General features: G+C 47.3%; 1 protein-coding gene across 1 annotated transcript; it reads right to left on the bottom strand.

Moving 5' to 3' along the window:
- Nucleotides 1–55,529: 55,529 nt before the first annotated feature.
- On the bottom strand, nt 55,530–58,950 carry slc10a3 (solute carrier family 10 member 3). The gene has a single exon (XM_085991706.1). It carries the CDS (start codon nt 58,942–58,944, stop codon nt 57,565–57,567), a length of 1,380 nt encoding a protein of 459 aa, XP_085847832.1. The 5' UTR covers nt 58,945–58,950; the 3' UTR covers nt 55,530–57,564.
- Nucleotides 58,951–72,089: the final 13,139 nt, after the last annotated feature.

Here is a 72,089-nt window from a genome sequence, read left to right as displayed (position 1 = left end):
GGGTCAAAATCCTGGAACTCCCTCCCTAACAGCACTGTGGGAGTACCTTCACCACACGGACTGCAGCGGTTCAAGAAGGCGGCTCACCACCACCTTCTCGAGGGTGATTAGGGATGGGCAACAAATGCTGGCCTTGCCGGCGACGCCCACATCCCAGGAATGAATAACAAATAACATGCACGCGAGGAACATCCGAGGTTCAGTCCCCAGTGTGGGCTGAGGTAGCTGATCTCACCCGCAGTAATAAAAGGGATGCTTCCCCGGATTAGGGATCAGAACACTGGTCGGGACTCCCATTACTGAATTATACCCACCTGCAAGTGTACCTAACATAGTAACATAGAGATAGGAACAGGAGTAGGCCATTCGGCCCTTCGAGCCTGCTCCGCCATTCAATGAGATCATGGCTGATCCTCGTCTGAGATCATAGCTGATCTTACCAGTTCAGTACCCCGTCCCCGCCTTTTCTCCGTAACCCTTAATCCCCTTAGCCTTCAGAAATATATCCAATTCTCTCTTGAAAATATTTATTGAATTAGCCTTCACAGCCCTCTGTGGCAGGGAATTCCACAGGCTCACCACTCTTTGAGTGAAGAAATTCTTCCTCATCTCTGTTTTAAATGATTTGCCCGCTATTTTTAGACTGTGGCCCCTGGTTCTGTGCTCCCTGGCCATTGGAAACATTCTCTCTGAATTCAGCCTGTCCAGGCCTGCCATAATTTTATATGTTTCGATGAGATCCCCTCTCAATCTTCTAAACTCCAGTGAGTACAAGCCCAAACTATTTAATCTCTCTTCGTAGGTCATTCCCGCCATTCCAGGTATCAGCCTGGTGAATCGCCGTTGCACTCTTTCCATGGCAAGAACATCCTTCCGCAGATGGGGCGACCAAAACTGTACACAATACTCCAGATGCGGTCTCACCAGCACCTTGTACAGCTGTAGTAAGGTATCCCTATTCCTATACTCGAACCCCCTTGATATGAAGGCCAACATACCATTTGCCTTCTTAATCGCCTGTTGCACCTGCATGCTCTCCTTCAGTGACTGGTGCACAAGAACACCCAGGTCCCTCTGCACTTCCCCATCTCCCAATCTATTGCCATTTAGATAATAATCTACCCTCCTGTTTTTACCCCCAAAGTGGATAACCTCGCATTTATCCACATTATAGTGCATCTGCCACGTATCCGCCCATTCCCCCAACCTGTCCAAATCGCACTGTAGCCTCCTGACATCCTCATCAGAGCCCACCCCTCCTCCTAGTTTAGTGTCGTCAGCGAATTTGGAAATATTGCATCCAATTCCCTGATCCAGATCATTTATATATATTGTGAACAGCTGGGGTCCCAGGACAGATCCTTGCGGCACCCCGCTGGTCACTGCCTGCCACTCTGAAAACGAGCCGTTTATTCCAACTCTCTGTTTTCTATCCGCCAGCCAGTTCTCTATCCACGTTAATACTTTGCCCCCAATCCCATGAGCCTTAATTTTGCATGATAATCTTTTGTGTGGAACCTTATCGAAGGCTTTCTGGAAGTCAAGGTACACCACATCCACTGGCTCTCCCCCATCTATTTCACCAGTTACTTCCTCAAAAAATTCCAGCAGATTAGTCAAACACGATTTACCCTTTGTAAATCCATGTTGACTCTGTCCGATCCTTTCCCCATTTGTCAAGTGCTCCGCTATTTTATCCTTAATAATGGACTCTAGCATTTTGCCCACAACCGATGTAAGGCTTACTGGTCTATAATTCCCTGCTCTCTCTCTACCCCCCTTTTTAAATATTGGGGTAACATTAGCTACCCTCCAATCCACGGGTACTGTTCCCGAGTCAATGGAGTTCCGGAAGATGATCCTTAGAGCATCTGCTATCTCCAGGGTCACCTCCTTAAGTACCCTAGGATGTAGTTTATCAGGCCCCGGGGATTTGTCGGCCTTCAGTCCCCTCAACTTACCCAACACCATATCCCTAGAGATACTAATTTCTGTCAGCTCCTCCCTCTCATTAGTCCCTATGTTTGCCGATATTCCTGGGAGGTTATTTGTGTCCTCCTTTGTGAATACAGAACCAAAGTATGAGTTTAATTGGTCTGCCATTTCCTTATTCTCCATTATATATTCTCCCGAATCGGACTGCAGGGGACCGACTTGGGATTTTACCAGTCTTTTCCTCCTGATATACCGATAAAAGCTTTTGCAGTCTGTCTTTATGTTTGCTGCAAGTTTACTTTCGTATTCTATTTTCCCCTTCCTGATTAATCCCTTTGTCCTCTTCTGCTGTATCCTGTACTGCCCCCAATCTTCCGGTCTGGTGCTTTTTTTTGCCAGTTGATTTGCCCTTTTTTTTGATTTTATGCTGTCCCTAATTTCCCTCGTTATCCACGGTTGAGTCACCTTTTTAGGTTTATTTTTATGCCAAACCGGTATAAACATGTTCTGGAATTCTTCCATTCTATCTTTGAATGCTTGCCATTGTCTATCCACTGTCAATCCCCCCAGAAACACCACCCAATCAATCTTACCCAATTCCCGTCTCATACCCTCGTAATTCCCTTTATTTAAGTTCTGGACCTTAGTCTCTGATTCAGTTTCCTCACTCTCCATCTCGACTGAGAGCTCGATCATATTATGATCGCTCTGACCCAAGGGGCCTCGTACAAGAAGATTGGTGATAAGTCCCTTCTCATTGCACAATACCCAGTCTAAAATGGCCTGTGTGGATGTCAGGTAAGGTTGGGATCAGGTTCAGCTGTGATACTCCTATGAAGTTACATTTTCTGCTGATGCTCACTGTCAAGACTTACACATGAATAACGGCCACTTGACCAAGGTACGTTTGTGTAACTGGAGTCAGCGCTTTCAGGAGAGGGGTGGAGAAAAATTAGTGGAGAAAATTGACAAAAATAATCTGATGTTTGCTAATATAGTGCATCATGAAAGTGAAACAACAGCTTTACAGTGCTAAAAGTCTAGGTTTAGTACAAGCAAAATGTTCACTGGAATTCCAAACCTCCCATATGTTTCTGTCTGCCCTGAATATGCTGGTGGATGATTAGGTTAGAGTTGTGTGTGCACTAACGTTCCTTTGGCACCTCATCCATATAGCAATTCTCCATGTGTGAGCCGAGGCAGTATTCAACCATAGAGGGCGCCACTGCTGAGCCCAGAGGTGTCCTCGCCTAGCGTGCACACATGGATACTCTCCAGCAGGGGTCACTGGATAGCGATCAGGAACGCTGGCTGATTTTACATTTCTAAGCGCCGGGGGATTCTGAAGTCAATCCCAGCAGTCCTACTGCTACCCTAGATGAGATCAACTAACTCAGCAAGGATCCACCTTGGAATTTTAAAGCCTGTATTGCTCAGTGTCCCACCAAACAGTGCATTTATCGCCTGAGCCATTGGGGGAATTCTACCTATTTCTTTAATTCAAAGTCTTTCTTGCTTTTTTACTGTTTTGACCATCCTGGCCCCCATGAAATATCATTTTCATGTCTAGTTCTTTACAGTAAAATCAGTATCAATAATAATACTTGTGACTTATGCAATATAACCCCTTTGAATTTGGACGAGTGAAGCCACTCTATAGTCAGGCTCCAGATAAAACTCCAGTGTAATTTCATTAAATATATGAAATGAGTAGGCAGTTTACAACTAAGCCCATAACATGCTCTTGATCAAAACCATATGTTCTGAAGTTCAGTCAGATTATGAACTTTATTTGAAGGTATGCAAAGTACGTGTTATTTGGTACATAGTGAATAGTATGCCTTTTGTCCTCTCATTGGAACAGAAGAGGCTTGATGGGAAGATTTTGAATACAGAGGACCTAACCTATGCCACAAGTGTAAATTAGTTATGTAAGTCCTGGTTATGAGTGTGAAAATGTTATGGTTCTAAGAAATAGATGATTTCAAAATTGTAGAAAAGTACTGAAACTAACCTCTAATGGAACATGTAGCTTTTCCAAGGATATTATTCAATATACTGGTGAAAGAATGGCACTCAATAAAGTGTTAAAAAGCCCATTACCAGGGTACAAATACAAACCTGAACTCCTGTAATTCATGACGGCCAACATGTCCAATTAGTGATGCTTTATTGATGACTGTGATGTCTGAGAATTATATGTTGATGACTTCTGATTCGCTTTCCAACTGCTCTGTTGGTGGATTCCTAGAGAAAAGGGGCTTTGCAGGGACTGTCCTGACCCAGTTTGATTGGCAGTTTATCAAAGATAACTGCCCTGCCATTGGAATGACTCTCTCTACTTGTTTTTCTGGCTGTCTGGTTATTAGTAGCTATTTGAGAAAGTGTGATTGCTTGAGCAAATGTATTGTTTTCAGATTCACTGATGTGTAGCAGTATAGCAGCAAAATAAGATGTTATTGTGCAGCAGTGTATTTATCTGAATTGAGTTGTCATTGTCAACTATAAAGAGTGGAGCCAGCTGAAACAGGCCTGGGGTGAAATTGGATTGGGCCTGAAAACGGAAGTGGGGATCGTGAAGTGGCAACTGCCCGCGCCCGTTCAAAGTGGTGCAGGCAGCACGCAAAATTCGTGCAGCCTGCTCATCATAATGATTGGAGCGCTGAGATCAGCGATAAACATGCTGCCCATTGGCTCAGCGCTCAAGAGGGGGGCCAATATCGGGTGCAGTCTACTGGCCAATAAAATTTTGCCTAGGTTCTCTGCACTTCTTAAAGGGGAGGTGCTTTGTTGCAGAAGCACCTCATTGTCACTGTGGATGCAGCCATGTCAAAACAGGGAAGAAAAAGAACAAGGCATTTCTCAGATGCAGCACTGGAGGCTTTGGTCCTGGGGGTATACAGAAGAAGACAGGTCCTCTGCCCTCAGGGGGCAGGAGGCTTTCCAGACAGAATGCCAGAAGGCAGTGGGAGGAGATAACCCAAGCCATCAGTGCCATGAGTATTGTCCCCAGGACCTGGATCCAGTGCTGCAAGAAGCTTAATGACCTCACACGAGTGATCAAGGTGAGTGATTGCACTTTCAAATGCCATATCGCACCAACTACACCATTAGCCTCACACACTGCTCAATGCACCACACCCCCATCACTCACCTACCAACAATCTCGAGCAATCACAATTCATACCTCACAATCATAGCTTCACATCAACCTCACACATTCACTACTGCAAGCCTCACACCCACATTTCACAGCTTGCATGACACTGCCATGACACACACATCACCCAAACACATTGCACCACACTCACTGACACACACATCACCCAAACACATTGCACCACACTCACTGACACACTTCACCCAAACACATTGCACCACACTCACTGACACACTTCACCCAAACACATTGCACCACACTCACTGACACTTCACCCAAACACATTGCACCGCACTCACTGACACACTTCCCTTTTTCTTGCAGGGCAAGGCGGCTCACAACCGCTGTAAGCAGCAGCAGGCAGGCGGGGGTGAAGCACGTCTGCAGAACCTTACTGCGCTGGAGGAGACGGTGCTGGAGATCATTGGAGGGGCCGTCACTGAGGCCATGGCAAGTGGCGAGGTTGAAAGCATTTCTGATGCTGGGATGCTCATACCTAATCCTTCTTCTCACATCCCACTTCCCCCGCATCCCACAATCTCTTCTCACTTACAAGCTGCTGATGGTGTAAGCATGCACATCTTGCTTCACCCCCCCCCCACCTCACAACCCGACCCTTGTGCCTTTCTGTCTTCAGATACCCAGGAACGCCAGCAGCCCAGTCAGTCCCCGACCTAGTAGAGGAGGAGCGTGATGGAGAAGAGGCACCGTCACTCGATCTGACACTCACAGGCACCAGCTCAGAAAATGGCACTGTGCGTACTTTAGAGAGTAGTATAGAGGCGATTCTGCACATGGTGAGTCACCGGGCACAAGTGGGCTGCAGCTAGACAAGGGGGAAAGGGTAGCTCGGGCGCCAGCTCCCCAGAGGGCGAGTTCACGCACGAGTTCTGCTGCACAGGACTCAGGTGATGACCTCGATGGGGCGGCCTTCAGAAGAAGGGTGATGGGCATGCGCACAGAATAGCTTGATGCAATGGCAGGCATACCAGAGAGCCTCTTGTCAGTGTCACGGAGCATGGAGGAGTCCAGCTCCAACATTGCGCGGGGTTTTGCGCAGAGCTTGGAGCCCATGATTTCCAGGATGGAAGTGATGGGCAACTCCATTAGAACACTTGTGGACCCAACCATGATGCTGGGTGTGATGGGCGATGTCGAAGCTTCCATTGCAGCACAAGCGGAAGCGACCCAACATCTGAGTGCTGCACTGAAAGCTCAGACTGCTCTCATGCAGGCTCAGCTTTCTGCCACGCAAGCTCAGACTGCTGCTATCATGGCTGGGTTTACAAATGTGGAAAGGGGCTTGCAGGGTGTCACAGCAGTCCAGCAATCTGTTCTCCAACAGATGGTTAGGAATGCTGAGGCATCATCCCGGAGGTGTGGCAGCAGCTCCGTGGAGCAAGAACCTGCTGTCCTTTCTCAGGATGACAGCATTCGTACTCCCACCACTGCCACTCCGCCGGTGCCCTTGCTGCTACCTGTCAGCCAGCCAGCCCAGACTGCTGCCACCCATGCCGAGGTGGTGCAGTCTACAGCCGGGCCTTCTAGGCCCAGCGCTGCTCGAGGTTGTCCTGCAAGGGCATCTGCAGTGTCCCCCAGGGAAAGTCAGCAGCCTTCCACCAGCCCTGCTACAGCCACTGGGGTAGCAGTGCATAGAACCACCACGAAATGGGACACCCGCTCCAGCGTGTACTGGAGGGCTCCTCCCGAGTGGTCAAGGCAGCGGAACCGTTGCTTTAGCACCCCAATGGTCTGCTAGATGAGGTTCCTCTGGCAGCATGGCTCTCATTATATGATTGCTGGCCACGAGTGGTGGGGTTGCAGAGTTGAGTCATTAGCCAGGTGTAGAGAGGATAGCTCTTGTCTCTGAGCAGCCACCCTCGGGTTCGACGTGGTGGCTGGAAGGTTGCTGGCACGCTGGACTGGCGCAGGATGAAGGCATCATGACTGCTGCCAGGATACCGGGCATTCACCATCATGATGTGCTGGGCATGGTCGCACAACGACTGCATATTAAGTGAGTGGTAGCCTTTGCGGTTGCGGTACATCTCAGGATTGATATGCGGTGCCCGGTAAGCCACATGTGTGCCCTGCATCATGGGGAAGCCCGATATCCTGGCAAAGCCACATGCGCGCTCCTCCTGCATTTCTCTGTTCAGAGAGAAGACAATGAAGTCCCCTCTTCAGGAGTACAGAGCCTCTGTGACCTCCTGGATGCAGCGATGGATGGTGAACTGGTGGTTCTATGCACTGCTACACCAGTGGCTGTAGCAGGGCTGGTGGAAGGCTGCTGACTTTGTTAGCTTTGTCACCTGCTCCAGGCTGGAAGGATCTGGTGGCGAAAAAATTGAGGGCCACAATCACCTTGAGGGCCACTGGCAGCACCATCGTCGCCCTGCTCTGAGGCTGCAGGCCTGGTTCCAGGAGGTGGCAGAGTTCTGTGACCACCTCCTTGGTGAAGCGTAGCCTCCGTCTACACTGCTCCTGGTTTAAGTGCAGTTAGGAGAAGTGCTCTCGGAAGACCCTAGGTGGGTAAGGCCTCCTGTTGAGAGCCCTCCTGCCCCTCCTCCTTCTCCCTTTGCGAGCAGCTTGTCCTCCTCTTTGCTGCCTCTGCTCCATCTCCCTGTCCTGCTCGAGCACGAGGGGGACTGAAAGTAGAGCCCCCATGACAGGGAGCAAGTGGTCTGAGCAGAACCCTTGAATTCAGAAGCAAGGCCTTCTCCACTTGCAGCACTGCTCGCTGTCACCTCACCAATGTTAAATAACTGTAGAAAGCTCCGAACATAAGAACATAAGAAATACGAGCAGCAGTAGGCCATTTGGCCCCTCGAGCCTGCTCTGCCATTCAATAAGATTATGGCTGATCTGATCTTGGTCTCAATTCCACTTTTCTGCCTGTTCCCTATAACTTTTGACTCCCCTGTAGTTCAAAAACCTGTCAATCTCCGCCTTGAATAGATTCAATGGCTCCGCCTCCACAGCTCTCTGGGGTAGAGAATTACAAAGATTCACAACGCTCTGGGAGAAGAAATTCCTCCTCATCTCCGTCTTAAATGGGCGACCCCTTATTCTGAAACTATGCCCCCTCGTTCTAGATTCCCCGAGGGGAAATATTCTCCAGCATTTACCCTTTAGTCCCATTAGTTTGCCTAGTACTTTTTCTCTAGTGATAGTGATTGTTTTAAGTTCCTCCCTCCCTTTTGCCCCTTAATTTTCCACTATTATTGGGATGCTTTTAGTGTCTTCTACTGTAATGACAGATACAAAGGGTTGGATTTTGCCAGCCCCGAGGAGGCGGGTTTGAAGGCGGATCAGGTGGGAAAGTTGCAAAAAATGGCGTCGGGCTCCGATCCCGCCTTCAACCTGCCTCTGCGCAACTTTCCCAAATGCGGGTTTGCAGATTCCGTTTTGGTCCCGCCTCCAAGCGGCGGGATAGGCCCTTAAGACACTTAACTACCACTTAAGTACCTCTATAATCCCATTTTGAGAGGCCTTTCAGAGTTTACCACATTTCCCGCATGCTGCACATCTCCCCTGGAACACGCCAGCTAATCCTGTCAGGTTCACAAGTGGTTGGCTTACTAACAGCTGCAGCTCCACCATAAAAACAGAGTTTTCCACAATGATCATTTGCAGGTGGCAGAACTTTCTTTTCTCAGATCTTGGAGAACTTTTTGCAGGTCTACTGATTTTGGAAGTGTTGAAGCTGAGATCCATCTCCACTGTGACCTCCTGGGAAAACACTCTCCCCACCTTGACTGAGCGCTTCCTCAACTGAGGTGTATACCTGCAGCATGGGAACCATTTATTTCCTTTCCTCCTGGACCTCAGATTCGGACAAAGACCAGCTGCGGCAGCAGCAGAACCCGGAACAACAGCAGCACCAACAGCAGGAGCAACAACAGGAGCGCCAAGCTGCTGCTCACCCACCTGAAGCTGCACAGGCCAGAAGACGCCAGCGCATGGAAGCACGTCAGCGCAGGAGATACCCCCAAAACAGGGTCTACAGAAAGGGAATGAGCAACCTCAACATGACTGAGCAGCAGTGCCAAAGGAGGCTCAGACTTTCGCAAGAGGTAGTGGGTGACATCTGCGCAATGCTGCAGCAAGACCTGGAGCCCAGAGGAGCGGGTGGACACCCCTTACCAGTGGCTGTCAAAGTCACCACCTCGCTCAACTTTTTTGCTTCAGGCTCATGCCAGGGATCAACAGCAGACATCAGCGGCGTCTCCCAGGTGGCCGCACACACTTGCATCACGCAGGTAACCGATGCCCTCTTTGCAAAGGCGCACAATTACATCAACTTCTCCATGGATCAAGCAAGTATAACTACGTGTGCGGTTGGATGAGCTCATCTGGCAGGCTTTCCAAGGGTGCAGGGTGTCATTGACTGCACACATGTGGCCCTTAAGGCACCCCATCACAATCCAGCTCTTTTTGTCAACCGCAAGGACTTCCACTCCCTCAACGTGCAGCTGGTGTGTAACCACAATAAGGAAATTTTGCATGTTTGCTCCAAGTACCCTGGCAGTTGCCATGACTCCTTCATACTGCGCCAGTCTAGTGTGCCTCCGCTCTTCAGTCTGCCAAACCAAATTTGCGGATGGCTACTTGGAGACAAGGGCTATCCCCTGAAGACGTGGCTAATGACACCGTTCAGAAGGCCATCCAACGAAGCTGAGGAGTGCTACAAATCCAGTCACATTTTGACCAGATCCATTATCGAGCAAACCATCAGCTTGCTGAAGATGCGATTCAGATGCCTTGATAGATCAGGTGGAGCCCTGCAGTACTCAGCAGCCAGGGTCTCCAGAATCGTTGTGGTTTGCTGTGCACTTCATAGAAACATAGAAGATAGGAGCAGGAGTAGGCATTCGGCCCCTCGAGCCTGCTCCGCCATTCAATGCGATCATGGCTGATCATCCAAATTCAGTACCCGGTCCCTGTTTTCTCCCCATACCCCTTGATCCCTTTAGCCTTAAGAAATATATCCAACTCCTTCTTGAATATATTTAATGAATTGGCCTCTACTGCCTTCTGTGGCAGAGAATTCCATAGTTCACCACTCTCTGGGTGAAGAAATTCCTTCTCATTTCTGTCCTAAATGGCCTACCCCTTATCCTTAGACTGTGATCCCTGGTTCTGGACTCCCTGACCATCGGGAACATCCTTCCTGCATCTAGTCTGTCCAGTCCTGTCAGAATTTAATAAGTTTGAATGAGATCCTCTCTCATTCTTCTAAACTCCAGCGAGTACAAGCCCAATCGACCCAATCTCTCCTCATACGTCATTCCTGCCATCCCAGGTAACAGCCTAGTGAATCTTCGCTGAACTCCTTCCATGGCAAGAACATCCTTCCTCAGATAAGGTGACCAAAACTGCACACAATACTCAAGATGTGGTCTCACCAAGGCCCTGTATAACTGCAGCAAGACATCCTTGTTCCTGTACTCAAACCCTCTCGCTACGAAGGCCAACATATCATTTGCCTTCTTAACCGCCTGCTGCATCTGCATGCTTACCTTCAGCGACTGGTGCACAAAGACGCCCAGGTCTCGTTGCATTTCCCCTTCTCCCAATCTATTGCCATTCAGATAATAATCTGCTTTCCTGTTTTTGCCACCAAAGTGGATAACCTCACATTTATCCATGTTATATTGCATCTGCCATGCTTCTGCCCAATCACCCAACCTTTCCAAATCATCCTGGAGTTTCTCGGCATCCTCCTCACCGCACGCACACACACACAGTTTTGTGTCGTCTGCAAATTTGGAGATATTACATCTAGTTCCCTTGCCTAGATCATTAATATATATTGTGAATAGCTGGGGTCCAGGGACTGATCCCTGCGGTACCCCACTAGTCCTGCCTGCCACTCGGAAAAAGACCCGTTTATTCCAACTCTTTGTTTTCTGTCTGCCAACCAGTTCTCTATCCAAGTCAATACCTTGCCCCCAATCCCATGTGCCTTAACTTTACATGCTAATCTCTTATGCGGGACCTGATCGAAAGCCTTCTGAAAGTCCAAATGCACCACATCCACTGGTTCTCCCTTATCTATTTTACCAGTTACATCCTCAAAAAATTCCAGTAGATTAGTCAAGCACGATTTACCTTTTGTAGATCCATGTTGACTTTGTCCGATCCTGTCACTGTTTTCCAAGTGCTCTGCTATTACATCTTTTATAATGGACTCTAGCATTTTCCCCACTACTGATGTCAGGCTTATGGGTCTATAATTCCCCGTTTTCTCTCTACCACCTTTTTTGAATAGTGGGGTAACATTAGCTACCCTCCAATCCATGGGTACAGTTCCAGATTCCATCGAATGTTGGAAGATGATCAGCAATGCATCTACTATTTCTAGGGCCACTCCCTTAAGTACCCTAGGATGTTGATTATCAGGCCCTGGGGATTTATCGGCCTTCAATCCCATCAATTTCCCTAACACCATTTCCCTACAAATACTGATTTCTTTCAGCTCCTCCCTTTCATCACACCCTATGTTCTCCGACATCTCTGGGAGGTTATTTGTGTCCTCCTTTGTGAAGACTGAAACAAAATATGTATTTAATTGGTCTGCCATTTCTTTGTTCCCCATTATAAATTCCCCTGATTCTGACTGCAAGGGACCTACGCTTGACTTCACCAATCTTTTTCTCTTCACATATCTATAAAAGCTTTTACAGTCAGTTTTTATGTTCCCTGCAAGCTTACTCTCATATTTTATTGTCCCCTTCTTAATTAATCCCTTTGTCCTCCTTTGTTGAATCCTAAACTGCTCCCAATCCTCAGGTTTACTGCTTTTTCTGGCCAATTTATATGTGCTCTCCTTGGATCTTATGCTATCCCTAATTTCCCTTGTTAGCCACGGTTGAGTCACCTTTTTTGTTTTATTTTTATGCCAAACTGGGATGAACAAATTCTGTAGTTCATCCATGCGGTCTTTGAATGTTTGCCATTGCCTATCCACCGTCAACCCTTTGAGTGACATTCCCCAATCAATCCTACCCAACTCGCGCCTCAGACCATCGTAGTTTCCTTTATTTAAATTCAGTACCCTAGTCTCTGAGTCAACAACTTCATTCTCCATCTTAATGAAGAATTCGATCATATTGTGATCACTCTGACCCAAGGGGCCTCGTACAACAAGATTGCTAATTAATCCTTTCTCGTTACATAATACCCAGTCTAAGATGGCCTGATCTCTGGTTGGTTCCTCAACATATTGGTCCAGGAAACCATCCCGTAAACACTCCAGGAATTCCTCCTCCACAGTATTGTTACTAATTTGGTTAGCCCAATCTATATGTAGATTAATGTCACCCATGATGACTGCTATGCCCTTATTGCACGCGTCTCTAATTTCCCTTTTAATACCATCCCCAACCTCCGCATTACTGTTTGGAGGTCTATGTACTACTCCCACTAATATTTTCTGCCCCTTGGTATTTCTCAGTTCTACCCATACAGATTCCACATCATCAGAGCTAATATCCTTCCTTACTATTGTGTTAATCTCCTCTTTAACCAGCAATGCTACCACACCTCCTTTTCCTTTTTGCCTATCTTTCCTGAATATTGAATACCCCTGGATGTTTAGTTCCCAGCCTTGGCCACCCTGGACCCATGTTTCCGTAATCCCAATCAAATCATATTCATTTACCTATATTTGCGCAACATGGCACAGCATCGTGGCTTGCATTTGCCTGAGGGACAAGTGGCTCAGCGCATACCCTCCTCAGATGAGGATGAGGAGGAGGAGGAGGAGGAGGATGAGGATGAGTAGGAGAGCGAGAACGAAGACCTTGCGGAGGCACATCAACCAGCGGCAGCAGCACACAAGAACATTGCTGCCCGGGATGCAAGGGATGCACTCATCTTGGCCAGATTTGCTTAGGCTGCCCAATGAAGCACATTTGGCTTGCACCTTCTTACCAGACCATAGGCAATGGACAAGAACCTGCGGCTTCCTATCACTCTGACCACCATACTGACAAATCCAAGTCGCCCTGAGCCCTCAATGTGGAAGTCCCATTTGTGAAATGACACAGCCCACGACTTCAACAGTTTGCCATCAATTCATTTTATAACATTCAGTAAAGAATGGCATTTCACAATTAAACACAACAGAACACCCAAGTGACTACCCTTGTGACTACTTGTGCTTTATCTTCCTCTTACGCATGCTCCTACGTGGTGCTTCCCCTGTGGCTTCAGCAGATGTGGAGGCCCCTTGCTCACTTTCATGCTGCTTCTGCCTCGATACCTTTGGCGGGCGTCCTCTGGGGTTGTGAGTCTGTGAGTCTACTGCGCCTGCAGCTGTGCAGGGGCTGAGATGCCCATCTCAGTTGGGTGAGGACTCTGGTGGGGCTCTGACCAAGGGTTCCACAGTGGCATGGGAGTGTGAGCGCTTGAAGAGGAGCCCCCACTTCCTTGTTGTCTGCCAACAACATGCCTCTCATGGGTCAGGCCCCACTTCAGAGCTAGCAAGTGGCTTGACAGCAACTTGCTGCACTTCAGGGGTGCCATGAGGACCTGTTTCTGCACTGGCAGACCTACTCCAGAGGACTTCCATGAAGCTGTGGTTTCTCTGCTCAATAGCTGCCCATTGCTCCTCCAGAGATGTCAGTCTATTCTGAACAATGACCATGTTTTCAAGACCCTGGCAACTTAGCTCCTCCATAGCTGTAGCCATCCTCTCCTTTACCATAGCCATCCTCTCCTCTACGGTAGCCATCCTTACCACAGAGATAGCAATCCTTTCCATGGAGGTTACCATCCTTTCCGTGGTGATGCGTTCATGCGCCAATGCCTCCACAAAGGCTCTGTTCATGTTAGCGATGGACTCCTCCATCCGCTCCACACTTGTAGTGACCCTGGAGACAAAACCTGCCAGACACCCCGGCACCTGTTCCTGGAGTTCCATCACCGCTCTCCTTCTGGATGGATCCGGAGGCACAGGGTCAACATGCAACTGAGCTGAGCTGGGAATGCCCTGCAGCCTCCGACGAGGACTCTCCACTGCTGTCCCTGTCTCCACCATCTGCTGATGCTCACTTGTGAGCTGTGATACACCAGGTGACAACACTACTCTATGTCCTGAAGGTCCCACGCCTCCTCAGCGCTGGTGAGCTGGGCTATTGAGGGTGGCCCGCTTCCTGTCTTCGCCCTTTCCCTCTTATTGTGGGCTCTCTTTTCCTGCAATGTGGGACACAAGTGGAGTTTGAGTGAGAATGATGGAGTGAGCGTAGAGAATCCATGGCATAGATGCTTAGAAGGACACAAAGATGGAGTGAGGTCCCAAGACCAAGGGCCCTCCCTGTGTGTTGTTAGTTGTTGTCATAGCATAACAGTGAGAGAGAGTGTGAGGGCAGCATAGTTGAATAGTTAAGTGAATGTGAACATACAGAGAGAGGGAATGGTTAAGGGTGCAAGGGATGTAAGGGTCAAGTGGGATGTGGAGGAGGAGGTTGACAATGCAGAGTGCTGGTGATGAGAGGAGATGGGGAGCAGATTGAGGGTCATGGTGATGTCATACTCACTTTTCCTGTGCGGAGAAGGTCATTAAACCTCTTTCTGCGCTGCAGCCAGGTTCTGCTGCACATTGATATTGCACTGACCTCCTGTGCCACTTGCAGCCACACAGCTTTGGTCTGCTGGGGAGGTTTTTTCCTCTCAAAATGGCGGTCGTCGTGCCCTGCACCAGAAGTGGGGGGGAGCGAGGCGGCTGCCATTTTTTTGTCAAAACCAGCCTTAACAGCCGACATCAAGGTGCCAAATTTCACGGTCCCCTTTGTTACATGTATTGTCAAGTTTGATTCTGATATTGCACATGATCTGGGCTGAACTGATTGATAATCAGACTTCTGTGTCTCACTAAATTGATCGTGTTTTATTGAACAGTTTCCCAGCACTCCATCCAAACTTGCTCACGAGAAAAGAGTCAGCATTTATCTTGAGAGAGTCAACCTGTGAGGCTGCTAGGAATCAGCTATGCTTTCAATAAAAACATGTTTTATTGATGTATCAATTTTATTTTAATCTGGGTTATTGAATACAGAAGGTACTTCAGTATTAAATATAATGATAGCACTTCTCACACGTAGGAAGATGTCTGAAAGATCTTTCTGCAGAAGATTTTGACGGCCATCTTGAGGCAGAGTAGGTCAGATGTCGGAACGCATTTCTTTACATGGAGGGTGGGCAGCAGCTGCAACAAATTGGCACGAACAGCGCTAGAGGCCAAGACGCTGAACTCACTTAAAGATCATGTAGGTGCTGTAATAGAAAAACAGTAGGGTCGGGATTCTGAAATGGTAAAATCAAATGCACCAAAGTGTCTTTTTATCTGAACTAACTGTGAAAATCCTAATAATACCGATTAAACTTAAGATTATAGGCAGGTAAAGCCTCTATGTGTTGTTATATATTTGAAAAGCTTGCTGTATTGCTAATTTAAGTTTTCATCTCCCTGAATGTTTGTCACTTTAACTAAATATTACATTTTGTTATTTCCATGGGGTCTAATAGCTGATCACAAGGCTACACTCGCTCCTTCGGTTCTCTCCTGAACAGCCTGTTCTGAAATACAATGGGCCAAAAATTCGGGTCGGGGGCTTCCCGCGGGTGCAAGCCCCCGATGTGCACTCACCCTGCGCGCTGACATCTGAAGCCCGGGCCTGCTTGCATTTCCTGTCACAGGCCCAGTTCAGATGTCAGCGCGCAGTGCTTACCTGATCCAGCGGCGTAGTTAGTGTGATGTGCCGGCTGGGATCAGGTGAGCACTGTACAACCAATCAGGGGAGGGGAAGGTTCATTCATGAGTTTGAGAGTAAGAACTGTCAAACTCATGAAAACTACGGGGGCCCAAAACACTATTTAAACTTTAAATAAAAATTTAAAAAACATCCTGATCATTAAATTAAGTATAAATAAGTTTAAAAAAATAATTTAAACAATAATTTTTTTTTTGAAAAAAATAAATTTTTAATAAAAAGGGTCTAAAACTAAACTTACCTTATTGTAGATTCTTTAAAATAATAAACCTGTGGGGAAAAAATTCTAAATTACACTAAAACACCACTTACCTGTAAAAATAAATACTTACGTGTGCTTTTTACAAGCGTAAAGACCGGAGGCCTTTACACATGCGCAAATCCCCCAAAACAGAGGAAATCCAAGACGCACGCGCTGCCCCCTACAGCGCACGCGCTAGCCTCTTCAACTCTTGGGCTGGAGGAGAGGAAATGCCGTTTTCAGCGCATGCGCTGTGCATGCTGAAAACCGGCATTTCCTCCGGCCAGACGCGCGAGTACCCCTTCCGTACTCATGCGTTTGGGGAGGAATTTCTGCCCCAATATTTACAGTGTCAATGAACCGTAGAAATAGAAACTTAGCCCCACCCTGTGGCAAATGATTACAATTATGGGCGAAGAAATTCAACTCACGGCTGCCCCATTGGCGTCCATAAAATGGGCATTAGGCCTCCAAATTCCGCGAGGCAATCTCTCGCGCTTGACGTGCGAAATGCGCCCGACACTATATTGAGTCAGGTGCGTTTTAATTGTCCAGGGCGCTTGCCTAAAACTGGCAGGGGCCTAATAAGTATATGGAATTGAGGGTCCTACATCTGGTTAAGGACCCTTCTGCCAAGTTCAACTTTCTGAACACTGGCTTCGCCCATTCTAAACCTGCCCACAAATCCTGGGGGAGTGGGGGTGGGAGAAGGGGGAGCAGTAGAAGCCCCCCCCAAGATTATTTAAAGGGATCCTCAGCTGCATTTAGGTAGGCATCTGGTTAGTTGTTTATACTGCGAGTGGGCTTCTCAGCCTATATCTGGCTGTGTTGCAAGTTATTTTTTGGAACTGCAGGACAATCTCTGCCCAGAGGTTTCTACAACACACTTCCTCTGGCAACATGGGTGTGTTGCTCCGTCTGCGATTGGGGCTGGAGGATGATGAGGAGAAAAAGCAGCAAGTAAGAGTGGATAGACCTGCAACTATTTGGAGAAGAGGGCGAAGGAGGGGAAGGTACGCCTTGACAGATCATCCGAACTGCCTGAAAATTGAGTATTGCTGGCGCAGAGTTAGGCTATTTGCCCAGCGACTGGCCAGCAATTGCCCATGTAGGTCTTATGGTTGATGCAAGCAGGCATAGGGCCTGCTTGCATCAGTGTATGGGGATACCTAAGGCTTAAATAAAACATTTAAAAATCTAAAATTATGCACATATGCTTTATTAAATGGGTTTATGCAAATATTGGCCTGGATTACAGTCTTAATGTTTAAAATTATCAAAAAATTTAATTTTTATTGAGGTTGGTGCAATGAAGAAACTTACGAATAAAATTGCAATTCTGTACATTGTATAATTATTAGATTTGGGGATTCCATTGCATATCATTAGGGGATTCCCTTCATAAATGATTGCAATGGAATTCTCCTTTGTCATTGGAGGACTGGGCCCACGTGATCCCAGGTACACTTCTGAACCGCCTGCGTCCCTGGGATCCGTGGGCCATTATGCTGCCATCCGCCTTGAGGCCTGAGACTGCAACTCTTCACAGCCTGAGCGCCAGCAGGTAATTTTGTAAATGTTTCGCGGGTCGGAGGCGTACTCCGGAGGTACACCTCCGACCACAATTTCTAGGCTATTTGTAATCAAATTTATGGCAACACATACAGTCTTTTGAACATGCTCCTTTAAAATGTTATCCCTGAGAAAACACAATAAATCCCTAAATTTCATAAAGGTACAATGTTGGGTTGTGGCAAAATGGTCACTTAACGTGTGTTTGCTTTCCCCGGTGTAGAGGTGACCAGTGAATACAGCATACTAGGTTGGAGGAAGAACATGTAAATTGCTGTTTGACCCAGGAGTGTTGTGGGAGGGGGTGAATGGGTAAGTGTTGTGGGAGGGGGGGTGAATGGGTAGGTGTTGTGGGAGGGGGTGAATGGGCAGGTGTTGTGGGAGGGGGTGAATGGGTAGATGTTGTGGGAGGGGGTGAATGGGCAGGTGTTGTGGGAGGGGGTGAATGGGTAGGTGTTGTGGGAGGTGGTGAATAGGTAGGTGTTGTGGGAGGGGGTGAATGGGCAGGTGTTGTGGGAGGGGGTGAATGGGTAGGTGTTGTGGGAGGGGGTGAATGGGTAGGTGTTGTGGGAGGGGGTGAATGGGTAGGTGTTGTAGGAGGGGGTGAATGGGCAGGTGTTGTAGGAGGGGGTGAATGGGCAGGTGTTGTGGGAGGGGGTGAATGGGTTGGTGTTGTGGGAGGGGGTGAATGGGTAGGTGTTGTGGGAGGGGGTGAATGGGTAGGTGTTGCGGGAGGGGGTGAATGGGTTGGTGTTGTGGGAGGGGGTGAATGGGTAGGTGTTGTGGGAGGGGGTGAATGGGTAGGTGTTGTGGGAGGGGGTGAATGGGTAGGTGTTGTGGGAGGGGGTGAATGGGTAGGTGTTGTGGGAGGGGGTGAATGGGTAGGTGTTGTGGGAGGGGGTGAATGGGTAGGTGTTGTAGGAGGGGGTGAATGGGCAGGTGTTGTGGGAGGGGGTGAATGGGTTGGTGTTGTGGGAGGGGGTGAATGGGTAGGTGTTGTGGGAGGGGGTGAATGGGTAGGTGTTGCGGGAGGGGGTGAATGGGTTGGTGTTGTGGGAGGGGGTGAATGGGTAGGTGTGGGGGGGTGAATGGGTTGGTATTGTGGGAGGGGGTGAATGGGCAGGTGTTGTGGGAGGGGGTGAATGGGCAGGTGTTGTGGGAGGGGGTGAATGGGTTGGTGTTGTGGGAGGGGGTGAATGGGTTGGTGTTGTGGGAGGGGGTGAATGGGCAGGTGTTGTAGGAGGGGGTGAATGGGTTGGTGTTGTGGGAGGGGGTGAATGGGTTGGTGTTGTGGGAGGGGGTGAATGGGTTGGTGTTGTGGGAGGGGGTGAATGGGCAGGTGTTGTGGGAGGGGGTGAATGGGTTGGTGTTGCATATCCGGTGCTTGCGTAGGAAGGTGCTGGGAGGAGAAGTGTAGGTGGTGCGGGTGATGGAAGAGTGAACCAGGGTGTCATGGGGCTAACTTGTTCTCTCCAGAGATGCTGACTGATTTGCTCAGTGTTTTCCAATATTTTCTGTTTCGGATTTTCCCAGTACCTGTAGTATTTTACTTTCTGTTTTGCGTGCAAGTAGAATTGACTCGACTGTATTTTTTAAACCGTAAATTTCCCCTGGTGTTTTACCAGCTTACTTTATATAATTTTCATTTTAAAACTATTTTCACCTTTTCCTTCAGTTCTTGTACTGGCCAAGGTTCAAATGCACATTGCCTCCCATCCCCTCCCTGATGATATTTTTAGCAAACAAAAGCTCCCATTGTCTGAAAAACTTTCCATTATATTTAATGCCTTTGTGCCGGCTGAACTACCCAGCCAAGCTAATCTGAATTGTCTGCCCCCAGGCTTTTCGGGTCATTCCATCACCACACTGCTTGCAATTCTTTCTATGCCATGACCTCTACTATCATCAACTGTGCTTTGCCTGAACTGTGCTGTATTTCTGAGTGTTTAATTCTCAAAGCAGGCTGCAGTGTGGAATGGAACAAAGCAAGTCCCTGAGAAGGTATCGTGTGATAGCCAATAAGAATGGAAAACTTGTGTCAAGTAATTTAATAAAGGTAGCTGTTGTTTGTGGCATATCAGAAGGAGAAAAACTATTTAAAATGAGAAAAGTTTTTTTTAATAGGTGTAGAATACGTGAAGAGTGACAGTGGTATTGCCAATTTATTCCACTCATTTGGGACCTTTCTAACACACTTGTGTTTTCATGATTGGAATAAGCTTGGTATTAGTAGGGTTGCCACCTTTTCATCTCTTTAGGGGCAGGATAGTTTGCCCACTGCACACAGCCCTGTGCTGCCGTACTGAACCCTACACTTTCAACCATCACTGCCTTCGCGTGCAAGAATTTCTAACCCCTCGTCAACACGCTGCTAATCATTGACATGATCCTCATCTAATCAATGAACTATTCCGAGGAGTAATTTCTGGTCATGTGCAGCCAGTTTGAACATGGCCACACCCTCTCTCCTGTGTGCACGATCGGCGGGAAAATAAAATAAAAAAAATGATTCAGCTACGATGGCAGCTGTGATGGTCGGGAAGTATCAGCTTCTAAATATATTATATATAGTATTATAATTACATTTTAGATGGGGGCGGGTCCTTGATTACTAAACCATTTGAAAAGGGGTCCTTCAACTAAAAAGGTTTGAGAACCACTGGTCTATGGCACCTCCTCCACCCAGCAGCCTGGCCTAGATTAGAAATCTCTACACATGCGTATATGTAGACTTACCCACGTCTTAACATTCCTAATTGTAGCTTAAACCAAAGCTGTAATAGCATTGTTCATGATCCAGCAGATCATTATTCGAACGGACAGGAAGAGGTGTACTCTAACCCTGTTACCATCTACACCCTCCTGTTTCCAGCTGCCAAATACCCCCATCACGACAGATCCTTCCACTGGACCACTTAGAGTATGAAGGACTACATACATAATTTTTATTTCTCAAACTATTTGCTCACCAGTTTACCTCTATGGTTGGAACTGATCCCCCACCTCAACTTTAAATGAAGTATTTGTTAGAGGTATGGGAAAGGTCTCAAGTGTTACCTGTCAATTCTTAAGACAGGCTGTGTTGAATCCTGTAGATTTCACCATAAAATTGATAATTTTATTAGAAACTTCCAAATACATGGACTTTGTCATAATCCACGCTACTGACTAAGGTATCTATACCATGGACAACATTTTTTTTCATCCACCAAATCAGATGATATTAAATTGTTTTTGGTGTTTACACTATCACTTTATCTGCCCAGCAAAAGCTTGGCACACATTGAATAATGACCGTATGAATGTGTAACATTTAAACGGCTGCTCATACTATTAGCAACAGAGTCTGTGCCAGCCAAGTGAAAATTCTCCATCAAAATTATTTCATGGCAGTGTCTGCACGATTATAATATAGCTGTTCCACAATCTTACTGTGTGCAAATTGAAGAATTTTCTCATATCTTTTAGACATCCCACTGGCTGGGAGATACTTGGTCCTGATCCTTAATGGAACCTGATCCTCACAAGTTACTTTTTGAGTTACCCATGAACATACTTTTGGATTCATGCATGGGTAGATTAATTGCTGTCCTTCTGTATGGAGCCAAAAGGTAAATTCTGGATGTCTAGTCCTGTGAAGGTAGTCAGTCTGTATCTAGAAGCCATCAGTGAAAGGATTCACAAATTTCATGTCTCCCCTGAAGATTTACTTCTGGCTTATTGGAGAAACCCTGGCTGGACTGAGTTTGAAATCCAGGGCTCCAGGACCCAACAAGATGGCTACGGTCAACCTCATGGCCAAGGCCTGCAAAGTTCAGGTTTGGGCTGACAAAGAAGGAATGTTCCAGAAATTAGAAGGCAGACAGGCCTTCTGCATTTATGTATGAGAAGCAAACAGTGGCATTCGGGCCTCTGATTAAAACCCATCAAGACCGTTTGCACAGATAATCAACGTGTAATAGCTGCATTCAGACCTTCGTTAGTTGACTTCAACACTGTTTGGAAACGATCAACGGGGCATTCAAGCTGGAATAGCCCCATCACAAGACCAGTGAGACAAAGGGAAACACTTATAAGACGTTTAAAGACCGATTAACTGGCCATTCAGGTCGATGGGCCCAGAACGGTTTCCTTTGTATAGACTTCAACACGTCCAGGTCAGACAAAGAAACAAGCTGATCTGGCGAGTGATAAGGGCTCCCAGAAAGGGGTATAAGTAGTCCCTCGGGAAGCCATCTCTCTCCCTCTCTTGCCTGGACTCCGGTGCCCTGCCTTACCATCAAGAAGATCGACGACGAAGAGCCCGTCCAGGGAAGCAGGATACCGACAGTTACCTTTGAATCACTGGGGTATCTCTGCTCTGGGCGGCGAAAACCCTAAAGACATCAGCAGGCAACGGTGCACGGAGCAGACGTTCTAACATCCGAGACTGGTGAGCATAAACTTTCTGGTCCATCGCTGGGCAGCACGGTGGCATAGTGGTTAGCACTGTTGCCTCACAGCGCCAGGGACCCGGGTTCGAATCTGGCCTCGGGTGACTGTCTGTGTGGAGTTTGCACATTCTCCCCGTGTTTGCGTGGGTTTCCTCCGGGTGCTCCGGTTTCCTCCCACAGTCCAAAGATGTGCGGGTTAGGTTGATTGGCTATGATAAATTGACGCTTAGTGTTAGGGGGATTAAATACGTGGGGTTACGGGGATAGGGTGGGATATGTGTTGGTGTAGGGGTTACAGGGATCGGGTGGGATATGTGTCGGTGCAGGCTCGATGGGCCGAAATGGCCTCTATCTGCATTGGGGGGTTTCTGTGACTTTCTGTGACTCTGTAAAGGGTGGGAGTTAAGGGGATTGCTAAAATTGTCATTTTAGTCATTTTCCCTCGATATATCCATTTCTCCTCCCCCGCTAAGTGTAATTGTGTTACATACATAGTGATTTTCTCTGTATAGTGTTTATTTTTCTCTATTTTTAATAAACATTGGTTTTCTTTGCACCAAACCACTGGTCTCGTTTTGTTTATATCGCTGCTCGTAATAAGTCCGGTGGGCAGAACCAGAGGGGAAGCAATTCGAACCGCACAGGGCTGGAGCAGCTCAGATATGCCTGACTGGCCAGACACAAACCCCAAACCAAAACTCCCTACAGAAATGGCGACCGCGGCAGGACTCGAACCTGCAATCTTCTGCTACTCGCCGAACTGCTGGAGCTGCTACAGAATAAAGGGTTCAAAGTCAACCCGAAAAAGGCACAGATTGGCCAGCAGGAAGTTAAATTCCTGGGCCTGGGATGTGACCCAAGGGAGCTTAGGAGTAGTGTTAGCCCCGGATCTTTAAACGGTCCAAGCCCAGGACCCTGTCCTGAAAGTTGTCATTAGCGCAGTAATGGAGGGTAGGAAGGTAGAAGGCCCTTACGGCGCAGCGGCCCTCTCCATAAGGGAAGGCATGCTTTTCAAAGAAGAACAGTGGGTAGTACCCCAGCAACACCAGAGGGAGTTCCTTCAACTGGCCCATGAGGGTCCGGGAGAGGGACACCCCGGGCCTGAGACCACCTGGCAACGGGTGGAACAGGTGGGATGGTGGCCAGGTCTCCGGGAAGACGTCCGCGAGTTCTGTGCTAGCCGTCTTGTGTGCGCTGCAAATAAGCCCAACCCCCACAGAAGGAAAGTGCCCATGGGACACGTTAGGAGGGTAGAGGGACCATAGCAGTCGATCCAGATCGACTACTTCGGGCCCCTGCCCACAGCCCAGGGAGGCTACAAATACTGCCTCGTCCTGGTAGACGTGTTTTCCAAGTGGGTGGAAGCCTTCCCCTGCAAAACGGCCACAGCATTAGGGACTGCAAGGGTCTTGGTGCAAGAAGTGTTCTCGCGGTGGGGACTACCCCAGTTTGTGGAGTCCGACCAGGGAAGCCACTTCACCAGCCAGGTCATGCAGAACACCCTTATGCTGCTCGGCATCAAGGGGAAGTGGCACATAGCTCACAATCCACAGTCCTCAGGGATTGTGGAGCGCATGAACCGCACCGTAAAAGAAAAGCTGAGGAAAGAGACAGTGGACTCGCCCCAAAAATGGGCGGAGGTCCTGCCTCTGGTCCTCATGGGGATCCGGGCCAGCCAGTCCAAGGGTACAGGGTATTCCCCACACGAACTCATGACCGGTAGGGTTATGAGGACCCCCACCCATGTCCTAGCCCCAGTTCTTACTGAAGGGCAGCTCCGGGAGATAAATCGGGATAAATTCGCCCGAACACTCCTCGAGCGCCTCAAACAGATTTATGAACAGGCAGCAAGTAACATGGGGAAGCAGCATCGGAATAACCAGTTGCTGCTTGAGCCTAGCAAGAGCCAACAGTGGGAGATAGGGGACCAAGTGATGGTTAGGAACTACGCCTGAGTGGGGAGTTTAGAGCCACTGTACATGGGACCCTATAGCATAGTCGATAAAGCCAGCCCCATGGTTTACGCAGTAAAAATGCCCCGGCGTACAAAATGGTTCCATGTGAATCAATGTAAGTTGTTTAAGCCGGAGGCAGGGAAGTAGCCAGTTGGGACAAGGTCTGAGGTTAGAAATCCTCAGCCCGCAGCAGGTACAAGCTCACAGGCTACACAGACAGGCGCTGTGGCTTGTGTTAGGGGAGGAGCCATTCCGTCCACTGTCCAGACCACTCCCCTCTCCTATGGGATTCCGAGGAGAAGGAGCCCGAATCAGATGGCCCCGAGCCCAAACCAGGTTTTGAGCCTGGAGGGGAAGACCCTCAGCCGCCGGCAGCCGGTGACGAGGGATTGCCCGTCCCCAGTTCAGGTTTGGGAGGGAAGGGACCCGAGGGAGAAGGCCCCCAGCCAGCGAGGACTGTGACCCGAGCCAAGGGTCCGCTCGCCAGGGTAGTCCCACCGGTAGCACTCCCCAGGAGGTCTCCTCGGCCACCCCAGCCCAGAAAAGTATGGTCACCGGCTCTTCAGTTAAAAGGGACGGTCTCCCGTGTCAGAGAGAAGCCGAGAGACAGAGGTCCCCACCCAGCAGCCATAAGCTGCGAGGGACCAGGAGTAGAGATCAGTGCAGCCATGCCGCAGGGAGCAGCCTGCAGCAGCCCAAACAGGGATTAGGCTGGCCGCCCGGAGATGGGTGACGGATGTATATCGTCTAGGTAGTTAAATTTTTAAGTTTATATAGTGTTAAGTTTAGGGTGTTTAATTTAATTCTAATTAAGGTGATGGTTAGTTTTAAGTAATCTGCTCAGAGTGTGTACATTTGAGTCGAGGTCGCAAGACCCGACCATGCTTCACCCAAGCCAGTGAATCTCTAGGGAACCTGGCTGTGTGCTTCTATATCTGTTACAGGAAAATTTACGGAATGAAGGGGGGCGTAATCCTACTCGCCCTGATAGGACTGAGCTTCGGAAGGAGAGGTGACGTGGAGGATTCCCACCTCTACGGGTGCTCCGGAGACACAGCACCAATAGCTATCGATGGGAGCGGCGAACGGGATGCAGAGGAGAATTTTACCGTCAATTCAATTTCAATTTCAATTTCAATTTTATTTGTCACATAACCAAATACAACAAGTGAAATCCAGTCAGTGAAATGCTTTTTCCTTAACGAGCCGAGTGCACCAAGCAGCAAAGGACACTTGGCTGCTGGTACGCACGGAGCCCGCAAGGACGGCAGCCATCTTCATCGGCGCCATGTCATGGGGATAGTTGTAAGAATGCCGGTCATGGGCGGGACGGCCTGACCCGCACTGGTATACAGGGTGGAGAACATTGGAATCATTCAAGGGGGTGCACACATTCGTTTTGCAGCAGTCCCGCCCTATGTCATAAAGTGGGAGCATGCTATGACGGGTACTGACCTCTCGGGGTGCCGTAGTCGGGGAGCACACATCATCCTGTGTCCCCAGCACTTGAAACCACAATGCGGGTTCAGAGCTGCTGACGTGAAACCTATAAATTGTACCATGGAAGCCATGGCACAAGGCCATGTTCCCCCACAGGTAGCATATATATAGGAGGTGGGACATATTGCGTCACCATAGGAGCATCTCACTACCAGCACGGACAGCACAGCTGGTGCGCGGTGAGTGACAGCAGCTTCTGTTTCAAACCCGAGGCAGAAGTTCAAGTGGCACAGGTACGAATTGTCCCCATTCCTGAACCATCCACTGTTCACCTCACTGTGGAGGAGAATTTTACCCACCTCCTGAAATATGTCGCCCACTTCGGTTACCCGATTCCCCCTCTCCCAGAGCACCTTACCAAATTATTAAAAGCCGTTCTAGTATGGCAAAAGCACTTCTACACTTTGGAACAGAAGACTGTACAGATAAGGGCCGACATTTTAGATATCACGACCCCGCCCTGGTGGGACGTTTTTTAAAGTATAGAGGTCCCCTCCTCGATTCGAATGGCATCCCACATCTTAGTAGTCTGCCAGCTGGGGATCGTCCTCTACCTGGTCTGTGTCCAGTGTAGGAGAAAGGGTCCCGGGGTAGAATTTAAAGTAAAAGGGTTGTGGAAGGACCAGTATGCCCGAGTGGAAGAAGAAACACCCGTGTGAGCTTTGTGTAATATCACTGCCGAATGATGGCAGATCCGTTTGTTATTTTAATAAAGCTCGTTTTGCTTTTGCTCGCTATTTTTAATAAATATGGTTTTTTTTGGCCTGATGTTTATTTTTATTAAAGGTTCTGTGTTGAAATGAAGTTCTATGATGTCCCAAGTAGTGCAGGGTTGTTGGACCCCCTCCGTGCTTGGATTATTGTAACAGATAGTAATTTGTTTCTATCGATAGATGCCTGTCATGCACTGTAGTTTTCTCTAAGTAAGGGGAATGTATGTGTCGAGGGATCGTGGATAGATAAATATAGGGGAAGGTTGTTTGTGGGGGGGTCAGAAATTTGCTCACCTTGATTGAATACTTCAAGCAAGTTTCAGTATCCTAGGGAGAACTGAAAGGATTTGCAAATTTCATGTCTCCCCTGAAGATTTACTTCTGGCTTATTGGAGAAACCCTGGCTGGACTGAGTTTGAAATCCAGGGCTCCAGGGCCCAACAAGATGGCTACGGTCAACCTCGTGGCCAAGGCCTGCAAAGTTCAGGTTTGGGCTGACAAAGAAGGAATGTTCCAGAAATTAGAAGGCAGACAGGCCTTCTGCATTTATGTATGAGAAGCAAACAGTGGCATTCGGGCCTCTGATTAAAACCCATCAAGGCCGTTTGCACAGATAATCAACGTGTAATAGCTGCATTCAGACCTTCGTTAGTTGACTTCAACACTGCTTGGAAACGATCAACGGGGCATTCAAGCTGGAATGGCCCCATCACAAGACCAGTGAGACAAAGGGAAACACTTATAAGACGTTTAAAGACCGATTAACCGGCCATTCAGGTCGATGGGCCCAGAACGGTTTCCTTTGTATAGACTTCAACACGTCCAGGTCAGACAAAGAAACAAGCTGATCTGGCGAGTGATAAGGGCTCCCAGAAAGGGATATAAGTAGTCCCTCGGGAAGCCATCTCTCTCCCTCTCTTGCCTGGACTCCGGTGCCCTGCCTTACCATCAAGAAGATCGACGACGAAGAGCCCGTCCAGGGAAGCAGGATACCGACAGTTACCTTTGAATCACTGGGGTATCTCTGCTCTGGGCGGCAAAAACCCTAAAGACATCGGCAGGCAACGGGGCATGGAGCAGGCGTTCTAACATCCGAGACTGGTGAGCATAAACTTTCTGGTCCATCGCAAGACAACTTAGATAGGTGTAAAGGGTGGGAGTTAAGGGGATTGCTAAAATTGTCATTTTAGTCATTTTCCCTCGATGTGTCCGTTTCTCCTCCCCCGCTAAGTGTAATTGTGTTACATACATAGTGATTTTCTCTGTATAGTGTTTATTTTTCTCTATTTTTAATAAACATTGGTTTTCTTTGTACCAAACCACTGGTCTCGTTTTGTTTATATCGCTGCTCGTAATAAGTCCGGTGGTCAGAACCAGAGGGGAAGCGATTCAAACCGCACGGGGCTGGAGCAGCTCAGATATGCCTGACTGGCCAGACACAAACCCCAAACCAAAACCCCCTACAGAAAAGCGAAAAAATGCATTTGTCTCATCTCAATCATGCACAGATTTCCATGGCTTTGGATTTTTACATGGGTATTATACAGGATGTTCTGCTGATGAATCCTGGAATTCCTTAACAACAAACAGAAAATGCTGGAAACACTCAGCATCATGGAGAGAGAAACAGAGTCGGCGTTTCAGATCAATGACCCTGACCTGCTGAGCGTTTCCAGCATTTTCTGTTGTTGTTTCAAATTTCCAGTATCCGCAGTATTTTACTACTGGAATTCCTTAGTTGCTGTAGACGCCAATCAGTTATTTTATGCTGAGGCCAGTGTTATATTGACCTCCCATCCATTCTTTCTTAAATTGTAATGGTGGTAGATTCATGTATTATCTTTTTTCTGGGACTAACACCCAACCAATCTTCCATTTTAGATGACTTTATTGCAAATGGTGGACCTTTATTTTTTTAGCTTTTTTTATTGCGATTATAATAACTATAACATCTAAAATTTTAATTTGTAACACAAATTGAATCAGAATAATTCAACAATTATCCCTATACTATAAGCAGGGTTACTGATTTACGGTGACTGAATAATGCTTCCATTACTTGGGGTTCTGGAATTTCTAACAGGGTTTTGACAATCACATGCATCTCTTTTCTTTTGGAAACCATAAACCGGTGCCCTCGAGCATAACAATTAATTAGAATTCGGGTCCTCCCCAATAGCTTGGGCCTATAAATTATGGCCCAGAAATTCGGGTCGGAGGCTTCCCGCAGGTGCAAGCCTCCGACCTGCACTTACCTAGCGTGCTGGCCGTTGTGCTGTGGGCCCGCGTGGGATTCCGATCCTGGGCCTCCTCCAACTGCCGGCGCGCAGTGCTTGCGTATCCCAGGGGCGCAGTTAGTTCAAAGCATCCCCTGGGATCACGTGGGCCATGGAGAGCCAATGGTAGCAGGGAATGCCCATTCATAAATTTGACAGGAAGAGCTGTCAAAACTATAATTACAAATCAGCCCCAAAACATAACTAAAACTTCAAATAAATTAAAAAAAACATCACATTTTTAAAATAACTATAAATTACATAAAATAACTATTTTAAACAATAATTTAAATTTTTGAAAAATTAATTACAGTTTCTACCGGGGCTAAAAATAAACTTACCTTTCTTTAAAGTATTTAAAAATAATAAACCTGTGGAAAAATGTTTTAATTTTACTTAATTCACCACTTACCTTGTTAAAAGCAAGCCTTGCGACTGCTTTTTAAAGTGTAACTCCTCCCGGAAAAACCTGCAAAAAAAACAGAAGTTCCAGGCATACGCGCTGCCTCTCCAGCGCACGCATTCGACCTGTGAACCCCTTCCTTTAAGGGAACGGAAGTTCCAGTTTCCCGCGCATGCGCAGTGCATGCACGAAACCGGCACTTTCGTTGGGCCTATGCGTGAGTACCCAGCGCGTACTCACCCGTGGGGACCCGAATTTCTGGGCCGGTGGCATAGTGGTTAGCACTGTTGCCTCACAGCGCCAGGGACCCGGGTTCGAATCCGGCCTCGGGTGACTGTCTGTGTGGAGTTTGCACATTCTCCCCGTGTTTGCGTGGGTTTCCTCCGGGTGCTCCGGTTTCCTCCCACAGTCCAAAGATGTGCGGGTTAGGTTGATTGGCTATGATAAATTGACCCTTAGTGTTAGGGGGATTAAATACGTGGGGTTACGGGGATAGGGTGGGATATGTGTTGGTGTAGGGGTTACGGGGATCAGGTGGGATATGTGTCGGTGCAGGCTCGATGGGCCGAAATGGCCTCTATCTGCACTGTGGGGTTTCTGTGATTCTGTGGGATATATGTTTGCAAAGTGTAGGTGGCATTTATTAGGCACCACCTGATTTCTAATTAGCCCAACTGAAACATATAAATTGAACCTGCTTAGCATAACAGCTAATACGTTAAATATCAACAGAATAAGTATACATCTTTTAGATTTTCTAAAAATGACAACTGAGTTATGAATGAGAAGATTGCTGTTAATTACACGTATTTTTTTCCTTTCTACTCAATGGCTTTATCATTACACACATAAAAGATAACCCCATATATCTATCCTTAGAAAGCTTGGAGAAGCTAAATTCTCTGCCTCAATATTACTTTGTCTCCTTTCCTACATTACAACAGTGATGACATTGCAAAAGTACTTCATTGGCTGTAAAGCGCTTTGGGATGTCCTGAGATCGTGGAAGGCGCTATATAAATGCAAGTCTTTCTTTCTTTGAAATGTCCAGTGAAAATTTAATGAAAACAGTATAGACTCTTAGAGCCACAAATATTCTTTTTAAAATAAAACACTGTAAATGGGTTTCTGAAAATGTTTAGCTCCTAGACAGGAGGATACTTTAAAAAGTACCATGGTAGTTAAAAGTGAACATTGCACTTTTCTCTGAAATACAGTTCTAAGCAGTGGTGTCAGTAAGTCAATGGTGGTATCTGCAGCATCCATACTAATGGCAGATTTGTAAATGCTTTCTTTTCAAGGGCTCTCTAGCCATGGAGCTAACATGTTCCAGTGATCACATCAAACGTTAACAGAATTCACCACACACATACCCTGCAACACTTCTACTGCAGATAATTTTCAGCAATTTGGGATTGAACATGGAAAATAGTTTCAACTTTCATAATGGCAGCCAAACACCTCTAAAAATAATGTGATGGTCAACTCACCTAAGGTTAAAGAGCACTAATTTACTATGAACATTTATAATAGCCCCATTAAAGATCAAGATAAAATATTTAAAATGTATATTTAAATTTAAACCGACCTATTGCGAGTGTTCCTATCCCCTCACTCCAATGGCAGCACCTGCTTCCACAGAATTCCATGACTCTAGAATTCTCTCACTAAACCCCAACATTTTGTCATCTCTCTTTACAACAACAACGTGTATTTATATAGCGCCTTTAACATAGTAAAATGTCCCAAGGCGCTGCACAGGAGTATTTTAATACAAAAATTTTGACACTGATCCACATAAGGATAAATTAGGGCAGATGACCAAGAGCTTGGCCAAAAAGGTAGGCTTTAAGGAGCATCTTAAAGAAGGAAGGAGAGGTAGCAAGGCGGACAGGTTTAGGCAAGGAATTCCAGAGCTTAGGGCCTAGGCAACAGAAGGCACGGCCACCAAAGGTTGAGCGATTATAATCAGGGACGCTCAAGAGGGCAGAATTAGAGGAGCGCAGATATCGCGGGAGGTTCTGGGGCTGAAGGAGATTACAGAGACAGGAAGGGGCGAGGCCATGGAGGGATTTGAAAACAAGGATGAGAATTTTGAAATTGAGGCGCTGCTTAACCGGGAGCCAATGTAGGTCAGCGAGCACAGGGGTGATGGGCGAACGGGACTTGGTGCGAGTTAGGACATGGGCAGCCGGGTTTTGGATGACCTCAAGTTTACGTAGGGTGGAAATCTAGAGGTAACAAAGGCATGGATGAGGGTTTTAGCAGCGGATGAGCTGAGACAAGGGCGGAGACGGGCAATGTTACGGTGGTGAAAGTAGGCGGTCTTTGTTATGCTGCGGATAGGTGGTCGGAAGCTCATTTCAGGGTCAAAAAGACACCAAGTTTGCGAATAATGTGGTTCAGCCTCAAACAGATGTTTGGGAAAGGGATGGAGTCAGTGGCTAGGGAACGGAGTTTGTGGCGGGGACCGAAAACAATGGCTTCGGTCTTCTCAATATTTAAGTGGAGAAAATTTTTGCTCATCCAGAATTGGATGTTGGACAAGCAGTCTCACAATTTAGACACCATGGGGTCGAGAGAAGAATTAGTGAGGTAGAGCTGGGTGTCGTCAGCGTACACTTTCAAAAGCCTCCCCAGCACCTGTCTGTTCAATTACACCTTCAACCACCTCCTGTAACTTCTCTCCGATCTCCTATTAAGTGCATTGGGATGTTTGTTATGTGATAGGCATTAGATGTGAAAGAAACCTGCATCCCTGCCTTTATCACCTCTAGGCTTGACTATTCCAATGCTCTCCTGGCCGGCCTCCCTAGTTCTACCCTCCATAAACTTGAAGTCATCTAAAACTCTACTGCCCGCGTGCTAACTTGCACCAAATCCCACTCACCCATCTCCCCTGTGCTTGCATAGTTAAGCAACGCCTAGTTAAGCAACACCTTGATTTTAAAATTCTCATCCTTGTTTTCAAATCCCTCCAAGGCGTCGCTTCCTTATCTCTAATCTCCTCCAGCCCTATAATCCCCCTCGACCTCTGCGCCCCACCTATTCTGGACCTTTGAACATTTTAAATGCACCACCATTGGTGGTTGTGCTTTCAGCTGCCTCGGTCCTAAGCTCTGGAATTCCCTCCCTAAATCTCTCCGCCTCTCTACTCCTCTTTCCTCCTTTAAGACTCTCCTTAAAACCTATCTCTCCGACCAAGCTTTTGGTCATCTGCCCTAACAGCTCCTTATATGGCTCAGTGTCAATTTTTTTTTAGTAACACTTCTGTGAAGCACCTTGGGATGTTTTATTACAGTAAAGGCACTATATAAATATAAGTTGTTGTTGTTATTTTCAAACTTGTGATATTAATAATTTACAGAGTAAGCATGGAATACATTTAGTTCCATTCATGGTAAAGACTTCCACAACTCATACTTACCAGCAATGTAATCATCACTCCTGGCAAGAAAATGGTATACTGGAGTTAATCATTCGCTAACCTCTATCTACTTAATAATAAATGGTTCCCAATAGGTCTTTGTCTTTGGTGTTAATTTTGCACACAAAAGGCACTGCCTGCCTCAGAGAGTCCCAGGTTTAATTATTGAAGTAACTCCTGATCATACAACAGCTTCCACTTATATTTCAGAACAGTGCTATACCACTTTGGATTTTGTTGAGGGAGATGGCTTATCGGGGGAAGGCAGCAGCAGCCAACTTCCTGGCACCATGGGTAGTTCTGCTGCACAGGACGGGAGGAAAAAGAGTGGGAGATCTATAGTGATAGGAGATTCTATTGCAAGGGGAATAGATAGGCGTTTCTGCGGCCGCAAACGACTCCAGGATGGTATGTTGCCTCCCTGGTGCAAGGGTCAAGGATGTCTCGGGGCGGCTGCAGGGCATTCTGGAGGGGGAGGGTGAACAACCAGTTGTCGTGGTGCATGTAGGTACCAATGATAGAGGTAAAAAATGGGATGAGGTCCTAAAAGCTGAATATAGGGAGTTAGAAGGAAAATTTAAAAATAGGACCTCAAAGGTAGTAATCTCAGGATTGCTACCAGTGCCACGTGCTAGTCAGAGTAGAAATAGAAGGATATTCCAGATGAATACGTGGCTAGAGGAATGGTGCAAGGGAGAGGGATTCAAATTCCTGGGACATTGGAACCGGTTCTGGGGAGGTGGGACCAGTACAAACTGGACGGTTTGCACCTGGGCGGGACCGGGACCGATGTCCTAGGGGGATTGTTTGCTAGTGCTGTTAGGGAGGGTTTAAGCTAAAATGGCAGGGGGTTGGGTACCAGTGCAAGGAGAGAGGGATGGGAAGCAAGGATAGAAACAAAAGACAGGAAGGAGAAAAGCAAAAGTGGAAGGCAGAGAAATCAAGGGTGTAAATCAAACAGGGGTACAGTAAATAATAATTCTAAAAGGACAAAGTGTTAAAAAAACAAGCCTGAAGGCATTGTGTCTTAATGCGAGGAGCATTCGTAATAAGGTGGATGAATTAGCTGTGCAAATAGATGTAAATGGATACGATGTAATTGGAATTACGGAAACATGGCTCCAGGGTAACCAAGGCTGGGAATTCAACATCCAGGGGTATTCAATATTCAGGAAGGAGGTGGGGTAGCATTGCTGGTTAAAGAGGAGATTAACACAATAGTAAGGAAGGATAATAGCTCTGATGATGTGGAATCTGTATGGGTAGAGCAGAGAAATACCAAGGGGCAGAAAACGTTAGTGGGAGTTGTATACAGACCCCCAAACAGTAATGCTGATGTTGGGAATGGCATTAAACGGGAAATTAGAGACGCGTGCAATAAGGGCACATCAGTTATCATGGGTGACTTTAATCTACATATAGATTGGGCTAACCAAATTAGTAATAATACTGTGGAGGAGGAATTCCTAGAATGTATATGGGATGGTTTCCTGGACCAATATGTCGAGGAACCAACTAGAGGTCAGGCCATCTTAGACTGGGTATTATGTAATGAGAAAGGATTAATTAGTAATCCTGTTGTGTGAGTCCCCTTGGGGAGGAGCGATCATAATATGATAGAATTCTTCATTAAGATGGAGAGTGAAGTAGTTGACTCAGAGACTAAAGTCCTGAATTTAAATAAAGGAAACTATGATGGTATGAGACGCAAATTGGCTAGGATGGATTGGGGAGCGTTACTTAAAGGGTTGCTGGTGGATAGGCAATGGCAAACATTTAAAGATCGCATGGATGAACTACAGAATTTGTTCATCCCTGTTTGGCATAAAAATAAAACAAAAAAGGTGACTCAACTGTGGCTAACAAGGGAAATTAGGGATAGCATAAGATCAAAGGAGAGGACATATAAATTGGCCAGAAAAAGCAGCAAACCTGAGGATTGGGAGCAGTTTAGGATTCAGCAAAAGAGGACAAAGGGATTAATTAAGAGGGGGAAAATAGAATACGAGAGTAAGCTTGCAGGGAACATAAAAACTGACTGTAAAAGCTTCTATAGATATGGGAAGAGAAAAAGATTGGTGAAGTCAAGCATAGTTCCCTTGCAGTCAGAATCAGAGGAATTTATAATGGGGAACAAAGAAATGGCAGACCAATTAAATACATACTTTGGTTCTGTCTTCACAAATAACCCTCCAGAGATGTCAGGGAACATAGGGTCTAATGAGAGGGAGGAATTGAATGAAATCAGTATTTGTAGGGAAATGGTGTTAGGGAAATTGACGGGATTGAAGGCCGATAAATCCCCAGGGCCTGATAATCTACATCCTAGGGTACTTAAGGAAGTGGCCCTAGAAATAGTAGATGCATTGCTGGTCATCTTCCAAAATTCTATAGACTCTGGAATAGTTCCCATGGATTGGAGGGTAGCTAATGTAACCCCACTATTTAAAAAAGGTGGTAGAGAGAAAACGGGGAATTATAGACCAGTAAGCCTGACATCGGTAGTGGGGAAAATGCTAGAGTCCATTATAAAAGATATAATTGCAGAGCACTTGGAAAACAATGACAGGATTGGACAAAGTCAACATGGATTTACAAAAGGTAGATCATTCTTGACTAATCTACTGGAATTTTTTGAGGATGTAACTGGTAGAATAGATAAGGCAGAACCAGTGGATGTGGTGTATTTGGACTTTCAGAAGGTTTTCGATAAGGTCCCGCATAAGAGATTGGCGTGCAAAGTTAAAGCACATGGGATTTGGGGTAAGGTACTGACTTGGATAGAGAATTGGTTGGTAGACAGGAAGCAAAGAGTTGGAATAAATGGGTCTTTTTCCGAGTGGCAGGCAGTGACTAGTGGGGTACTGCAAGGATCGGTGCTAGGACCCCGGCTATTCACAATATATATTAATGATCTAGACGAGGGAACTAGATATAATATCTCCAAGTTTGCAGATGACACAAAGCTGGGTGGGCGTGTGTGCTGTGAGGAGGATGCAGAGAAACTCCAGTATGATTTGGACAGGTTGGGTGATTGGGCAGATGCATGGCAGATGCAGTATAATGTGGATAAATGCAAGGTTATCCACTTTGGTAGCAAAAACAGGAAGACAGATTATTATCTGAACGGCAATAGATTGGGAAAAGGGGAAGTGCAACGAGACCTGGGTGTCCTTGTGCACCAGTCACTGAAGGTAAGCATGCAAGTGCAGCAGGCGGTTAAGAAGGCAAATGGTATGTTGGCCTTCATAGCGAGAGGATTCAAGTACAGGAGCAAGGATGTCTTGCTGCAGTTGTACAGGGCCTTGGTGAGACCACACCTTGAGTATTGTGTGCAGTTTTGTTCGCCTTATCTGAGGAAGGATGTTCTTGCCATGGAGAGAGTGCAGCGAAGATTCACCAGACTGATACCTGGAACGGCAGGAATGATGTATGAAGAGAGATTGGGTCGATTAGGCTTATATTCGCTAGAGCTTAGAAGAATGAGAGGGGATCTCATTGAAACTTATAAAATTCGAACAGGACTAGACAGACTAGATGCAGGAAGGATGTTCCTGATGGTGGGGGAGTCCAGAACCAGGGGTCACAGTCTAAGGATAAGGGGTAAGCCATTTAGGACTGAGATGAGGAGGAATTTCTTCACCCAGAGAGTGGTGAACCTGTGGAATTCTCTACCACAGAAGGCAGTTGAGGCCAACTTATTAAATATATTCAAGAAGGAGTTCGATATATTTCTTAAGGCTAAAGGGATCAAGGGATATGGGGAGAAAGCAGGGGCAGGGTACTGAATTTGGATGATCAGCCATGATCTCATTAAATGGCGGAGCAGGCTCGAGGGGCAGAATGGCCTACTCCTGCTCCTATCTTCTATGTTTCTATGTTTCAATGTGATACAGTCCAGATATAGTAACATTTTGTTATAATGTAATAATTGAGAGCATACCAAAATCAACATTACAGCAACAATGAATTCCTATCAGTTTGTTCAGACTATTACCCAAACACCTTTGTTTAGATTAAAACCTCGTTTTACCTCCCTCAAAAAGTGCAAATCCCAGTCGTAACAGTTCTTTCTTAGTGTAGACAAAAGCAACTACAAGGCTTATCGAGAAACCTGGGAGTTGCAGAATTAAAATGGTAAGTCAAACAACGTATGCAAGAGCATATTAAGTGATGCATAATCAGAAAAATCTGGATAAACGAAATAGGTAAGTACTGAGAAATGAGTAAGTACTGCGATAGACAACCATTGTACTGTATATGCAAATTGAATTAGAACAAACTAAAAGTTTTGAACTTTTTGTTGAGGGCCACAATCCCAACCAATATCTTACTCAAGCTTCACTCTCAGGAACGCTATACACTAGGGTGCTGGGATGCATCTCTGTATCCCCACATAGTGAGCTGTTGATTTTAATCATGGCACTATGAGTAGTCAACAAGTTGACATCAGGCATTTTTCCACAAAAAAAACTATAGGATCAGTAGCTCAATTTTTCTTCTCAGGATATGGGTGCCATTAGAAATTCTGTATTTATCGCCCATCTCTAGTTGCCCTGAAAAGATAGTGACAAGCAGCCTTTGTCATAGCAATTGCTTCTCCTAGCCTTGTTAGACCATTTCAGTAAGCATTTGGAGTCAACCACATAGTGTAGGACTGGAGTCGTGTGGGCATCTTCCCTGGAGAGTCAGTTGGATTTTTACAATCCAACGTGGCCTTATTTTTGGGCAGGATTTACTGAATTCAATTTCACAACTTGCCATGGTGGGGGTTCCAGCTCAAAACCAGTGTCCAGTGACCATGACACTACTGCACCACTTCTAGGACTTGTTCATAATTGCTGCTGCTGCTTCCTAATAGCAATCCCTTTGCCTTCTTTTGTTTGAGAATAAAAGCAGAATATCCCACAGTTGGGCAGTCCGTCAATGCAGTAACAACTCTGCCACGCATTACAAATGACCCCACTATTGTGGTTTCTGCTGGAACACTAACAATGCACTGACTGAAATATTTGTTTTCTGTCAGATCTGTTGTTATCTGTCATTCTGTCCCTGGGACATTGGGATCATTCTTGAAGAATTTACTGCTATACCTTTATTTTTATTGTGCCATAAAGGTCAATTCCACTTTGATTGGCTGAAAGATATATCAAAAAAGAAAGACTTGCATTTATATAGTGCCTTTCACAACCTCAGGACATCTCAAACTGCCTTACAGCCAATGAAATACTTTTTGAAGTGCAGTCACTGTTGTAATGTAGGAAACATGGCAGCCAATTTGCACACAGCCCTTTGAGGAATAAATATTGGCCAGGACACCAGGAATAACACTGCTGCTCTTCTTCGAAATAGTGCCCTGGAATCTTTCATGTCCACCTGAGAGAGCAGACGGGGCCTCGGTTTAATGTCTCATCTGAAACAGCGCAGCACTCCCTCAGCAGTGTACTGGAGTGTCAGCCGAGAATTTTGTGCTCAAGTCTCTGGAGTGGGACTTGAACCCACAAACTCCTGACTTAGAGAAAAGAGTGCTACCAACTGAACCACAGCTGACACCCATAGTGCTATGCACAGGTACTCTGATCTGGAGCACAGTTGTAAAGTTTAGATTTAAACCCCTTTAATGCATTGTTCTAAAAAAAAAGGTAAATCTAGGTAAGTATAGCTTCTTATAATCATAGAATTATAGTTGGTTACAGCACAGAAGGAGGCCATTCGGCCCGTGCCCGTGCAGAAGGCAATCAGCGGATGGGTGCAAGTCCTTACGAAGTTCGGGCCCTAGCTCAATGACTGATTTTCTTTCTCGATTTTAACAAAAATTAAGATAATTTGTATCAGTATCAAAGTTTTGACATCAGGTGAATGGCTACTAATCATAAGACATTATTATGGGTTATACAACAATTATACATATCCAGTTCAGCCAACATTCAAAGTCCATAACCAGATATGAAGTATAACTACTGCTTTAAAATTATGAACCATACAAAGCACTAAATAATATTCAATTGTAAAGTAAATCAAGAATATTGGCTAATTGAGAGTGACTACCAATCTTCCACTGAAGCTCAGCTCAAGCTTGAGGAACATCATCTAATTTTTCGATTAGGCACTTACAGCCTTCTGGCCTCAACAGTGAGTTCGAGTTCACCAATTTTAGATTATAACAACCGGTCCTATTTTCTCGGACAGCAGGTGTTGCTCATGGTTCTGCTGTTGCCATTTACACCTCCTCGGGGCCCATCTTTTGTTTCTTTACTTGTCCCTTCATCAGCTCCTTTTGCCTTGCACCATCATCCCTTTTGTCATTTAATCTCTCCTGCCTTCCACCCTATCACAGACCTCTGCTTTTGTTCTTTCCTCCCCTCGCCCCTTTCTCTGCCCCTGTACTTGCTTAAAACCGATTACATCTCTAACTTTTTCCAGTTCTGACGAAGAGTCATCGACCTGAACCGTTAACTCTGCTTCTCTCTCCACAGATGATGCCGGACCTGCTGAGCGTTTCCAGCATTTTCTGTTTCTATTTCAGATTTCCAGCATCCGCAGTATTTTACTTTTGTTTTGTTTCTTTACTTGTCCTATTAACACCCCCTTATAATAAAAACAGAAAATGCTGGAAACATTCAGCAGGTCAGGCATCATCTGTGGAGAGAGAAACAGAGTTAACGGTTCAGATCGATGACCACCTCTTTGCCTTGCACCATCATCCCTTTTGTTATTTAATCATTTCTGCCCTCCACCCAATCACAGACCTTCCCCTTTGATCTTTCCTTCCCCCCACCACCCCACCCCACTTGCTTAAAAACTATTAAATCTCTAACTGATTCCAGTTCTGATGAAAGGTTGTCAACCTGAAACATTGGGCCAAATTTTAACTGGCCCCACCTGGTGGAAACCGGGGGGAGGGCAGTTAAAATAATGGGGGTCACTTACCCCCACCGATTGCGCTTCCTTCCAGCCGTATCCATAGTAACCTGCTTCTTTTGAGCAGGCAAGCAGGACACCCGCAGGAAGGAAGCAGGGTCCTGTTTTCAAATCAAATCAAATCAACTTTTATTGTCATTGTTAGTGCACAAGTGCAGTACAACGAAATGTAGGCTTGCGGCTCCCGAGAGTGTACATTTGGATTAAGACATTTAACATTCAACATACATTTGGCTTGTAGTATATTAACATAAATATAACCATAATAAAGTGCATTGGCAGATGTGCAGGCTTTAGAGTTTATTTGTGGAGTGTGGTAAACCACTGTTATCGTTCACTATCGTTACACTAAGGTTATCACTGTTTATATCGTTACACTATGGTTATCACTGTTTACACTGTTGTATCACTACACAAGGTTACCTCTTGCCACGCTGTTATACCTGGGCTGACCTCAGCTGACTCCGCCCATGGTTCCGCCTGCTTGCCCAGATATAAAGGTGATCGACTGGCTGGTATTCCTCCTTGTTGGAACCGATCACCCACGAGGGTGGGCTCTGTTATTTAGCCAATAAAAACCTATAGTTACAATCTTAACTCGTCGCTTTTCATGGAATGAATTGATAGGTATATCAATTTTATTGGCTAAATAACAGAGCCCACCCTCGTGGGTGATCGGTTCCAACAAGGAGGAATACCAGCCAGTCGATCACCTTTATACCTCTGCCACCCCGGGGTCACCAGACTTTACCACTTCATTAAGGCCCGCAACCTGCCCTACTCCATCGAGGAGGTCAGGACCATGACCAGGAACTGCCAAACCTGTGCCGAATGCAAACCGCATTTCTATAGGCCGGACAGAGCAAGCCTGATCAAGGCCACCCGCCCCTTCGAGCGCTTGAGCATCGATTTTAAGGGGCCCCTCCCGTCCTCTGACCGTAATGTGTACTTCCTCAACATTATTGACGAGTACTCCCGTTTCCCCTTTGCCTTCCCCTGCCCAGACATGACCAGTACCACGGTCATCAAATGCCTGAACGACCTCTTCGCCTTGTTCGGGTTCCCGAACTATATACATAGCGACCGGGGCTCATCCTTCATGAGCGAGGAACTTCGCCAGTTCCTACTAGCGAGAGGTATTGCTGCAAGCAAGACCACCAGCTACAACCCCCGAGGGAACGGCCAGGTGGAAAGAGAGAACGCGACAGTCTGGAAGGCCGTTCTCTTAGCCTTAAAGTCTAAGGGCCTCCCAACCTCTCGCTGGCAGGAAGTCCTCCCGGCAGCGCTGCATTCCATCCGGTCACTGCTTTGCACTGCCATTAACGCCACCCCCCATGAGCAAATGTTTGTTTTCCCCAGGAAGTCGACTACGGGCACTTCGCTACCAACATGGCTGACTTCTCCGGGGCCCGTCCTGCTGCGGAAGCATGTGAGGACCCATAAAATGGACCCCCTGGTCGAGAGGGTGGACCTCCTGCACGCCAACCCCCAGTACGCCTATGTGGCATACCCAGACGGGCGGGAGGACACAGTCTCCTTGCGAGACCTCGCACCCTCGGGCACCCCTGAGACACCACCGTTACCCCCCACCACTCCCCCAAATCCAGCCCCGGTAGACGGTATGCCGGAACCCCATGAGCCTTCGCCGACCACGCAGACACCAGCCTTAACTTCGAATACTGCACCTCCGCCGCCGCTGCTGCGCCGATCAGAAAGGCTTACGAGGCCTCCGGATAGACTGACATACCCGAACTGGTAGTACACTTCACCCCGCTGGACTCAAATTTAAACAAGGGGTGAATGTGGTAAACCACTGTTATCGTTCACTATCGTTACACTAAGGTTATCACTGTTTACACTGTTGTATCACTACACAAGGTTACCTCTTGCCACGCTGTTATACCTGGGCTGACCTCAGCTGGCTCCGCCTGCTTGCCCAGGTATAAAGGTGATCGACTGGCTGGTATTCCTCCTTGTTGGAACCGATCACCCACGAGGGTGGGCTCTGTTATTTAGCCAATAAAAACCTATAGTTACAATCTTAACTCGTCGCTTTTCATGGAATGAATTGATAGGTATATCATGGAGTTCAGTAGGATGACAACCCTGGGAAAGAAGCTGTTCCTAAATCTGGTCGTACGGGTGCGAATGCACCTGTAGCGTCTCCCAGATGGCAGGAGGGCAAACAGACTGTGGCTGGGGTGGGTAGGGTCTTTGATGATGGACCGTGACCTCCGTAGACAGCGTTTCTGGTATATGTGCTCTATGGTCGGTAGCCGGGTGCCGGTAATGCGTTGGGCAGTTTTGACTACCCGCTGCAGGGCTTTCCGGTCATAGTAGCTACAGCTGCCATACCATACTGTGATACAGTTTGTCAGGATGCTCTCTATAGTGCAGCGGTAAAAGTTAGAGAGGATCAGGGGTGACAGATTACATCCCTTCAGCCTCCTTAGGAAATATAGGCGCTGCTGGGCCTTCTTCACCAGAGAGGAGGTGTTGAGGGACCAGGAGAGGTCTTCCGTGATGTGGACTCTGAGGAACTTAAAGCTGTCCACCCTTTCCACCACAGCCCCATTGATGTGGATGGGGGTGTGACTTCCGCCTTTGGACTTCCTGAAGTCCACAATGATTTCTTTTGTTTTCTTGGTGTTAAGGGCCAGGTTGTTATCGGCGCACCACTTCACGAGATGCTGGACCTCCTCCCTGTAGGCTGACTCATCGTTGTTGGTGATCTGGCCTACTACCGTGGTGTCATCCGCAAACTTGATGATGGTGTTGGAACCATTAACAGCCACACAGTCGTGGGTGAAGAGGGAGTAGAGGAGGGGGCTCAGCACACATCCTTGTGGGGCTCCCGTGTTCAGGGTCGGGGGGGGGGGGGGGTGTGGTTACCTAATTTGACAGACTGGGGTCTGTTTGTTAGGAAGTCCAGGGTCCAGTTGCAGAGGGAAGTGTTCAGGCCAAGAGTTTGGAGTTTGGTGGCCAGCTTGTTGGGGACGATAGTGTTGATAGTTTAAATATGCAGATCAAGTCTGATGATGTCATCAGGATCCAATCTCTAATCTCAAGCTGAGTCTTGAATGAGGGGGGGCAAAACCTGCCGGGAGCCACATCCTCGGCCAGAACAGGCCCAGAAGGCAAGTGTTCCATTTACTTTTCAGGTTTCCTTGTGGGCCCAGTCGGGCAGGAGTGATCCTTTAGGCCTCACAAGGAAGCTTGGGCTGCCCTTGCACTGGGCTTTTCCCTTTCCTTCTGCTGGTGGGCCGAACGTCCTCTTCCTCTCCCCACTGATTATGGCCAGTGCCTCACCTCGCCCTCCCCATTCACAGCCAGTGCCTCGCTCCTCCTTTGATCGCAGCCAGCGTTTCCCCGTCTCCGATCGCGGCCAGACCCCTACCTCCCTCCCCACCCCCCCGCTCGTGGCCAGAGCTTCCACCAATTGCCAGGGACTGTTGCCTCGTGCCGCAAATTATTGCTTCCTCCCGCCATCCAGGCTGTCACTTTGGCCAGCTGACGGGCAGGAGTCTGCATTCTTTTATTTAAATATAAGGCGCTGCCATTGAGGTCGGTACGTCCCCGGCCTTGCCAAGTTTTCCCTGCGCTGTCAAGCTACCCACACCTTCCCTTTAATATCAGGGCCCATTAACTCTTTCTCTCTCTCCACAGATGCTGCCTAACCTGCTGAGTGTTCCCAGCATTTTCTGTTTGTATTGCTAATCGTATTGACTGACTCAGGTAACATTAGACAGGATAGTGAACTTTAGCCAGTTCTTAATAGTAACGAGGAGAAATTACAACCTCAAAATCATTCCAGGGTCTATTTTAATGCTGTGTGTAACTTGCAGAGCCAAAAATACTATGAAATCTTTCAGTTTTACATTGCAGAGCTGATTCCATCGCACTAAGCGACAAATAACTGCATATATGCAATTGTTTTAAAATGGTGATGTGAGCTTTTTGCCTCCTGTACCTGCCCCAATGGCTGCAGAAACTCTATACACTTTATTTTAACACCTGCCCTTTTAACTCTACAGACATATGTAGCTTCTTTTTGTGCAAGGACAGTTTTGAAAGCACACAGTTTTCCTTCAGTGTTGCTATTATCCCCCCCCCCCCCACCTTGTAGGACCACCAATTAATCTTAGGAACATAGCAACAGGAGTAGGTGGTTCACCCCCACGAGCCTGTTCTGCCATTCAATTAGATCACGGTTGATCTGTATCTTAACTTCACCTACCCGTCTTGATTCCATAAAATTTTTTTGGTGGAATAACCAATAATCCTAAACAGCAGCTATACATTGGCTGAGCAGTAATGAAGGGCTTTAAGAGTCGGCTCGGTTCAGTTGGTGGTGCTCTTACCCGTAAATCAGAAGGTTATGGATTCAATCCCCACAGCAGATCTCAAAAGGCATAAGACACAAAAAGCATACCAAAAATGGTGGGTCCAATGAGGGTGAGGAACTTAACGTAATTAATATAAGTAGAGAAAAAGTACTAGAGCAACTAATGGGACTAAAAGCCGACAAATCCCGATGGCCTACATCCTAGGGTTCTAAAAGAGGTGGTTGAAGAGATAGTGGATGCATTGGTTTTGATCTTCCAAAATTCCCGAGATTCTAGTATGGTCCCAGCAGATTGGAAGGTCGCAAATGTAACACCGCTATTCAAGAAAGGAGGGAGAGAAAAAAAACAGGGAACTACAGGCCAGTTAGCCTGACATCAGTCGTCGGGAAAATGCTGGAATCCATTGTTAAGGAAGTGGTATCAGGACACTTAGAAAATCATAACATGAATAGGCAGAGTCAGCATGGTTTTATGAAAGGGAAATCATGTTTGACAAATTTATTCGAGTTTTTTGAGGATGTAACTAGCAAGGTAGATAAAGGGGAAGCAGTAAGGCATTCGATAGGTGCCACATAAAAGGTTATTACACAAGATTAGGGCTCACGGGGTTGGGGATAATATAGTAGCATGGACAAAGGATTGGTTAACAGACAGGAAACAGAGAATAGCGATAAACGGGTCTTTTTCAGGTAGGCAGGCTGTAACTTAGTGGGGTGCCGCAAGTATCGGTGTTGGGGCCTCAGCTATTTACAATCTATATTAATGGCCGAGATGAAGGGACCGAGTGTAATGTATCCAAGTTTACTGACTATACAAAGATAGGTGGGCCAGTAAGCTGTGAGGAGAACACAAAGAGTCTGCAAAGGGATATAGATATACTAAGTGAGTGGGCAGTAAGAACATAAGAAATAGGAGCAGGAGTAGGCCATTTGGCCCTTCGAGCCTGCTCCGCCATTCAGTGAGATCATGGCTGATCTTCTGCCTCAACTCCATTCACCGGCCCTATCGCCATATCCCTTGGTGCCCTTAATAGACAGAAATCTATCGACTTCTGTTTTGAATATACCCAATGACTGAGCCTCCAGAGCCCTCAAAGATTCACCACCCTGTGTGTGAAGAAATTTCTTCTCATCTCAGTCCTGAATGGCCTATCCTTTATCCTGAGGCTGTGGCCCCTGGTTCTAGACTCCCCAGCCATCTGCCATGTTCTCGCCCACCCACTGAGCCTGTCAAGATCCCCTTGAAGCCTCTTCTCATCTGACACTGCTATCTAGCTTTGTATCATCAGCAAATTTGCAAATTATACATTTAGTCCCCTCATCCAAATCATTGATATAGATTGTGAATAGCTGGGGCCCAAGCACCGATCCTTGCGGTACCCCACTAGTCGCAGCCTGCCATCCTGAAAAAGACCCGTTTATCCCTACTCTTTGTTTTTGGTCTGTTAACCAATTCTCAATCTATGCTAGTAGATTACCCCCAATTCCATTTGCCCTAATTTTGTTCACCAACCTCTTGTGTGGGACCTTATCGAGGGCCTTCTGAAAATCCAGATACACATCTACCAGTTCCCCTTTGTCTACTCCACTAGTTACATCCTCAAAGAACTCCAATAAGTTTGTCAAACAGGATTTCTGTTTCATAAATCCACGTTGACTCTGCCCAATCTTACTATTAGTTTCTAAGTGCCGAGTTATTGCATCCTTTATAATAGATTCCAGTATTGTCCCAACTACTGATGTGAGGCTAACAGGTCTGTAGTTCCCCGTTTTCTCTCTCTCCCTCCTTTCTTAAATAGCGGGGTTACATTTGCTATCCTCCAATCTGCAGGAACTGTTCCAAAATTCTATAGATTCTGGAAGATGACAACCAATGCGTCCACTATTCCAATGGCTACCTCTTTCAAAACCCTAGGATGTAGGTCATCCGGTCCTTGGGATTTAGAACATAAGAAATAGGAGCAGGAGTAGGCCAATCGGCCCCTCGAGCCTGCTCCGCCATTCAATAAGATCATGGCTGATCTGATCCTAACCGCCAATCCACTATCACAGAACCATCTCCTGAATCTAACAGAATTAGACACATGAAATAGGAGCAGGATCAGGCTGTGGTAAACCACTGTTGTTGTTGTTGTTGTTACACACTGTTGTACCTATGCATGCCTCAACATGTCTCGGCTGGCTCCACCCACACAGGCCCAGGTATAAAGGTGATTGACCTGCAGCCCCCTGCCTTCTTGGAACCCAGTCAACCACGAGAGGCATGCTCTGTTCTTTGCTAATAAAAGCCTTTAGTTACTCTCTTAACTCTCAGTCTTTTATGAGTAATTGATAGCGCATCAATTTTATTAGCAAAAACAAAATGTCGACATTTGCTGAACAGCAGGCTGCTGCACCAAACGCTGAGCAACAGGAGCTGCTGCGAGCCCTCAGACCAACATGCCTGGACCTAGACCCCCAAGAAGCGGGTTCGGCTACCAAATTCGCGCATTGGCTGCGTTGCTTCGAGGCCTACCTGCAAGCCTCAACTGTGACCCTGGACGAAAACAAGTTGGAAATCCTGGCCTCAAAGGTGAGCCACCAAGTGTATACAATAATCCAGGACGCGACGACCTACACGGCGGCTATCGGTCTGCTAAAAGGGCAATGCGCACGCCCGGTAAATACGGTCTATGCCCGGCACCTCTTAAGATCCCGCAGACAGCAGCCCGGGGAATCGGTGGAGGCCTTCCTACGGGCACTACGGATACTCGGCCGAGACTGCAATTGCAAAGAAGCATCAGCCACAGCACACACGGAGGGACTGATCCGAGATGCTTTCGTTGCGGGTCTAAGATCCGACTACTCCCGGCAGAGACTGTTGGAAAAGGGAGAAATGGACCTGAGAAAGGCAGTGTCCCTCGCGCTCTCGCTCGACGCGGCCCACAGGAATATGGACGCCTTCTCCCCTAACCGCTCCGCAACGTGGACGCCACAACCTTGGGTCAGGGGACCGCCACCTTTAACTGCTGCTGTGATGTCCAAGGCACAGAAATGTTATTTTTGGCCAGGCAAAACACCCCAGAGCACGCTGCCCGGCGAGAAACGCTACCTGCTCTGGCTGCGGGAAGAAAGGACACTATGTCAGCGCCTGCAAAGGTAAAACCGCTAACGCCAGCAGTGCCGCGTGCGAACCGTGGGGGCAGCCATCTTGTCCGCCATCTTGGACTCCCCCAGCCGCGTGGGGATCGGGACCATGGGCGCCGCCATTTTGTCCGCCATCTCGGACGTCTCCAACTTCAACCACGGGGGACCCGGACTCAACCACCGCCTCATCTGACGACCACATCGACTCGCTCGACCATACGCTGGCCTCCGTGACGCTGGACCAATCTCTCCCTCATCAACTGTCCAGGTCCATGATGGACATTAAGGTAAACGGCCGCGCCACTACCTGCCTTTTTGACAGCGGGAGCACGGAAAGCTTTATCCACCCCGACACGGTGCGGAGTTACGCTCTCCCGGTCCTGCCGACGCGACATCGGATCTCTTTGGCTTCCAAAGCCCAGTCAGCGGATGTCGGTGGCTACTGTGTAGTGACCCTTTCAGTAAGGGGCACAGAATACAAAAATTTTAAACTCCTGGTCCTGCCCCATCTTTGCGCTGCCGTTCTACTGGGGTTGGATTTTCAGTGCAACCTTAAGAGTGTCACATTAGCGTACGACGTACCCCTCCCCCCACTCACAGTCTGCAGCCAGCAGCTTTTAAATCGCCCGCCGCGCAACATTTGCAGCCTCTCCACCCTTAAAGTCCCCCCCCACTCCTTGTTCGCTAACATCACCCGCGACTGTAAGCCCATCGCTACCAAAAGCAGGCGTTACAGTGCCGGGGATAGGAGCTTCATTAAATCTGAGGTAGCAAGACTCCTGAAGGAAGGGATTATTGAAAGTAGCAGCAGCCCATGGCGAGCACAAGTGGTGGTAGTGAAGACTGGCGAAAAACAGCGCCTAGTTATTGACTACAGCCAGACGATCAATCGCTACACCCAGCTAGATGCATACCCACTCCCCTGCATATCTGACATGGTCAATCAGATAGCACAATACCGGGTGTTCTCGACGATTGATCTGAAGTCGGCATACCACCAGCTCCCCATCAGGGCTGAGGACCGCCACTACACAGCTTTTGAAGCTGACGGTCGTCTCTACCACTTCCTCAGAGTTCCCTTCGGCGTCACCAACGGGGTTTCAGTCTTCCAACGGGAGATGGACCGGATGGTCGACCAGAACGCGCTCCAGGCCACTTTCCCCTATCTAGACAACGTCACCATCTGCGGCCGCGACCAGCAGGACCATGATGTTAATCTAGAGAAATTCCTCCGTACGGCCTAGCGGCTGAACCTAACATACAACAAGGACAAATGTATGTTTCGTACCAAGCGCCTTGCCATTCTTGGCTGTGTAGTGGAGAACGGAGTCATCGGCCCCGACCCCGACAGGATGCGCCCCCTTATGGAGCTCCCCCTCCCCCACTGCCAAAAAGCACTGAAGAGATGCCTAGGGTTTTTCTCGTACTATGCTCAGTGGGTGCCCAACTATGCGGACAAAGCCAGACCCCTCATCAAGTCCACCTCCTTCCCCCTGACAGCAGAGGCCTGTGCAGCCTTCACTCTCATAAAAGGAGATATTGCAAAGGCCACAATGCACGCAGTGGATGAGTCCATCCCTTTCCAAGTGGAGAGCGACGCATCCGACTTTGCCCTAGCTGCAACCCTTAACCAGGCGGGGAGACCCGTGGCCTTTTTCTCAAGGACCCTCCAGGGCCCCGAGATTCGACACTCCTCTGTTGAAAAGGAGGCCCAGGCCATTGTGGAAGCTGTGCGACATTGGAGGCATTACCTGGCCGGAAAACGATTTACCCTGCTCACTGACCAGCGTTCAGTAGCTTTTATGTTTAATAATAAGCAGAGGGGCAAAATCAAGAACAACAAGATCTTGAGGTGGAGAATCGAACTCTCCACCTACAATTACGATATCTTGTACCGGCCCGGGAAACTCAATGAGCCCCCAGATGCCCTATCACGTGGTACATGCGCCAACGCGCAGGTCGATAGACTGAAGACCCTCCACAATGACCTCTGCCACCCGGGGGTCACCAGATTTTTTCACTTCATCAAATCCCGTAACCTGCCCTACTCCATCGAGGAGGTCAGGACCATGACCAGGAACTGCCAAACCTGTGCCGAGTGCAAACCGCATTTTTATAGGCCAGACAGAGCAAGCCTGATCAAAGCCACGCGCCCCTTTGAACGGCTGAGCGTCGATTTTAAAGGGCCCCTCCCCTCCTCCAACCGCAATGTGTACTTCCTCAACATAATTGATGAGTACTCCCGTTTCCCGTTTGCCATCCCTTGCTCAGACATGACCAGTACCACGGTCATTAAATGTCTGAATGACCTCTTCGCCTTGTTCGGTTTCCCCTAGCTATATTCATAGCGACAGGGGCTCATCCTTTATGAGCGACGAACTCCGGCAGTACCTGCTCTTGAGAGGTATCGCTACAAGCAGGACCACCAGCTACAACCCCCGGGGGAATGGCCAGGTGGAAAGGGAGAATGCGACGGTCTGGAAGGCAGTCCTTTTAAACTTGAAATCTAAGGGCCTTCCGACCTCTCGCTGGCAGGAAGTCCTCCCTGCGGCACTCCATTCCATTCGGTCACTGCTCTGTACAGCCACCAATGCTACCCCTCATGAGAGAATGTTCTCCTTCCCCAGGAAGTCCACATCGGGGATCTCGTTACCGACATGGCTGACTTCTCCAGGACCCGTCCTACTGCGGAAGCACGTGAGGTCCCATAAGACAGACCCCCTGGTCGAGAGGGTGAGCCTCCTCCATGCCAACCCTCAGTATGCTTACGTGGTGTACCCGGACGGGCGGGAGGACACAGTCTCCATACGAGACCTCGCACCTTCGGGTGCTCCCGAAACACCCCCCTCGCCATCCACCACTACCCACGCCTACCCCCAGTACGCTTACGTAGCGTACCCGGACGGGCGGGAGGACACAGCCCCCACACGAGATCTCGCACCTTTGGGTGCCCCTGAAACACTACCATTGCCATCGACCACTACCCACAACCCAACCCCGCTAGACGGCATGCCGCAGCCCCAGGACCCGTCATTGACCACCCAACCACTCAATGAGACGCCAGACTCAACGTTGGATGCTGCACCATCACCGCCGCCACCACGACGATCAGGACGGCATACAAGGCCACCTGATAGACTTACTTACACGAACCTTTAGTACACTTCACCCCGCCAGACTCAATTTTAAACAAGGGGTGAATGTGGTAAACCACTGTTGTTGTTGTTGTTACACACTGTTGTACCTATGCATGCCTCAACATGTCTCGGCTGGCTCCACCCACACAGGCCCAGGTATAAAGGTGATTGACCTGCAGCCCCCTGCCTTCTTGGAACCCAGTCAACCACGAGAGGCATGCTCTGTTCTTTGCTAATAAAAGCCTTTAGTTACGCTCTTAACTCTCAGTCTTTTATGAGTAATTGATAGCGCATCACAGGCTACACGGCCCCTGGGCCTGCTCCGCTACCCACAGGGCCATGACCGATCCGAACCTAGACCCATGTCCAAATTCCTGCCCGCTCCCCGTAACCCTTAATTCCCTTTACTTCTAGGAAACTGTCTATTTCTGTTTTAAATTTATGTAATGATGTAGCTTCTACAGCTTTTTGGGGCAGCATATTCCATGGACCTACCACCCTCTGAGTGAAGTAGTTCCTAATCTCAGTTTTGAAAGAGCAGCCCCTTATTCTAAGACTATGCCCCCTAGTTCTAGTTTCACCCATCATCGGGAACATCTTCCCCGCATCCACCCGATCCAACCCCTTCACAATCTTATATGTTTCAATAAGATCGCCTCTCATTCTTCTGAACTCCAATGAGTAGAGTCCCAATCTACTCAACCTCTCCTCATATGTCCATCCCCTCATCCCCGGGATTAACTGAGTGAACCTTCTTTGTACTGACTCGAGAGCAAGTATGTCCTTTCTTAAGTATGGACACCAAAACTGTACGCAGTATTCCAGGTGCGGTCTCACCAATACCTTGTACAACTGAAGCAATACCTCCCTATTTTTATATTCTATCCCCCTAGCAATGAAAGCCAACATTCCATTGGCCTTCTTAATCACTTGCTGCACCTGCATACTAACCGACTTTTAGTCCCATTAATTTTGCTAGTACTGTTTTTTTTTTACTAATAATAATTTCTTTAAGTTCCTCATTCTCGCCACACCCTTGGTTTTCTCGTATTTCTGGGAAGATTTTTGTGTCTTCCTCCGTGAAGACAGAAACAAAGTATTTATTTAATTTCTCTGCCATTTCCTCATTCTCCATTATAAATTCTCCCATCTGACTGTAAAGGACCTACATTTACCTTCGCCAGTCTTTTCCTTTTCACATACCTATAGAAGCTTTTACAATCCGTTTTTATATTTTTTGCTAGTTTGTGCTCATATTCCATTTTCCCTTTCTTTATCAATTTCTTCGTCCCCCTTTGTTGATTTCTAAAAAGATTCCAATCCTCAGGCTGACCGCTTTTTCTGGCAACTTTATAAGCTTCCTCCTTTGACTTAATACTAGCTTTAATTTCTTGTTAGCCATGGTTGGATCACTTTTCCTTTTGGGTTTTTATACCCTAGAGGAATATATGCTTGTTGCAAATTATGCATTATTTCCTTGAATGTTAGCCATTGTATGTCCACCTTCATACCTTTTAGTGTAGTGTCCCATTCTACCATGGCCAACTTGCCCCTCATACTTTTGTAGTTTCCTCTGTTTAGATTGAAGACCTTAGTTTCAGATTGGACTACATCGCTCTCAAACTTAATGTAAAATTCAATCATATTATGGTCACTTGTCTCTAAAGGCCCCTTTACCACAAGATTATTGATTTGCCCTTTCTCATTACACAGTAACTGATCCAGAATAGCCTGTTCCCTGGTTGGTTCCTCCACATACTGATCCAGGAAACCATCTCGCATGCATTCCAAGAATTCGTCCTCCACACCATTAGTGGTAATTTGATTTGCCCAGTCAACATGTAGATTAAAGTCCCCCATGATTACCGTATAGCCCTTGTTACATACACTTCTAATCTCAATTGATACTGTGCCATACATTACCATTACTGTTTGGCGGCCTATACACAACTCCCACCAATGTTTTCCACCCTTTGCTGTTTCTTAGCTCCATCCAAACTGATTCGAGTTCTACATCACGATCTTCCAAGCCAAGATCTTTTATCTCTACCGTACCGATCTCATCCCTTATTAACAGCGCTACGCCACCTCCTTTTCCTTTTTTGTCTGTCCTTCGTAAATGTTGAGCACCCTGGAACATTCAGTTCCCAGTTTTGGTTACCCTGAAACCATGTCTCTGTAATGGCAATTATATCATACCCATTTACTTCTAATAGTGCCATTAATTCATCCACCTTGTTGCGAATGCTATGTGCATTTAGATAAAGTGCCTTCAACTTTGCCTGTTTAATATTTTTCTGCACTTTGACCCTAAGGTGGCAGAGTATAATGTAGAGACATGAGAGGTTATTCACTTTGGTAGGAAGAATAGAAAAACAGAATACTTTTTAAATGGTGAGAAACTTTCAAATGTTGGTGTTGAGAGATTTGGGTGTCCTTGTGCAATAAACACAGAAAGCTAGCATGCAGGTACAGCAAGCAATAAGGAAGGCAAATGGCATGTTTGCCTTTATTGCAAGGGGGTTGGAGTATAAGAGCAAGGAAGCCTTGCTACAATTGCACAGGGCCTTGGTGAGACCACATCTGGAGTACTGTGCACAGTTTTGGTCTCCTTATCTAAGGAAGGATGTACTTGCCTTGGAGGCAGTGCAACAAAGGTTTGCTAGATTGATTCCTGGGATGAGAGGGCTGTCCTATGATGAGAGATTGTGTAGAATGGGCCGATACTCTCTGGAGTTTAGAAGAATGAGAGGTGATCTCATTGAGAGAGATTCTGAAGGGGATTGACAGGGTAGATGCTGAGAGGTTGTTTCCCCTGGCTGGAGTGTCTAGAACTAGGGGGCATAGTCTCAGAATAAGGGGTCGGCCATTTAAGACTGAGATTTATTCACTCAAGAGGGTTGTGAATCTTTGGTATTCTCTGTCCCAGAAAGCTGTGGCAGAAGGCTGTGGATACTGAGTCATTGAGTATATTCAAGGCAGAGATAGATAGATTTTTGGACTCTAGGGGAATCAAGGGATATGGAGATCAGGCAGGAAAGTGGAGTTGAGGTCGATGATCAGCCATGATCTTATTGAATGGCGGAACAGGCTCGAGGGACCGTATGGCCTACTCCTGCTCCTATTTCTTATGTTCTTAAGCTAGGCCAGTGTATTACTGAGGGCATGCTGAGTCATTGGAAGCACCATCCTTCATTTCAGGCGAGACATTAAACTAATGTCTGGGCTGAAAGAAAACCTGTAAATGCTGGAAATTTGCAACAGGTCAGACCTGCTGAGTATTTCCAGCATTTTCTGTTTTTATTTCAGATTTTCAGCATCCAGGGTATTTTGTTTTTGCATTGATGTCTGGGTTGCTTGTGTTAATGATTCAGATTCAGATGGCGATTCAAGATTCCCTGGCACTATTTGAAGAGGAGCAGGAAGAACTCCAGATATCCTGGCCAACATTTCTCTCTCAACCAGTACTACTTAAAAAAAAACAAAAAAGTGACTGGTCAGACAGTTATGGGACATTTCTAGTGCAGAACTGTTTGCCTACAAAACAATTACTGCACTTCAAAAAGTAGTTCATTGGTAAACGCAGAGGCAGAGTTTATTTTAGAGAACACTCTTGTGCCATGAAATTAGAAGTCGCCAAATATGCATAACGATCTAACAAGAAAGGTTTAATTGTGAGCTTACTGGGAAAGGCAAAGTAAAACTCCAGCCTCTGCTGTAGTGGCTGCTATTCAAATAAACTAGTTCAAGCTTGAGTCATAGATCACATGGTTCAACTACTTACAGAAAACAGGAAATTCCAGGAACCTAAAAAAAATTACTAAAACTTAATCCACTGCTATGCAGAATGTAAAACAAAAGTTCAATAAAGGTTTTCAGTAGAAAAAGTGACTGTTTTCATCCCTACAAGCAAACGCCTTGGAAATAATGATTTATTTTTGCGAATTAAGAAACCAACATGAAGGGCCAACACAATAGTGCAGGATATCACCAAAGTTGGAGAGTAAAAGAGAAACTGATATTAGGAAACTGTGGTTGGGCGATACCAAGAAATGGTTTAAAAATTAGAACGGAAATGGCCTTTTAAAAAAAAAAAATTGATCTCGCCAAACCAGATTTGCATCCCTTTACCCACAATGCTGTGTCACAATCAGTTTCACATGTTCCCGTAATCATGCAAAAAGAAACTGCAGGTTTTAAAAAAGCAAGTCTGTTTCATACTTTTTCTTTCTAAAAATAGGAAGTGGAAAATAGACTATTTTAGTGAATAGTAAGCACACAAGATACTTCCTTTCAACAGAATGATGTGATTGCATGATAAGGTACATAATATGGGTGTACCAACTCTATCTCCAATTATCTTATTGAAGCCATTAGTGGTTTGATTAAACAAACCTATTGTTGAATATTTCCAGTTAATTATTTCTGAATCCAAAGTGCTCTATAATGAGATCAGCCATCACCAAGAAAAAAAAACCCTCAGTGTGAAAGGCCTCTACTTTAAATGTAAGAGGGAGAAAAGCTTTTTGAAGGCATAAGTACAACTACCTTTATCCCCACAACAGAAGAAAGTGTTTTTATACACTTCTTAAAACAACCAGCTATTTTAGGACTCCGACCCCTCCTGGGGTAAATTGACTCTTCTTCCCACAAGAAAAGGCTTCACATACAGCTCAACAATATGAAGTTGGATGTGTTTGGGCTGGCCAAATTGCTATTATACACATACTAAATGTGGCAGACTGATTATCAACATATGTATGAAACCAATATATTAAAGTTAAATTGCTTTTCTTCCTACTACTTCACTTAAAAATTCACCATCTAAAACAGATGTTGCAAAAAGCAACAAAATGGTTAACCGTGCAGTAACCCTTTGCCAACTATCCATTTTATATACCATAATAATTAAGTAAATCAGCCAACTCTCATTATGTACACAGCCTGAATTCAGTAGCCGGATACTGATTACATACAATTCAGTTTAAACAGTTTATTGCAAGCTTTCATATAAAAAGAGAGAAAGTTAGTAATAAAAATCTTGGCCAAAAAACAGAAGTGTTCTCATATGAATTTACACATTAGATTGAGGGAAATTAAGTTATGTAAACTAGTTATTAAGTCCCACCAGGTTAACATTGTTAAAAGGAAAATAGAAACTTAGAAAGGAGGCCATTTGGCCCATCATGTCTGTGCTGACTCTTTGAAAGAGCTATCCAATTAACCTGCCATTTCCCATTAGCCAAGCAAATTTTCCCCCTTCCAAGTAATTATCCAATTCCATTTTGAAAGTTATTACTGAATCTGCTTTGACCACCCTTTCAGGCAGTGCATTCCAGATCATAACAACTCGCTGCATAAAAAAACTCATCTCACCTCTGCTTCTTTTGCAAATTACCTTAAATCTGTCCTCAGTTTACCGACTCTTCTGCCACTGTAAACAAACAGTTTTTCCTTATTTACTCTATTGCATTTATAACTTTCATTTATGTAGTGCCTTTCATGACCTCAGGACACCCCAAAGTGCTTCACAACCATGAAGTATTTTTTAAAGTGTACTCACTGTTGTAATGTAGGCAAAAATGAAGAGAAAATAAAACAATCACCTTTGGTTTCTCAGCATAAATATTTATTTAAACATTGCATAAACACGGGCAACTGCAGAGTACGCACTACAAAATGGATTCTGAAATGCAGTTTACAAAATAAAATGCTGGCTGAAAGAAATGATTACTCAATCAGTTATAGCTGTCTTCAGTGGAGTAAGAGAATACTGTGAAGCAGAACTATAGTCTGAACTGGAGTACTTCGAACAATTCTTCCCATTAAATGTGAAACAATGCATTTGTATCTACCTGGTCTTGTACTCATTTCCCCCCTTTCTAACATCGAACGATGTTTCCCCACTCAGACTTGTCTGCATCTGTATGATTATCTAAAAAAATTGTTTCATGACAAACTGCTAGCCAATTTCATTAAATGGATTGCTCGAGTTAACCTCCGACGCCCAATACAGTTACATTGTATGTTTTCAAGTCTAGCCTTAAGGCATATTTCTTTTTTGTATTTAAGCTTGAAAAGCAGAACTGAGCCTTAAAAAATTACATATAGAAAATGGAGCATGTTTGAAGTGAAAGGTATGCAGGTAACTTCCCTTGTAGTCTTTGGTGAGGTAGCTGATCTCCAGCAGGATAGCAGTAGTGGCATTACAGTCTCAATGCTCCTAGGCTGGGGATGTGTTGGGGGGAGAGGGGCAAACTGCTCACTCGTGATTGTTATTCAGTGACTTCTGCTGGGAAGTTCCCGTGTGCGGATTTTGGGTGTGGACAAGATTGGGTTTGACTGCGATGTCCCGAACAGTTGAGCAGCAGCCTGCCATTCACTGTGATCGGCCCACATATGAAGGATGGCCACTTGGGTAAGGCATCAGAGGCTGTCAACAAGAAAAAGGAGAGGGAAGTAAAGTGGAAAATAAATTAAAAGAAAATCCCTTTCAACTAAAAAAAAAACCCTTCACTCCATTACAAGAGAAAAATCATTGAGTCAGGCCTTTCTTTTGAATGCCAGAACATTCAAGCCTGGGCACTAAACTACAAAGGAGGTGAAAATAGATTACAAAATGTAGGATCTGCTGTAGTACAGGTTTATGAAAATGAGACTTCTCAGCAAGAGGGCAACATGCAGGCCATTGCCATTTCAACTGGGCCCAGGGGAATAAATGGAGCATCCACTCAAAGTTTTAAAAAAAATGTCTGGTTCAGTTTGTACTAACTTTAGCTTTTATCAATCAGCTATTTTATTTCTGCAGAATGGCATTACTACTAGAGGTGATTAACTTGCAAACCAGAAATTCTAGATATCACAGGATCAGAGTGCAAAAAAAAACTTCATCTGTGTGCATTCTTACTGATGCCAAATATTACAAGGACACCGCTATGTATTTCACAGTCACTGCTGGTCACAGGCAGTCAGGTGACAAACATTTTGCACAGGACTCCAACTAATGCAGCATCATGAAGAGGGAATGCTGCCCAAGCCCACCATTCTAATTTATTCACTGAAACAACTGCAGTGCCACATAAGGAGTATTTCTGCACAGCAAGTCTGTTTAAGAGAATGTCTCTAATTAGCAATCAAAGCATAAAACACTGACGAGTGCCAACTAGGAGATACTGAAATGAATAGAAGCCTCTTTATAATGGCTAGGTGACGATGTTAGTGGAATATTCTTTCCTTTAAAGTAACACACACACACACACCTGAAAAGGTTACAGGAGGCAACAACTCTTACTACAGATGGCACAAATTGTTGCATAAAAAGGGAAAACATTCACAGCTATTTTCACAGCAATAAAATTATTCTTGAAATCATATAGATTTGTCAATTCCACTGAAATTAGATACTAGATGCAAAGTACAGGGGTTGATTTTGAACACGTCAGAAGTTCAGCAATTGAATTACAGTGCATTTTTGTTTTCAGCAGAAAAGCAAGACAGTGGCTCATTTCAGAAGACCATGTAAACATCAAATTACTGCAGTAGCCATATACTTTCATGTTAGAAAATAGGTCAATACAAAAATATTCAAATACATTTTGCAGTGCAGGGAATTTGTTTCATTTTGAACAAATCCAAAAAAAGGTTAGGACTTAAAGTCATTTTCTTCAGAGGCAGAGCTTGGCCAGAGGTTTTTGTAGATAAGATGACCGAGCACAAGAAGCAGCATTTCTGAAGTGCTACTCAGAGCCACTATGAAAGGGGCCTGCGAGGCAAAGTCTGCTTCGATGCGGCGGAAGGACAACTGGAGTACAGCAAGGGCTAGCAGGCTATTTTGGACTCCAATCTCTATACTGACCGTTTTGCACAACGGGACAGGTAATCTCAAACAATAGGCCATGAGATATCCAATGAACAGTCCAAACACAGGGACAGCAACTCCAGCAAGAATTATTTCTTTATGGACGTTGTAAAGTATGGCAGCTCCCATCTGGTACGCCATGAAGAGTCCTCCAATGATTAATATAAAACTGAGGGGTCGAATGAGCAAAAGCAAGAACTTGCTGACCCGTGGCAATTTGTACTTGATTAACATTCCTGTTGAAATGGGAATAGCTATAAACAGCAATGTTACCAAAATCTTAGTAAATGGCACATGCAGCGTTTCGTGAACATTGAGAATGTGGCTATACATAGAGGATGAAAGTGGCATCATTCCAGTTGCGACCACAGTCGAAATCAAAGTCATGGAGATGGCAAGGGTCACATCCCCTCCTAGGAGTAGGCTGTAAAGGTAACCTCCACCTCCTCCTGGGGCAGAGCAAGAAATGATCAGCCCAAGGGAAAGGGCTTTGGGAAGGGAGAAGATCTTGCACAAGGTGTATCCATACAAGGGCATCAACAGAAACTGCCCAATCACCCCTAGAATGACAGGATGTGGCTGCTTCAGAAGACCTCGGAGGACTGTAACCTCCACTTTACAGCCGAAAGCACATTTATTTATAAAAATCAAAGGCAAGAGGAAGTAAAGGACGGGGTTTTGAGAGAAATGCGCCAGACCAGTATAACCGAGATCATCGTCACTGGGCGATACTTTAATGGTATAATCTTTTCGTTCTTCCACGGTCAATGGCTCAACCCTGGTGATATCTAGAAGCTGGATTAAGAGCGGCGCGGTGCCGGCCAGTCCGGATCTGATGCTGACAATGTAACTTTTCTCCAATCCTATGGTTTCAGCGTCGCTAACGTTGACGATTGCGAGAACGTCTGAATCCAGAGACTGGACCATCAGTCTAGTGCAGCCCTTCTCCTTGGCGCTACCATACCGGCTGGAAATCACAATGATGCCGTTGGTATTTTCGGGAAACTCGAATTCCGTTGAAGTGCCATCTCCGATATTCACGTAGTAACGCCCCGGAGCGGTGCTGTTGGAGTCCGGGAGACAGCGAACCCCGCCGAACAGCCCCAGAAGCAGCAGCGCCTGCTGCATGCCGGCTGCCCACCACAACTTGCGGAGATCAAACATTCCGCACAGAACTTTTTACTGCGTCAATTCCGCGGATAGTGAGGGGGGTGGTGGTTAGAAGAGAGACGGGACTTGGCAGCAGTGGGCAATCCGCTGTCGAATGGAAGTGAATCAGACGCCGGGAGCCTCCTGCCCCCGCGGCCGGTGACACGGAAAGGCTCAGCCCGCGGCCGGTGACACGGAAAGGCTCAGCCCGCGGCCGTGGCCGCCACCCCAGCGCCGGGAGATCGCAGCGCAGCCCCGGCCGTGTCCATGTCTCTGGCCCAGCTCACACTCTCATCCCGCTGGCCGGCTCACGCTGGCCTCTTCCGAGAACTTCCTTCCGGCAGCGCTCGGTGATTGAAGCGTTGACTTTAATCCCGTCACTCACTCAGTCCGTGGGTTCCGAGAGATGTGTCTGTCGGTGGCGATTGAGTGGCTGCGGTTCAATTGGTGGGTGGGTATTCGCTCAACCCTGTGATCCGGCAGCTCACCCGCCCTCTCTCGCTCTCACTCACCACTCAGAACGCTGACGTAAAGCGGGCAGGCTCCAAACAGATAAATAGCCTCGTCAATCTTAAAAGATGCATTTGGCTGTTTCTCCCTCTGGGGGGTTGGGTCACCGCTGATGGACGAGTTGTGAATTGGCGACCGTACTGCTTGAAGCATCTGTAGAAAACACAAGAATTCACATCGGCTTTCCTCTTTGTTTATGCTTCATTTCTGCAGTCCACAGTCTACCGCCCACTCACTCACTCGAAGCCGCCTATCGTGCGAGCCAACGGGCGCTGGAGCCCAATTAGTTCAATGTCTTTTCAATTGGATTTGAGAGAAATGTTCTTGAGTTTAATTTTATCCGGTTTATTTTTAATCATTCACCCCCCCGGTGGGTTAATCTTTCAAACCGGTGTTACACATTAACCCCCTCAGTCTTACCCGAAGACTTTAGAATAGGTTTTTGTCTCCTACATTGGCATGCGATAGATTTAATCAGGGCAGTATATCGCAAAATGGAATTACAAGAACAGATGAGTTCCAAGGAATTCTGATGTACTCGGAAGATTGCTTGTATTTTACATAACGCTACTGCAGTTCGGATAGGGAATAATTAGCTGGTAGATAATTATGTTAGCCAAAAATAAACTCAAAGTGACATTTTGACTGCATAAATAACCCAAGCTGAAGGTGAGTGAGTTATTCAGACCTCGGGTAGCTTTAATGTTGTGTTTAGGAAATCCCCGTTGTAAATTGTTTATTTGATAGGTAACCCGAGGTCCCTTGTGGCTGAAAAATGATTCCCTCAGCTGACTTAGACAGAGTTTCAGGTTTCCATTCTGGTTCCTACAAGTCCCCTCCTTTTACAGGCAGGCCTCCTCCCTTCACCACAGTGACGTCTTTGGCACCACTCAGCTCATTCTTTTTTTAGTCTCTCCTTCACTGATATGACCTGGGTATAATTGCAGCCCAGACGAATGGGCTGGAAGTCTTCCATTTCTGCCAATTATAAAGATCCTTAACTTAAATGGCCCAGAATTTGCTGGCATGCCCCGTTTGTTCGAATTTGCTGGAGGGGGAACATCTCAGAGAGTGGTGAACCTGTGGAATTCTCTACCACAGAAGGCAGTAGCGGCCAATTCATTAAATATATTCAAGAAGGAGTTGGATATATTTCTTAAGGCTAAAGGGATATGGGGAGAAATCAGGGACTGGGTACTGAATTTGGATGATCAGCCATGATCGCATTGAATGGTGGAGCAGGCTCGAGGGGCCGAATGGCCTACTCCTGCTCCTATGTTTCTCTTGCACGGTGCACCCCATTACTTAGACTTTTTCCCTCACCGTTCACCTCAAAACATTTTTGCGCTGGAAATGTGAGCTGACGATGTGGCATCTGAGACCTTGGTGAATGACGAGACCCACAGTCTATCTCCTTAACCAATGTGATTTAAGGATGAAGGGCTGGAATTCGCTGTCAAAGTAACGGCGAGTTTAATGTGCACGCCGTTATCAGTGTGTAAATCGTCCCGTGAGTTGCCGCAAATTACTGGATGATTTGCGCCGCTCCGTAGATAGCCTCGTGAAAACTGCAGCTTGCCGTCACCCTCCCCGTGAGTTTCAAGAAATTGCTGAATTTGTGCATTAATTACTAATTAAACTAGTTGCAGAAAGGTGGCTGGTGCTTAACAGCGTAAGTTCCCTTTTAATGAGGAAATTTATGTTCCTGCAATGCCACTCAAGCTCTCCAGCTCAGAAAGGCAACAATTGAAACTGTGGACTCTCATTCCTGTAGGTAATAAATTGTCGTTAGTGATTTTTAAAATATAAAATTTACATTTTTTCTTACTTTTCCTTTCTGTCTTTTTCTCTTAATCCAATCTTTCTTCCCCTCTTTATTTATCTTTCTGTACCTGATTTGACCTTTCTGTACCTGATTTGACACTAATTCACCCTATTTTCTTTCTCAATCCTTAAATCTCATTGGTTAAGGAGATAGACTATTGGTCCCGTCGCTCACCAAGGACCCAGATGGGACAAAGTCAACATGGATTTACAAAAGGTAAATCATGCTTGACTTATCTACTGGAATTTTTTGAGGATGTAACTGGTAAAATAGATAAGGGAGAACCAGTGGATGTGGTGTATTTGGACTTTCAGAAGGCTTTCGATAAGGTCCCACATAAGAGATTAGCGTGCAAAATTAAGGCACATGGGATTGGGGGCAAGGTATTGACTTGGATAGAGAACTGGTTGGTGGACAGAAAGCAAAGAGTTGGAATAAACGGGTCGTTTTCCGAGTGGCAGGCAGTGACTAGTGGGGTACCGCAAGGATCGGTACTAGGACCCCAGCTGTTCACAATATATATTAATGATCTGGACGAGGGAATTGGATGTAATATCTCCAAATTTGCAGACGACACAAAGCTGGGTGGGAGGGTAAGCTGTGAGGAGGATGTCGTGAAACTCCAGTATGATTTGGACAGGTTGGGTGATTGGGCAGAAACATGGCAAATGCACTATAATGTGGATAAATGTGAGGTTATCCACTTTGGTGGCAAAAACAGGAAGGCAGATTATTATTTGAATGGCAATAGATTGAGAGAAGGGGAATTGCAAAGAGACCTGGGTGTTGTTGTGCACCAGTCGCTGAAGGTAAGCATGCAGGTGCAGCAGGCGGTTAAGAAGGCAAATGGTATGTTGGCCTTCGTAGCAAGAGGGTTTGAGTACAGGAACAAGGATGTCTTGCTACAGTTGTACAGGGCCTTGGTGAGACCGCACCTTGAGTATTGTGTGCAGTTTTGGTCACCTTACCTGAGGAAGGACGTTCTTGCCGTGTGGAGGGAGTGTAGCGAAGATTCACCAGGCTGATACCTGGGATGGCAGGAATGACGTATGAGGAGAGATTGTGTCGATTGGGCTTATACACACTGGAGTTTAGAAGATTGAGAGGGGATCTCATCGAAACCTATAAAATTCTGTCAGGTCTGGACAGACTAGATGCAGGAAGGATGTTTCTGATGGCCGGGGAGTCCAGAACCAGGGGTCACAGTCTAAGGATAAGGGGTAAGCCATTTAGGACTGAAATGAGGAGGAATTTCTTCACCCAGAGAGTGGTGAACCTGTGGAATTCTCTGCCACAGAGGGTGGTGGAGGCCAGTTCATTAAATATATTCAAGAAAGAGTTGGATATATTTCTTGAGGCTAAAGGGATCAAGGGATATGGGGAGAAGGCAGGGACAGGGTACTGAAATTGGATGATCAGTCATGATCTCATTGAATGGCGGTGCAGGCTCGAAGGGCCGAATGGCCTACTCCTGCTCCTATCTTCTATGTTTCTTCTATGTTTCTATGAACGACATTAGGAATCTACCAGTCGGCCAATCCCCCCCCCCCCCACTCTATCCACCAGTCCTGCCAAACATAGAAACATAGAAAAATAAGAGCAGGAGTAGGCCATTCGGCCCTTCGAGCCTGCTCCACCATTCAATATGATCATGGCTGATCCTCTATCTCAATACCATATTCCCGCTCTCTCCCCATACCCCTTGATGCCTTTTTGGTCTAGAAATCTATCTATCTCCTTCTTAAATATATTCAGTGACTTGGCCTCCACAGCCTTCTGTGGTAGAGAATTCCACAGGTTCACCACCCTCTGAGTGAAGAAATTTCTCCTCATCTCAGTCCTAAATGTCCTACCTCGTATCCTGAGACTGTGGCCCCTCATTCTAGACCCCCCAGCCAGGGGAAACATCCTCCCTGCATCCAGCCTGTCTAGCCCTGTCAGAATTTTATACGTTTCAATGAGATCCCCTCTCATTCTTCTAAACTCTAGTGAATACAGGCCTAGTCGACCCAATCTCTCCTCATACAACAGTCCTGCCATCCCAGGAATCAGTCTGGTGAACCTTTGCTACACTCCCTCTATGGCAAGTATATCCTTTCTTAGGTAATGTCTGGTTTCCCTCTCTACATTTCTGCCAAACTTCAGAATTCCCATCTGCAGTGCTGGCAAACACCAGGACCCCTATCCCAATTCAGCAATACCTCTGGATCATCACCACCAAAGCCCAGGACTGTCCTCAGCGCTACCAAAGCACAGGACTGCCTCCAGTAGCCAAACCTCCCACCCCAATACTGCTAAATACCAGAAACCTACCTCCAGCATGTACATCTTGCATTTTTCTGTATATCCTTAGCTTAAAAAATGGTATGGGATAAAAATTAAATAGATAGATAAAGGAATATTGTGTGGCGGATCGCCACCTAAACGGGCGCAATCCACTTTTCCGTCCGTGGACAATAAACCGGGCACCTTGCCTTTAAGAAGCATGCTGCCTTTAAGGCATGACAAAGGAGCGGGCGTCGCCCTCAGTGTGTACACAAAAGCGCGGGCGTCGCCCTCCTTCTGGTTTCGGTTTTAGCAGAGAGAAGAGCTGGGGCAGCCATCTCTCAAGAGAATGTAATAAAAAGCCATGTGTTCCTCAGATCGGTTCGGCCTCCATTCGTGTTCCGCGGCAGCCTCAACATTGGTGACCCCGATGCTCAGAACGTATTCCAAGCACTGCAATGGCGGACACGAACGCAGTTTCCGTGAAACTGCCGGAGTTTTGGGAAAACCAGCCCGAAGCCTGGTTCCTCCAAGCTGAGTCCCGATTCCGGCTGCGACACATCACCACAGATGGGACGAAGTATGACTACCTCGTCGCATCACTCGGTAGCTCCACAGTCACGAAGGTCTGGATAGCACTGCAGAACTCACCAGAGGAGGGCAAGTATGCACATCTTAAGGCCGCGCTCCTTAAAAAATTTACGACCTCGACATACCAGCGAAACTGCCGCCTCCTCGACCTCCCAGGCCTCGGTGACGCCTCGCCGTCAGACCTCCTCTCCCACATGCTCTCACTCACCGACGAGAGCCCACCCGGGTCCCTCTTCCGCACGCTGTTCATCCGCCAGCTACCTCCCAGCATCCGCCCAGCGATCGCGGCGTCCGGCCTCACGGACCTAGAATCCCTGGCCGACGAGGCCGACAAGCTGCTGTCCGCTCACTCCAGCCGCGACGTCGCTCCGGACCTGGCAGCCATAGCCTGGGCGCGCCCCTCACCGGCCACCACGCGGCCACAAGGCCCAGCCACGGGGCCCATGGGGCCTTCGCGCCCCACAAACCCGGGCTACTGTTACTACCACGCACGGTTCGGCGCCGGGGCACAACGGTGCACACCTCCCTGCTCCTTCAAGTCCGCCCCCGTACCAGCCCCTGCGATGGCTGTGGGCCACGCGGGCTCCCTGCTGTACGTCACGGATGACAAAACCGGCCGCCGGTTCCTGTGCGACACTGGAGCTCAGCACAACATCATCCCGGCCTCCGCCCTCGACATCCAAAAGGGCGAACGAGGACAGGCGCTGGCTGCCGCTAACGGCTCGGACATCCGGACGTACGGCACCCGCACAGTCACCCTCGACCTCGCTGGTCGCCGCTACTGATGGGAGTTCATCACTGCCAAGGTACTCTCCCCTCTCATCGGCGCAGATTTCCTGTGCGCCCACGGCCTACTGGTAGACATCCCTCGACACCGCCTCATGGACATGAACACCATGTCCCCCATCCTGGGCGCCATGGCCCCCCCGTCAACCTGCCGACATGGCGTCACAGTGCCACGCCCGGGCCACGGATGACTACTCGGCACTCCTGGCCGAATTCCCGGCCCTCACCAACCTGACCTTCTCCGCGGAGGTCGCCAAACACGGGGTGGAACACTTCATCCCCACCACAGGCCCCCCAGTGTACGCTCACGCCCGCAGGCTGGACCCGGCCAAACTGGAGATCGCGCGGACCGAGTTTGCCACTATGGAACAGCTCGGCATCATCTGCCGCTCCAACAGTCCCTGGGCCTCCCCACTCCACATCGCCCCCAAACCAGGCGGGGGTTGGCGCCCCTGCGGGGATTACCGCCGCCTCAACGACGCCACCACCCCTGATCGGTACCCCGTGCTGCACATTCAGGACTTCTCGGCTAGACTGGCCGGCCGCTCAGTCTTTTCCAAAGTCGACCTGGTGCGCGGCTACCACCAAGTCCCCGTCCACCCCGCGGACGTCCCCAAGACGGCCGTAATCACCCCCTTTGGGCTTTTCGAGTTCCTGCGGATGCCCTTCGGCCTCAAAAACGTGGCCCAGGCATTCCAACGGCTCATGGACTCGGTCCTTCGGGACCTGAAGTTCCTGTTCGTCTACCTGGACGACATCCTGGTAGCCAGTTCCTCCAAGCAGGAACACCTCGAGCACCTTCGCATCCTGTTCGGGCGCCTCAGCGACCACGGGCTCATCCTCAGCCCAGCTAAGTGCCAGTTCAGCCTGGACAAGATCGACTTCCTCGGCCACCACATCACCCATGCTGGGGCCATTCCCCTGCCCACCAAGGTGCAGGCCGTCCAGCAATTTCCCCGCCCCACCACCATCAAAGGACTCCAGGAGTTCCTCGGGATGGTGAATTTCTACAACCGCTTCATCCCCAAAGCGGCGTCCCTCATGAGGCCCCTGCATGAAGCCCTCCGGGGCAGGAGCGGCAAGATGGCGGTCGAATGGACGGCAGACGTATCAGCTGCCTTCAACTCCACCAAGACCGCGCTCGCCGACGCCACCCTGCTCGCGCACCCATGGCCCAATGCCAGACTGGAGCTCACCATGGACGCCTCCGACCACGCGGTCGGCGCCGTGTACGAGCAGTGGGTCGACGGCGCCTGGCAACCACTTGCCTTCTTCAGCCACCAACTACGCCCCCCGGAGGTCAAGTACAGCACCTTCGACCGCGAGCTTCTCGCGCTGTACCTGGCGGTCCGCCATTTTCGGTTTTTGCTGGAGGGCCACCCCTTCACTGCGTTTGTCGACCACAAACCCCTGAGATTCGCAATGGCAAAGACAACCGACCCCTGGTCCGCCAGGCAGCAGCGCCAGCTCGCGGCAGTGTCCGAGTTCACCACGGACATCCAACACGTCTCCGGCCGAGACAACGTGGTAGCCGACTGCCTCTCCCGCCCCGCCATCCACGCCGCACACCTGGCAGTCGACTACGCTCAACTCACAGCAGACCAGCTCACGGATCCTGATCTGCTCTCCGCACCTACCAACCTACCAGGGCTACGCCTGGCCGACGTTGCCTGCGGCCCGACCGCAGTCACGGTCAAGTGCGACATATCCCTATCTCAACCTCGGCCCGTCGTCCCAGCGTCCTGGCGCCGCCGGGTATTCGAGATTCTCCACAACCTCTTCCCACCCCGGCGCCCGCGCATCCATCAAATTGGTAGCCAACCACTTTGTCTGGCGCGGCCTTCGCAAGGATGTGCGTACTTGGGCCAACTCCTGCCTAGCCTGCCAACGGGCCAAGGTGCAGCAACACACGAAAGCACCCCTCGAGGAGTTCACCGTCCCTTCACGTAGATTCGACCACATCCACGTGGACATCGTCGGGCCCCTGCCGCCGTCGCAAGGCCACACGCACTTGCTGACGATCGTCGACCGCACCACGCGCTGGCCCGAGGCAATTCCACTGACCTCTACCACCACCGCCGACATCGCCAGAGCCTTCGTCAGCACCTGGGTCGCACGGTTCGGCGTCCCCTCCGACATGACGTCGGACAGAGGTCCGCAATTTACCTCTGAACTCTGGACCGCCATCGCACGCAATCTCGGGGTGACCATTCACCGCACCACAGCGTACCACCCCCAAGCCAACGGACTGTGTGAGCGGTTCCACAGATCCTTGAAGGCATCTCTTCGAGCCAGCCTCCAGGACGGCGCCTGGACCGACCGACTCCCGTGGGTCCTCCTCGGCCTGCGCTCCACGGTTAAAGAAGACCTCCACGCATCGGCAGCAGAGCTCGTGTACGGCCAGCCGCTGTGCGTACCCGGCGAGTTCCTGCCCACCGCCACGACACCCTGGTCAGCCGACCAGCAACGCCACGACTTCGCCTCACCGGCGCTACAGTTCGCCCCGGTGCCCATTGCCCGGCACGGCGAATCCACCTCACATGTCCCGCTAAGCCTGCACCAGGCACGGTTCGTTTTCGTCCGGCACGACGCCCACCGCGGACCCCTTCAACCCCCGTACGACGGGCCCTACAAAGTGCTACAGGCTGGGGACAAATTTTTCGCCCTGCAAGTGGGCGACAGGACTGAAAAAGTGTCGGTTGACCGACTCAAGCCAGCACACTCGGAGCCCGGTGAGCAGGTCCCAGTAGCTCGTCCACCGCCACGTGGCTGACCTGCCCTCAAGCCAGTACACCCGGCTGCTCCACGCCCGGCCGTTCCACGTCCACCGGCGTCCTACAAGAGCCGCTCTGGCCGGCCTATCAGACCGCCGCACCGTCTCGTCCACACCTCCTAAGCGGATTCTGGGGGGAGCTGTGTGGCGGATCGCCACCTAAACGGGCGCAATCCACTTTTCCGTCCGTGGACAATAAACCGGGCACCTTGCCTTTAAGAAGCATGCTGCCTTTAAGGCATGACAAAGGAGCGGGCGTCGCCCTCAGTGTGTACACAAAAGCGCGGGCGTCGCCCTCCTTCTGGTTTCGGTTTTAGCAGAGAGAAGAGCTGGGGCAGCCATCTCTCAAGAGAATGTAATAAAAAGCCATGTGTTCCTCAGATCGGTTCGGCCTCCATTCGTGTTCCGCGGCAGCCTCAACAATATATATATAAAGACTACTAATTTATGTTATTTTACAGAATAAAGGGCAGAGTTAAGGAATACAATCGCAAGGTACTGAACAATCCCAAAATGCCATATACTGTAATAAAAATGGAATTTGATTTATTCAGTTACCATAAATCAGTGGCCCTACATGGCATAACCCCCTTGTAAAATAGCATATCCTCAGAGTCAAATCAGCAAACCATAGGAGATCTGCAAGTATGAATAATATATATTAACATACAAAGTAAGAAGTTCTTTTACATACCAGTTCATACACATGAAAATCTAAAATCAGCAAATTCCTAGAAAAGCTCTAAGACAAGAATCACTTTCTATTCTATTCAAATGTAACTTTTGGTGTCATGAACAGGATTTTCATTCAGATGGGGAGGATTGGGATTACTGCCAGTTGTGGTTGGAAAAACTCTTCTACCCAGCATCAAATTTCCCCATGCATGCAGTATACTAAATTGAAATATTTTAATATGTGACAAGTGCAGATTACTTTTTGGAGTGGTAATCTCATCACTACCACCGGGGAAAACAAAGGTAGTGCCTTCTGGTAACCCTATCCATGTTGCAGTTATTATTTTTCCATTGTTACAATGTCTGGGCCTTTTCTTCACGATCAGCCGTTGTATCTTTTGTATCAGTTTTCAACTTCAATTATTTATCAAAATATAATGATATAGTGGGTGGATTCAATGTAAACAGATATAAATGACTCCCTTTTCCATGATAGCTGCATATGAGATGACCCATTTTTTCCACTGCTTTACATCCGGCAAATCATGCTCTGAGTTTTTCTCTAACTAAGCCATTTCTATCTGAACACATTGTTAACCTGACTCATAACCCACTACCAGGAAGACTGGCTAGGTGCAGTGGGGAGGAGGATGTCACCACTCCACTCCTATCGGATGCGAGTACCTTGCTGGCAATGTTCCCTCTAAGCTGCGCTTTGTTGTGCGCGGACTGTTTATTTCAATGTGCGGTCCCTTTAAATTTCAGTGCATGCGTGGTATTTCCAATGAAAAAGCTTGTGAGCGTACCTTGCAGATTACTGTGTGGCTGCACACGCGTGCAGCTTAGTGGGAACATTGCTCGCTGCATGTCAACACAGTATTATAGGATATTGTCATATATCCCTATTGCCCTTATGTGGCGATATTGATCTCCTGCTCACCGGGGTATGGAGGAGGGCACTTTGCACCCACCGGATGCTTTACAACCAATGAAGTACTTTTGAAGTGCAGTCACTGTTAGATGCATGAAACATAGAAAAATAGGAGCAGGAGTAGGCCATTCGGCCCTTCGAGCCTGCTCCGCCATTCAATATGATCATGGCTGATCCTCTATCTCAATACCATATTCCCACTCTCTCCCCATACCCCTTGATGCCTTTTGTGTCTGTTGTAATATAGCAAGATGCGGGAGCCAATTTGCGCACAGCAAGGCCCTGGAAACAGCAATGTGATAATGACCAGATAATCTGTTTTAGTGACATTGATTGAGGGATAAATATTGGCCAGGACAGTGGAGATAACTCCCCTGCTCTTCTTCGAAATAGTGCCATGGAATCTTTTACGTCCACCTGAGAGGGTAGACGGGGTGTCTGTTTAATGTCTCATCCAAAAGACAGCACCTCCGACAGTGTAGCACTCCTTCAGTACTGCACTGGAGTGGCAGCCTAGATTTTGGATAGATTTTTATTAACCAAAGGTATTAAGGGATATGGGGCAAAGGCAGGTATATGGAGTTAGATCGCAGATCAGCTATGATCTCCTTGAATGACGGAACAGCCTCGAGGGGCTAAATGGCCTACTCCTGTTCCTAAGTTCCTCAGTAATGCACTGAAGTGTCAGCCTAGATTATGTGCTCAAGTCTATGGACTGAACAGAGAGGGTCAAAGGGAGAAACAAAGGCAAAATAATGGAAGAAATCTGTATGAGAGAAGAACAAGCAGACAGAGAGGAAAGGTTAACGAGGAACTGTAAGTGGGGTCTAAGGGAGGAGACCAATGAGAATGCCTGGGTGCAAATTATAACCTTGATATAAAAAAGTCATGATTTTGGTGTTGCAACTGTGTAAAGAGATCATTTACATTTCCTATCCTAGTAAACAAAAAAACTTGCATCTTTTCTGGGGGAGGGGGGTGGTGGTGGGGCATGGTAGGGAGGTGATTGGAGTAGATCAGTCTTGCCTAATGGTCAGCAATATTTGTAAAGAGCAATGTCTATCCTGATAACCCAGTTTGATGTTCAAATTAGATTACCAGAGAACACACAAGTTGTACACCTCTTTCTTGCACATCTAAATCTGACATCTAAATAACAAATAACACAGAATTCCTATTAGAACATTTTGTGGGAATTAGACATAGATATATGCTTTCCCCTACCAGACCAACATGATGCAAACATTTCCAAATAATAATGTTAATGAGAATACATTTTAAAAGATTACCACATCAGCTGCTTGTCTGCCATTTACCACGATGGCAGAAAGCTTCCAGCAAGATTTAGTAAATGGTGCATATACAAAGATAAATATTTTTTCAATGTGTGTACATGTTAGCATTTTAAAAAAAACAAGTGATTCCAGTGTGGTTTCAATCTGAATCATATTCACAAGTACGTCCGCAGTGGCCAATATTAGCCTGCAGTTGCACCAGTTCGATTAGTGAGGCACTTAAATTATTTTTCAATAAGCTATAAAATATATATTTTCTCATTATCTTTCTGAAGGGTTCCACATTAGTCTATGTAAAGTCCGCGCCTCAATAATACACGGACGTCGGGAGAACAGTTAACAGGTACTTTACTGGACAAGAGGCAGCTGGAAACTGAAACTACAGAAGCCTGCTAGGGCCTTTTATACAGGGGTGGTCACTGCCGGTACTGCAGTCTAAGACCAGTTATTCCCTTAAAGGTACATACACAACAATTCCTCCCCTTTTAGATAAACAGTACATAACATTCATTTAACAACTAAATAATAACTAATTACAATTTTCTCAATAATATATACATCAACTGAAATAGTCATTTATAAGTTCAGTCTTTGAGGAGGCTTCCTGATCCGGACTGGATAGCGCCTTTCTCGAGTATCCTGTTCTGGCGGTGGAGTCAATTCTGGCTCATTGTCATTGGTTGGTTCGTCAGCTTCCAATACCCCTGCTTCTGAGGTAGACGCAATCTGTACTTCGGGCTCATTACCAGGTGCACATGCTTGTGGTACAGGTTTGGCTTGTTCCTGTGACTCTAGAATCTGGTCAGCATGGCGTCTCACGATGCTTTTGCTTCTTCCCCAATGGAATAAAATGGCGCCTCCCGCGCTTTTGCTTCTTCCCCAACGGGATAAAATGGCACCTCCCGCGCTTTCCCCTTACTGCCACGCTGCTCCTAGCGTTCTACGGGGTAATGGCGGCGACCCGCAGCTTCGGCGCGTCTCGCTTTCGTTCCCCCCCCGTTTAGTTTCTCTCCGCTGTCCTGTTCTCGAGCACCGACCGCACCCTGTGCGCTCCACCCTCTCTTGTTTTCTTTTCCCAGTGACGCTGCGCGGCCCAATTTGTAGAGCCGCTCGATCGAGCTTGAGCCCGCCGCAGTCCGGAAGGGTCAGCGCGCTACCTGCTACCAGCACGATTCGCTGGAACCACAGTCTCTCCCGCAATTCTCCAAACACCGATGGATTCTTTGGGCGGTTGCCCTCGGTCGACGCCCGTTGCTCAGACTACGACCTTCCAGGACCTTCCTTTCAGGCAAGATCCCCGTGAGATGATGCCACACTGCAGGTGAGTTCGAACTTACTTGTCGCCACTGTAAAGTCCGCGCCTCAATAATACACGGACTTCGGGAGAACAGTTAACAGGTACTTTACTGGACAAGAGGCAGCTGGAAACTGAAACTACAGAAGCCTGCTAGGGCCTTTTATACAGGGGTGGTCACTGCCGGTACTGCAGTCTAAGACCAGTTATTCCCT

Source organism: Somniosus microcephalus, chromosome 6 (genome assembly GCF_052327205.1).
Source record: "Somniosus microcephalus isolate GS21.2 chromosome 6, FLI_Smic_1.0, whole genome shotgun sequence".
NCBI classification, from domain to species: domain Eukaryota; kingdom Metazoa; phylum Chordata; class Chondrichthyes; order Squaliformes; family Somniosidae; genus Somniosus; species Somniosus microcephalus.
Note: the sequence above shows the minus strand (reverse complement) of the source record. Positions and strands in the feature narration are given on the sequence as shown.

Excerpts from the sequence above, each read along its gene's own strand:
- slc10a3 (XM_085991706.1), bottom strand. The coding sequence starts at position 58,944 with ATGTTTGATCTCCGCAAGTTGTGGTGGGCAGCCGGCATGCAGCAGGCG.